The 72,089-nt window shown below is 40.3% G+C and overlaps 3 protein-coding genes and 1 long non-coding RNA gene across 6 annotated transcripts in view; 3 read left to right on the top strand and 1 right to left on the bottom strand.

Annotated features, from left to right (window-relative positions):
• Positions 1 to 3,557: 3,557 nt before the first annotated feature.
• Positions 3,558 to 6,261, top strand: LOC112153048. The gene is made up of 2 exons (XR_002920435.2): positions 3,558 to 3,618; positions 3,850 to 6,261. It is a non-coding gene; the product is annotated as an uncharacterized LOC112153048 (long non-coding RNA).
• Positions 6,262 to 7,577: 1,316 nt separating this feature from the next.
• psd2 (pleckstrin and Sec7 domain containing 2) lies at positions 7,578 to 44,391 on the top strand. Its single transcript, XM_024283479.2, has 15 exons — positions 7,578 to 8,050; positions 17,731 to 18,090; positions 19,886 to 20,629; positions 34,614 to 34,811; positions 35,118 to 35,198; positions 35,456 to 35,568; positions 36,532 to 36,590; positions 37,378 to 37,467; positions 37,551 to 37,594; positions 37,678 to 37,868; positions 37,939 to 38,009; positions 38,742 to 38,899; positions 40,330 to 40,474; positions 40,616 to 40,759; positions 42,135 to 44,391. Exons 2-15 carry the CDS (start codon positions 17,768 to 17,770, stop codon positions 42,363 to 42,365), a joined length of 2,592 nt encoding a protein of 863 aa, XP_024139247.1. The 5' UTR covers positions 7,578 to 8,050; positions 17,731 to 17,767; the 3' UTR covers positions 42,366 to 44,391.
• A 6,518-nt stretch (positions 44,392 to 50,909) lies between these two features.
• purab (purine-rich element binding protein Ab) lies at positions 50,910 to 53,481 on the bottom strand. Its single transcript, XM_024283002.2, has 2 exons — positions 53,194 to 53,481; positions 50,910 to 53,013 (listed from the first exon to the last, which is right to left on the bottom strand). The coding sequence occupies exon 2, from the start codon at positions 52,930 to 52,932 to the stop codon at positions 52,087 to 52,089; it is 846 nt and encodes a 281-aa protein (XP_024138770.1). The 5' UTR covers positions 52,933 to 53,013; positions 53,194 to 53,481; the 3' UTR covers positions 50,910 to 52,086.
• A 1,675-nt stretch (positions 53,482 to 55,156) lies between these two features.
• Positions 55,157 to 72,089, top strand: part of nrg2b (neuregulin 2b) — a 68,103-nt gene continuing 51,170 nt past the window's right edge. For 2 of the 3 annotated variants that reach the window (XM_024283000.2, XM_024282999.2), the window contains exon 1: positions 55,157 to 57,209. In XM_024283000.2, the coding sequence (XP_024138768.1) occupies positions 56,798 to 57,209 (412 nt within the window). In that variant the 5' untranslated portion in view covers positions 55,157 to 56,797. The remainder of the gene's footprint in view (positions 57,210 to 72,089) is intronic. The other variant, XM_024283001.2, reaches the window with a different exon arrangement.

Genomic DNA, 72,089 nt, shown 5'->3' on the forward strand with positions numbered 1-72,089 from the left:
AGAAAAGAAAGAAAAACTAAAAAGAGATAAATAATAAATAAAATTAAGATACCAAACAACACCAGGCTTCGACTGTCCTAACAGCTTTTGTTTTAAGATTCAAAATTTTTAATATACTAAACAATTTATTTGTGAAAAACAATAAACACTGTTTTTGTTAGCATATTTAGATTTATGTATGTAATATTTAGCCATAATTATCAATAAATTAAGCATCTTTTTTTCAGAATCAACCTTTTCTTGCACAAAATAATCAAAAACAACATGTTCATAACATAACACCTTTGCTAACACTTTCTCCTGCTAGCTTCCAGCCTATCACAACCACAAGCTAACATTAGCGGATGCAACAAAATTGGATCTATAGCCATACAGATTTGAGCCAGCTCAGACAAAGAAAAAGAAGATGTTCATGGACCTGATTGTATAGATATGTTTGGTGGAGAGTTCTAGTGTCAAACTCAATCACACAAGGGGCCAAAATCCACAACATACCTGAGGTCGCGGGCAGAACAGGAGAAACATTTATTGAACACTGTAACACTACATTTTTAAAACTTTAAAATCTTAACTTTTTAACCTTATTATGAACTAGATGTAAAACATTACCTGCAAAAATTCTAGTGTGAATGCTGTAAGCTGAATTTGGCCACTAAAGATGCTAGTGCTGATAGCTGAAGATGCTGAAATTGATAGCTAAAATTGCTGATAGCTGAAAACACTGAAGTTGATATCTCAAATCACTGAAGCTGATAGCTGAAAACGCTGAAACTGAAAGGCTGCTTGAATATTAGCTAAATTAACCTAAAAAACTGAAAAAAAACTTAGGTTAGCCAAAACAGCTAGCATGTAGCTGAAATATTAGCTAACGTCCAAAACAGCCCAAAAAACTGAAAAAATCCCCTCCAAACTTGCTTGGATCTTACCAAAAAGGACACACCTTCTTTTGGTTTGAAAAGCGGCATTCCAGTAAATCAAAACTCCTTAGAAAGTAATGTAACAGCCGCTTGTTGGTGGCTGATGTAGCCTAACCACACCAGGGTTCACTTGCAACCTAGTTTTTACACTTGAAAACACTCCTTCAAAGTGTCCCTATTCTAGTCAAATCACTTATTTTTTCAGAGATTTCAAACTTACAAACATCTTTTAGGATTTTACAGAAAATGATACATTTTCCGTTTATTTTAAACCGTTGCAGTAAATTAGCTCACACTGAGCTTCCTGATGAGGATCAAAGATCTGCACCATGTGAGAGCATTCTCTGTGATCTGTGCATGTTGTGCACGTGCACTCTGTGTCGTGTTTGTGTGCTCTGCTCCCCAGCTGCCTCAGACAGCTCCCTGTTGCTTAGCCCGCCTGATCTGGCGCTGTAGCCTCGGTGAATCGATGCCGGTGTGGAGGATTTCTCTATTTAAATCCACCTCAGTCAGCAGCATTGCATCCTCCTGGGTGTGTTTGTGTGTGTTTATGTGTGTGTGCTCTTTAGTTGCTTACAAACTCGTAAATGTGCAGCTTTGCATCTCTATCTTCTCCGATGAGTTTTGTGTGCACACAGGAGGTGGTTCAGGTGGGTGCACAAAGAGATAGCAGGCCTGCTGTACAAGCTAAACGCCTGTCTGGCCCCTCCCCTCAGCGCTGATAACACAACGTTATTACTCCTGCAGACCAACATCAGCAGATTGATTCATCTCCCTCACGGCTGCAGCTATGAACCTAGATGAGTGCACGCATGATGCGTCTCACGTGCATCCTGTCATTTGTGCTACTCCTGCACATTAACACCATCATAACAGGAGACCACCCGCCCCAGCCAACCAGAACGCAAGCTGTTGGCTTTCTACCCCCCTCCATCCTTCCCATCGTCACATCAGGGATTTCCAGCGCTCCCATCAGACTGGCTCCATCATGGACCTGCAGATGTCACTTCTCTGAAGATCTTTTTTTTTCTCATCTCGTGGGACGCAGAGGAGGGACGGAGCAGGGGGCGCCTAAAGAGGGGGGGAGGGGAGCATTCCAGGTTAATGAATTAGTAATTAGGATTGACACTGCATCTGTTGTGGGTTTCCCCCCAAACTCTTTCGCTGGTCAATCTGTCTTTGTCATCTTCTGCCTTATGGATTCCCCTCACTTCATCCTTCTCCTCACACCCCCACAGCCCCTCTTCACCTGTCCTGCTGCGCAGGCCTCCTCTAACCTTCTCCTCCCCTTGTCTTCAAACACACCCAGCTCCTTTGTTCCAGCCTCACCGTCTCCACTGCTTCATTTTACTCCTTAATTGCCGACCTTCCTCCTGCTCTTCCATTTACAGCCGCTCTGCCTTTTCCTCTCTTATGTAACACCATCAGCAGAGTGACGCTCTCAATCCTGCAGTTGAAGCATCTTAAAGACACATTAAAAATCTCTGCAAATCGTCCAGGGTCACTTAAATGTGGATCAATGTGCTTCTACTGGTGACCTTGAGCTGACTTAGTAAAAGAGGCGCCGCACCGTATGAAGACAATACCAGCAATTTGAAGTGATGAGGCCATCGGTGCTGCAACTGAAAGTTATCCACAACATCCATGAATAATATGAAGTCATTGTTTTTAGAAATGCAAATAAATTAAAACATATTTTTACAGTTTGACACAAATCCTGTCATCAGGAAATATGGAAATCAACTTGAGTGAGGTTTAGCAAAGCAAAAGTACATACAGGATAAACAAAAGCAGGGCTAAATCTGGTCAGAAGACCTCCAAAGTTCTTCTAGAACAGGGGCCAACAACACTGGAATAAATTAAATTGATAATCCATATTAATGTTTTATATTTCCCTGTAATTCTGATGTCTTCACTTAGATGGCGTCCAACAAATAAACTGCAGAAAGTTATTTTGCATTCATGTTGTGCTGGAAGATTCATGTGTGTTTTCCGAGTCAGACAATCATTTTTAAAATCTGCAATTAGAATAGAAACAAAAACCACAATTTAAAAAAATTATAGATTCCGTATTGTTTCTTTCTCGTGAGAGGTCACCTACCAAAACACTTTGGGCATCTGATCTGGCCCTTCTGTCAAAAAACTGAATCTCTTAGTGATTTCTCAGAAGTCTTACCTCAAAACTAGTACATTGATGCACTGTAGATTGGCAAATATGCACCACAATGCATTGCATTTAAACCTTTTGTCATTAAAATGACTTATTTTTCAATAGATAATGCATGCTTTCATTATCAGTACACAGTGGATTCATAAATATCCTCTGTAAAATGTTCATATTTATTCCGCTTTTACTTCTGAAAATGAGTGACGTTATATTTGGCGTCACGGAAAATGTGTCTCAATTGCGTTCAAATTTGGGGCGTTCGATAGTTCTGATGCTGCACTATGTGGTTGTTTGGGGTTCGGACCCAGACCTGAATGAAGTGGGTCACTTGATGGGCAGAAAACTTTAACCGTAAGACAAGATCCTGAAGTTTGACTAAAACATGTAGAAAAAATAAGCTAAAACAGAACCAGATGCAGAAAATGTAAACTTAAGATTCTCAAATATGAAACTCTAACATCTTTTTTTGGCCTAGCTTCTGTGAAACAGCACAGCGGAGAGCAGATATTTCAAAACTCAGCAGAAGGCGCTCAGGTTTGTCCATCTTTGTTTTCAAGCTGGACACATTTGATGTTCTAGTTAGCTTTCGATCCATTTACAAAAACATGGATTCTTTCAGTCTTTGGTGCTTTTGTGTTTGTTTTTCAGGATGCTCTATTTCTGATTTAGTTCAGCTGTTTTCATTTGGTTAATTATCTCACCGCCCTCACTACAGGTGTTGGTTTCTTTTGTCATGTAAGCCTTTAAATCCTTCCTCTCCTGCAGTTGAGTCCTAGTGTTAGCCCTCACATGGACCGATGGCAGACTCCACCACGCCGGCAGCGCTGAGACAGATCATTGGTGACAACTGTTGTACCGACTGTGATGAGGCTGTCATGTTTGGTTTCTGACAACAAAACCCACCATGAAGGACACGGTAAAGCCTCTGTCCAACCACAGTATTAAAGAACAACACCTTCCTCGCATCGCGCGCCCCTTAGCTCTGCTTTCAGGGTGACATGGAGTCAATTGAAACACTAAACTGACTTTGTTCTAAACGTGTTACTTCATTCTTTGCATGTGGTTTGCCAAACTGTGTTGCAGCTCTGTGGCATTGAGCAAGCCGGTTTTGTCGTGACGTTGATAAGAAACAGATTTAAGAAATTGGAACAAAAAAAAAAAAAAAAAAACCCTCTTGCTGTGTTAATGAGGCAGTTTTGGCAGAATCGGTTCAGTTTTACTGTCCTCTGTGGGGAAATATAACTGAATATAGCTCTTTATTTATGAAAGAGACACAAAATCCAGCCATGAAACGTATCTATCGATCGTTTTTACCTCTTTAAAGCTGTTTCACTTTCAGTAAATGTCCCGATAAGTCATATTTACAGACAGCTGTTTTATGTTAGGCTACAAAATTCACTGCAGGCTATTGACAGTTTCATAGGTCATGTTTTCCCACACAGAAACCAATTCCTCTGAAACTGAACTTCAGCATGACCAATCAAAAGCGGCGTTTGACAGCTGCAAGACTTTAGACCTTTGGATAGCACCGTCTGACTGCTTGTAAATAATCTGTAGGCTTTTTCTCTGCTCAATTCCCCAAACTTTCCAGTCAACAACATTCTTCCAGTCCTAATGTGTGTGGGGGGGAAAGAGAAAGAGAGCATAGATATTCCTCTTAGGAAATCCTGGAAGCTCTTCAAGATCCTCTGGGTATGGCCAAGAACCTCAGTCTGGGAACAGCTTGAAAAGGCTGCCTTTGCCCTTTCCGCTGCCGCAGCCCGTCTCAATGCAGCTCAGCTCAATTCAGGTTATGCAGAACGTGTCAAGTCACAACCAAGGTTACGGCGCTGCGAAACCAGCAAGAAAAGCCAAACCAAACAATTATATATCATCCACATCATTCAAAGAAAGCCAAACAGTATTTAGTATATTTAAAATACAGACTAAAGGTGATTAACAGCTTAAAATTTAAAGGTTTTGGTCCAAGTCTCCATTCAGCATTAAACTGGGAACACGAAGAGGAACTCCTCTGGTTAAGAAAAAAATTGAGGGAGGACGGCTGTGATGAGTCTGAGTTTGAGAGGGATAAAGAGGGAAGAACACAATAAAAAACACTGGAACATCTACTATTAAACCAAAGAAAAATGCTCACAACTGTAGCAACTAGTGAAAAGGAGGGAGACAAACATAAAGACAAAAAACTGATGTAAGACAAAAAATAAATAAATTAGTAATTGTAGAAATGGGGAAAACAAAACACAAAACATTGGAACAGCTGGTATAATATGAAAAGAATAATTCCTATAAAAATGCGAGAACAGGATGAGAACAAAAACACTGGAACAGTTGTTATAGAAATGCTCATAACTGCAGCAATAATTGAAAAGAAGAGACAAGCACAAAAACACTGGAAAAAATGCTATAAATAAAAATAAGTTAGTAACTGTAAACATGGGAAAACAGGATGAGGGCAACCTACAATAAACACTGGAACAGCTCTGGGGCAAAATGATAAGTTATGAACTTGTAAAAATGAGTAAACAGAAAAGGACACAAACAGAAAAACACAAGGACATGTCATCAAAGACAAAATGAGATTACACAAAACCCCTGGAACATCTACTATAAGACAAAAGGATAAGTTAGTAACTGCAAATATGTGAGAACCGGATGAGGACAAACACAAAAGCACCAGAACAGCTCCTAATAGAAAAAAATAACTGTAAAAATTAGACAACTGAAAATAGAAAAAAAAAACCATCAACAACAACAACAATCAAAAAAAAATTGGAACATTTTCTATTGAATAAAATAATATGTTAGTAACTGTAAAATGTGAGAACAGGATCAGGGCAATATAAGAACAGGATGAGGACAAATACACACACAACAAAATACACAGGAACAGCTCCCATAAGACAAAATGATAAGCTAGTAACTGTAAAAATGAGAAAAAAAGAGAAGTGAACAAACACAAAAAACACAGGAAGAGGTCAGCCACGACAAAATGATAAATTAGTACAAAACCACTGAAACATCTTCTATAAGACAAAATGATAAGTTAGTAACTTTAAAAATGTGAGAACAGGATGAGGACAAGCAAAAAAAACAAACAAACAAACACCAGAACAGCTCATAAAATTAGTAAGTAACTGTAGAAATGTAAGAACAGGATGTGGACAAAAACAAAAAAAATACTGGAACAGCTCCTATAAGAAAAAATAAGTTTGTATCTGTCAAAATGAGAAAACTGATAACAAAGAAGCTGGAACCGTTCATACAAGACAAACTGATAAGTTAGTAACTGTAAAAGCGAGAGAACAGGATCGGGGCAACACACAAAAAACACTAGAACAATTCCTGTAAGACAAAATCATAAGCAAGTAACTTGTAGGCGCAGTGGTTAGCGCTCTCGCCTCACAGCGAGAAGGCCCCGGTTCGACTCCCGGCTGGGACCTTTCTGTGTGGAGTTTGCATGATCTCCCCATGCATGCGTGGGTTTTCACCGGGGACTCCGGCTTCCTCCCACCGTCCAAAAACATGCCTCATAGGTTATTTGGTGACTCTAAATTGCCCCTAGGTGTGAATGTGAGAGTGAATGGGTGTGTGATTGAGGCCCTGCGACAGACTGGCGACCTGTCCAGGGTGTACCCCGCCTTCGCCCTTCAGTAGCTGGGATAGGCTCCGGCACCCCCGAGACCCTGAAAAGGAGGAAGCGGTCAAGAAAATGGATGGATGGAAGTAACTTGTAAAAGTGACAAAAACAGAAAGGGGAACAAACACAAAAACCACTGAAACATCTCCATAGGACAAAATGATACGTTAGTAACTGCAAACATGTGAGAGCATGATGAAGACAAACCCAAAACACTGGAACAGCTCCTAATAGAAAAATAAGTTAGCAACTGTAAAAATGGGACACTTGAAAATGGATAAAGAAAAAAAAATAACAGCAACAAAACTTTAACATCTCATATAGAACAAAATGATAAGTTAGCAACTGTCAAAATGTGAGAACAGGACGAGGACAAATGCAAAAAACAGGAGCAGCTCCCATAAGACAAAAAGATAAGTTAGTAACTGTGAAAATGAGAAAACAGAAAAGTGAACAAGCACAAAAACACTGAAACAGCTCATATATGACAACAAGCTACTGTAAAAATGTGATAATAACAATATAAAAACACTGGAACAGCTGGGATTATCCTAAAGAAAAAGGGAAATAAAGAAAACGAAGAGAAATCCCATAAAAATTGAAAAATCAGGAAGGAGAATAAGAAAAAAACTGTTTTAAATGTATTTTTGTCAATGAGGTGTATTTATTACTGGAACAATGAGTTAACAGGAAGGACATGTGCACAAAGCATCTGGAAAATGTGTTAAATGACAAAACAGATTCTTTAGTAAAGAGGGGAAAAGCAAGAGACATGTTTTATGGATCATTTTGAATCCTATGGCCCAGATTCTTTAATGGTGATCAGAATCGCAGATGGTTTAGATTTGACGTCCTTGTGGAGTTTGGTGACATTTTGGACGGTGAGGATGATCACGTGCGCAAACTCAGCTGACAATAACCCCCGCCGTCTGAGATCAACAGGCCCGCGGGCACATCCGCGCGCTCTGACGGCGGCACGGGGCTTCACTCCCGTCCGGCAGCGGATTTCCCAGCTGCCACTCAAACCCGCGGAGGCTCGGCGGAGAGGAGGGACCAGGAGGACGCGCATCCATCCATCCATCCATTCATCAGTCCCGCAACTGAGCGCACTCCGCTGCCGCCCGGACCTCCCGCCTGCTCCAGCCAGCCAGCCAGTCCGCGCGCGGAGGCGCGAGACCAAATCGTCTGTCTCACGCGCAAACCGGCGAGCAGAGGAGGCAGTTGGGGAGGACGTCGAGGAGAATTTTTTATAAAAGGAGCTAGTCTGTCGGAGGCGGAGAGGGGAATCCACCGCCAGCCAAACTCCAATCCCCGGCGCGCGTTTGTCCGGTGAGTCGATGCGTGATTCTAAAGTGCTTCATTTCACCTCGCGGGGCTTCGTTTTCTGCACAAATCTGCTCGTGAAAAAACCTTTTAAGTTTGTATCTATAGAGTGAAAGACGCTCATGGAAGCGGATGCGTCCAGAAACGCGCACACATTCAGAGCCCGGCATCTGCAGGACACCAGTGTTTGTGGAGCTCATCTAGAAAAGAAAAAACCCGAAAAGAGCACCGTGGGATTTGGAGGAGGTGTTGGATTTTCTTTTTCTTTTAACCTCTCCCCCCGAGAAGAGGAAGAAAAGCGCGTTTCCTTTGCGCTTTTGGTGGGACATGTGGGTCTTGAAACGCGACCAAGGTCTATTTTAGAGGAAAAGAAAGACACCGGCCTCAATTGAGCTTCAACCGTGTCTCCCAGCCATCCTGTTGTCATGGTTACTGGCTGGAGGAGGCTGGGAGAACATGGCTGTCTCTCCCTCACTCCCCCCCGTTTTCCTCTGTTTCTCCTTCACACACATGGAAAGGAGAGGAAGACAACCCCCCCTTAGCCTTTCTGCCTGTTTGTTTTAGTCTGAGTTCATTTAAAGAGACTTTTAGTCAGGAATTTGTCTCATACCACCTTTAAAGAAGCTGCCCTGTGATCTCCATAGGATAACATTTCACCAAACTAAATTTTGTTGAGTCATGTTAGACTGAGCTGCATCTTCTTCTGCCTAAAGCTCAATTCCCAACAGGGAATCATCTTAATTATAGGATATTTACACGTCTCATCTGGAAGCATTGAAATTCATGGAAGTTCGATTCAAATCAGCTAAACCGAAAGCGGCTCTCCAACCAAACTCTGCCTCTGATGACCTTGTTATCCCTGAGGTTGATCCGCTACAGCGCAGAACTCATTTGGGATGCATGTTTTTTTTTTTTTTCTATAATTCAATATGAGACACTTTCTACAATTAGAAAATGTTATGAAACAATGGGGGGTTTATGGCGATGAGTGAGTCTGAATGGGAAACAAATCAGGAAGAATCACAATTTAACCGAGGATTTAAGGCAGCCGAGCTTTACGTGGTTGTTTAGCCTGGTTTAAGTTCAGCTGTGTAAATGTTGGAGTTAGACACGGTTGAAGGAATAGGAAAATACCCTGGACAATGTTCAAGTTTTTTTCTTCTTCTTTTATTTCCTGTCCTCGGGAAGCAAGAAATGATTTTCTTCCTCCCAGCACCTGCATTTTAAAGGTTACACTATCTTTAGGAATGTGTGTGAGTGCGTGTTCGTGTGTTAGCTGCACAACCAGTTATGCCCACGCCCGTCATATCACGAACAAGGTCAGTGGGTCAAAACTCCATTTTTTTTTTTGCATCATGGAAAGACTGAAAAAGAAGGAAGAACAGAGGATTCCTGCTTTTTCTCTCGGTTAGCAGATCTGTTAGCTTAGCTTAGCTATTTAATGTTATTTTGTTGTTGACTAATCTATACATTTTTGAAGTATTTTAAATTTTTTCAACCACATCACTTTCTATGACACTGCTTAAATAATCTATATTTTTACTTTTTATTATTATTTTCTGGGGTTGCTGGAGCCTATCCCTGTTCCTGTTAAGTGGAAGAGGGGTAAACCCTGGAGAGGTCGCCAGTTTGTCACACATAATCACACATTCATACCTAAAGACAACTCAGAATCACCAATGAGGAGTTTTGGGGCTGTAGAGTGCCCAGAGAAAACCCACACAGAAATAATAAATCTTTTCCCCTCTTTTCACTAGCGACTTTAATTTTCTCCTCTATATTTAAATATTATAAACAGACTTTCAGGTTATGAACAAGTAAAACATCAGCAAAATAAACTATTATATTTTCTGTAAATTAACATATAGGCTTAAATGGATAAAGAGTTTTTCGGTCCACAATAGACTGGCAGCTTATTCAGGGCGTACTGGGCATCTTCGCCTGACTTTTGCTGGGATAGGCTCCAGCAACCTCCAGAGGGATTCAGTACAGGTTCTGGATAGTCTGTGGACAGCACGTTTTTGATTAACTTCCAGGAGGAATGGTCAGACCTTTGGAACACACTGCTAGAATCTTGTTATTCTGTTAGCACTGACATGCTAACACTATAGCATAGTTTCATAAACAGTCTCAAACTGTAACCTCTGGCTTCACTGAGGTAAACATTTTTAACTGACTTTAAGCTGCACGTCCTCTGTGTCTGAATTCACTCACTTATTAACCCCTAAACGACTATAATGTGCAGGACTATCTTGTGACCTGGATTGTACTGTAAGTCAGACACATATTCACCACTTTTTTTTAATTTGTCACTCATTTACTGAAGTAAAATCCTAATAAATATGAGCATGTTCTGAAGATTATTTATGAATCTACTGTATTCTTGGGTAATTTATTTAAAAAAGAGAAATTTATATACTTTTTTTCAATTGACAAATCGCTCAAATGCAATATTATGGTTTAAATTTGGCAATCTGGTGAGCATGAACACTAACAGTTTTTTTGCAAACAGTTCTGGGAAATTTCCAGAATATTTGGACACACTGAAAACAAAAAAAATACCATGTAATGCTCTAAAAAGTGAGTGAATTCAGACACAACTATAACATAAACAAAGTTGATCTTAAAGACTCACTTGGCTATTGCTTCTTCTTTGTTAATCTGCTCTTTTGAGTCACTTTTGTATTTCAAGACTCTCTGAAATGCAGTTATAATACTCTGTTAGGTAGTTTTAGCCTTGTCGGTTCTCTGTGGCCCGCTGTCATCTTCCAGAGGCTTTTTAAAGAATGGCAGGTAAAAGGACAAAAAAGACTTCGTTTTTCAATAATTTCCATCTTTGGGGATTAATAAAGTTTGTTATCTTTTCTTATTATAACACCTACTTTGTTTACTAATTAGTTTTCATTTTATCTCATAAATGTTGTATTTTCTTTCACCAAAAACAAACTGTAACTTTAGAAAAATGCTCCAAAATGCTAGAAATAATCTTGCTTACCTTTGCATAGATTTCAGGGTTTCTTGTCTGCAAATGTCGCTTTAAGTTTGTTGTGTTTTTGCTTGTGATGGTCGCTGCACACGATGTACACAATGTGATGCTGAGGGTCGCCTGAAATGGATAATTAGTCCATATATCTGCTCTTCTTCTTCTACTCAGAGCAGACACATTTTTTCAATCTAAATCACAGAAATGCAGTTTATTAAATTAGCGTCTGCAGGACTTTACGTTCTGATTGGATGACTGAGCATTTGCTCCCGCCTTTCTCCACCAGCAGTTATGATTGGATGTCGTCATCAAAGGTCATTTTCGTTTTGTTCGTTGACTAAAATGGCAATAAATTTGAAGTCTTCTTGTCTGAAAGTGAGTTTCTTGTCTGAATGTTGATGAAGACAATGGCACAATTTTTTTGTCAACAAAATTAATACGGACTCACTACAATAAAAATTGTGTTTTTTAACATGTTCTTGCTGCATTTTTCTGATGATAGACATACCTATAAAGGAAATTGATCTTAAAAATGCATTTCTGAGTATTTCTTTATTCAAATCGTTGTGAATCAGGAAAAAATGCGGTTTGAAAAAGCTTGTAGCCGTCATGTAAAATCTACAACAACTCCCTGCTCCGCTCCATTCTGATGCATCACTGGCAGACTAAAAGACTAAAAAATACGTCTTTATTTTCCACGTCTGAGCTTTCATCTTGCTCAAAACGATAGCTCCAAAATTGCTCGCCGTTTTGGTTGCACCGCTAATGTTTGGCTGGAGTCGTGTGGGGCTGTAAGTGTAAACAAAGGGATGATGGGAAATAAGTGCAGGCTTACTCTTCACCAATGATCCCACCTAAAACTCAGAGGTAAATTTCCAATGCGCTCCTGCCACTCTGCAGAAACTATGTCCTAGAAAACTAAAGTTTTTTTTAAAATTTTGGCTAAAACATCATAATCATAATTAAAATTCCACAGGGAACGGTCTGAAAATAGATCAGAAGAGGACTTAATTGTTTACGTAACAAGCTTATATAATACAAAACACTGATAATGCATTTTAAAATAACAGCAGCTAACCAATTTGCTGAAGATGCTCTCTTGTTTCTATCACTAATTATCTTTATTTTTATTTCCTGTGTTCTGCTTCTGTTCCATTTAAGTAATTTCAAATTAAAATGTATCACTAAATATGCAGAAGGTGGTCAACCTCATGTCCTCCGGTGCTCTGAAGCTTCGGCGGTGTGTGTTTAACATCTCTGGCAGCTTCAAACCCAAATGTTGAAATGATGGAGGGCAGCACTTTGAATGTAACGAGGTCAGACAGGAGAAAGTGGCTCAGCAGAGGAGCGCTGCTCAGCTCCAGTCTTTACTGGCAGAGATTCACGTTTGTGAGATGGATGGACAGATAGATAGGATAAAGAGATTAAATCTTTGGACAGCTTAAGAAGATCGTATTATAATGCCTCACCATAGCTTATTACATTTAGTCAAAAAAGCTAAACCCAGTTTTTCTGGTTGTTTTCCTCATTTTATCAATGTAAAGTGGGTAAATTGCATCGTATGATGTCACGGCTCAACTCTTCATGTTGAAGGTGTTTATATTCTTGCTCAAATAAAACAGAGAAATCTTTACGTGACTTCTATATTTTACCGTATAATAGCTTCTCAGCATGTTGCTGTGACATTTATGAACTCCAACGATCTCCTAAAAGTTTGAATCTGTTTGGTATTTCTGTACTTGATGGTTTCTCCTGGCTTGTGTGGATGTTTTGGACCCTTTCTTCTCAAAAATCATGGTGATTCATAAATCAATCAGAGGAGTGGGCACGCATTGACGAGTGGCTTCTAATCTGATGGATGACAGTTTAATTCTCATCTGGCTTCACAAACAGTTTGGTGAAAGCTCGTTGGCGTCTGTGGAAAATGCATAAATGTGTAGGAGAGTCCTCGGATTTGAGAAAAACTCGTGACTGAATGTAGTTTGTGTATAAATAGAAATTTATAAATAATTAAATTATTACATTAATTATTAATAATTTATCTATAAATAAATTTCTATTATGATTTGTTCACAGAAACATTTTTTAATGTGTTTTAAAGATGCTGTAAAACCTAATTTTTGTTGCTGATGAAGCCAATGCTAGCTTGTGCTAATGCTAGTAGTGCCCGATGGTGCAGTGGTTAGCACTCTTACAGCGAGAAGGCCCGTGGTTCGAGACCTAGCTGGGGGACCAGAAACAGAACCATCATGGGGACCTTTTTGTGTGTAAAAGTTTGCATTTTCTCCCCGTGCATTCGTGGGTTTTCACCGGGTTTTCCTCCCACCATCCAAAAATAGGTCATTTGGTTACTCTGAATAGTCCCTAGGTAACCCTACGTGACCTGTCCAGCACGTACCCCACCTTTGCCCACGAGTGGCTGGGTTTGGCGCTGGGAACCCTGTGACTCTGAAAGGAAGAAAATGGTTTAGAAAATGACGGATGTTAATTTGGGCTTGAGAGGCGCTTTAAGCCAGCGGGAGAGACTGTAAACAAAGGGTTGATGGGAAATTAGCCGAGGCTAACTTCTGCGCTAACAGTCCCGCCCACAACCTCGAGGCAAATTTCTACTTAACTTTGGCGGCTCTGCAGAAACTATGTCTTAAAAAAACGACACAAGCTTTTGATTTTGGCTAAAATCTGCATAATCATAATTAACAGAGGAACGATTTTACAATAAAAATATAGTCGGAGTCTGACTTTAGGTCTAAATAGTAGAATAAAAAGCCATTTTTTTAGTGTTTGGGCTTTAGGTTCTTGGATTAGGTTAATTCAAATAACCAAAAAAAAACAAAAAAAAAAATACAAAAGAAGACGATCAATCGTGACTTGATTGGAAAAATAAAGAGATCTTCTCAACTATTGTTTTCCAAAGGCTCCCGTGTCTTTAGTTCCTTATTGTTGCTGTTGTGCTGCCTGCAGGAGCCAGTCATGCTTATCAGCGTATTCCCCGTGGACTGCAGCACCGTCTCACAGATCAATACACTACACTGTGCTGCGTGTCTTTGTCCGTTCGTTGTGCGTCTGTGTGAGACAGACAGCGAGACGTCGCAAACGCAGGAGGGCCAAAAAGCCAACTTGATGTGAGTTTGGCCCTTTGGCCCACTTCCTTGTCTCCTGACATGTGGTGAGCCCCCACGTCGGCGTGGTATTAACCCACGCGGCGTTTGGTCCCATCACAATTAAAGGAAACTGATAAGATTGGGAAAAAAAGTCTCCAGTCTTCTGCTGACAACGGCGGAATGCACAAAGCCTGTCCTGACGGGCCTTCGATGGGTAGAAAAACAAAGACCCGGACACACAGTCGGAGTGTAATTACACCCCCGCCACATCACACGGCCTTTTTGGGGTTTCATCGGTTTTTCCTGCATTCGTCCTTGCGGCGGCGGGCGGGGGGGCTTCAACACATCTGCTCTCTCTTTTTCACTTCCAGAGGTTTTTTTTTTTCATTTTCCCTCTGGATGAGACTAATTTAGCTCAATTAACACTAAACGAGAGTCTGATATTGAGAAAAGCGCGTGAGACAAAGGAACATACAGAGCAGATTAATGGGACTGGGTGGGAGGGAAAAAAAACAGGCCACTGCAAACGCACCGAGAATTCCCACTTATCATGTTCCCATTTACGGAGATGTGTCACTGCTCCACTTCTGGATGTGCGTGCGCGCATTTATGTATGCTAATGTGTGCAAATTCTCTTTCGTGGAATAATAAATGGATGCAAATCATGAAAGTTTGCTCCGACATGACTCAGAAATGAGGAAGCTATCGTTCCTTCATCCACTTTCTGAGTTTGGGATTATCCTAAGATTATACTGACGCAGCTGTCGAAGGAAGTCCACGCCGCTTTTTTAGATTTAGGAGATGCACTTTAGCGTGTCATCATGCGGTCATGCATTGCGTGAGAAGCTCAGTGCAGATGGAAACATATGAGCATCAATTGTCATGGATTCCTGCAGAATCTGTTTAGCCATCAGAGGGAGACGAGGGTCACGGGAGGACACGATGAAAAGACAAACGGATAAATGGTTCCTGTTTTTATGAGGGAGAATGACACAGAAGATGTCAGTGTGAGAAATAATGATTCAGTCACACCTTTGAGGGCCGGAACAACCCGACTCTCAGAGGGATTCATGAAGCTCCACAGCAAAAATGCAGCCTGGAGGAAGGAAAAATGCTGCTCTCCAGCCGGGAGCTCGGCATTAGGCAGCAATTTGTGTGATTATTTTGGGGGGTTCTGCATAATTTGCTTCATGGTTTTTGCAGCTGATGAAACATTCATTGAGGCAGCGGTGAGCCGCAGCATTTGTTACATCAGAGATACAGACATGTCCTTCCTTCGCCACAAATCTTTCCTCTCTACCCGAGCCTCTTTCCTTTTTTTTTCTTTCCTGCAGAAATGCTAGAAATTTCCTGAGAGACCACAGAGAGTTTTGCTGGCGCGCTTTTCATCTCCGCCCTCCTTACCTGTTCACCGACAGAAAAAGTGCCTGTAAATATTTTACTGCAGTTCTGCTGCAAGTGTGTCGCTGCAGATGAATCAGCAGAGCTGACGAGGTGACTTCCTGCTCTCTGCTCCAGAGGGTTGAGCTTCAGAAAAACATCATTTTAGGATATAAAACCCTCTTTTACAGACTCACTCCAATGAAAATAGTGTTTTTAAACATGTTCTTGTAGCATTTTTCTTATAATGGAGGACATAAATAACATAATTTAGGTTAAAACAGCTTTTCTGTGTATTCAAATCGAGCAAATAGTTGGAAAACGGTCAGGTTTGTGATGTAGCAACTGGGCGGTCTCACTGCTATGCTACAATTCTGAAGCATCCTCTTGCAGACAAATAGATCCATTTGCATCCACATTTTAAACGTCTGAGCTACAATCGGAACCAAAACTTTACGGATGGATAGCTCTGATGCATTTTTTTATTGCTACGCTAAAGTTAGCTTGGGCCTGTGAGGTGCTATAAGCTAGCGACAACACCAGAGGTCTCAGGTTTTTACTTTAAAAAGTAATGAAGTCAAAATCGTAGTTAAGCCTTATTTAACTAGTTAAACAGTTGAAGGACAGTACATATAACAAGTTGGGCTAAAACATTTTATCTGATTTTTGAGTGCCACGGTAAACCAATTCGAAGTCAGAAAGCGCAACAAGAATGACCGCACACCGGATTATAAAACAGGTTTTATATTTTTGAGCTATATTTAAAAGCACCTTATGGGTCAAGAAATACAGTGAGAGTCCCTTAACTAGCTCTGATTTATTTTTTTGAGTTGAATTTATGTCTTTTTGGCATTGCTGACATTACACTACCTGTTACAACATTGGCAGTATTTAGCTCATCCTATGTGACACAAGGTGTCTTTTATTTTGAAAGGAAATCATGTTAACAGTTAAAAGTTAAAAGTTAAAAACTGTTTAATAATTTGGAAAAAAAAGGCTATTAACTTTTTATTTTTATGTAAATGACTTTTGATAATAATCTGAATATATTTTAGATTTTTATGTAAATGAAAAATAATACTGTGGATGTTTGAAGTATAGTTACAGCACTGATAACAACTGATCTGCATATGCGTAGAACTGGTTTAATTAGTGTTTTATCTACTTGTATAGCCATAAAATCAAGTGTCACTCAAGGATTCTTAATAACCTGAATCTATGGTTGTAGGATATAAATATTTGATCATAAATCCTCAACCGTGTGTTGATAATTAATGTAAAGGGAATGGTAAGGTTGGGATTATATAAATTCACTTCTTCCCTTTCCCTTTTAAGCAATCTACCTTTTGACATCTAGTTATCCAATGTCTGACATGTTTCTGGATGTTGATTGATTATGTACTATGCCAATGTTTATGTACCTGATTGGTTGAACCGTTTCAAATCAAATCAAATGTTTTATTCATGCAAAAAAGTATATATTTTTATTTATTATAATGGTAATATTACATAAATACAAATCTGAGTCTTATTTTCTAAAAGGTGAAGTGAACGTTTGTGGCTCCTGCTAGGTTTGGTTTGTAAAAAGTTGACCCAAATGGATCTGTAAGGGTAAAAAACAAAGGGTTGATGGGAAATTAGAGTCGGGTAACAGTCCTGCCCACAACTCTGCAGAAAATATGTATAGTAAAAGTGGGACTTTACCCTAAAAATATAAAAAATCTTTGTTTCTGTGGATTCTCTGCAGTTTTAAACCAACTTTTGAACAAATTCAACCAAAAAAAATATGGAATCAAATTTATTTTTACTCAACGTTTAATTTTTTTTTTTTACATATGCATAAAAAAAGGAACCAAGAAATGACTAGTAGGTGGGTAATGAAGTTCATTTGCATGTAAAGATAAAGGAAGAGCTTCTCCACAGTCTGACTGCTCGTTCAAGGTGGAATTAAGTAGATTATTAAGGTAACTGTCATGCTTTCACACAAACCACAGTGAAAGCAGAAATTTCCATATTGATAAAGAGCTGTTGAATCATCCAGACAGAAAAAAACCTCCTCTGCCTGTAGCAGCCTGCCTTTAATCATCTGCTGTCACCTCGTTCTCCATTTTAACGCCCTTTTTCTTATTCATATTTCATTCATTGAATAACTTAATTAGAGTCTTTCTGAAGCGAGTGGGTTTTTACTGAGCTTCTACCTTCGTTTTTTTAAACTTTTGCAGCCCAGGTGGACGTCTGCCTGCTGTGGATAAGGAAACCATGACCCAGGAGGGGCAGGCTCTGCCCTGTCCCACCCAAACGGAGAACCTGGTGGAGCCAAACGCTGCCACTGACCTGATGTTAGAGGCCCCCCAGGAGGGGGCTGAGGAGAGGCCGGAGGCGCCGGACATCACGGAGGACAGGAAAGAGGAGGAGGATGTAGGAGGAGAGACAAAGGAGGCAGACGGAGAGGACGTGGGAGCTGAAGGAGAGCATCCACAGACCAAAGGAGAGGCGGGGGAGACGACAGAGGAAGAGGAGGGAGGTGAAGATACGCACCCACCCACGGAAGAGGAGACATCTGATCCTCGGCAACCTGAGCGGTGAGTGCAGAAAATCCCACGAACGGTGAAAAATGATGCAGTCGGGACGCGTCAGCAGATCCTTTCATCTCCTGGAGTCAGTATTAAACCCTCAGAAAAACGTATATTTAAAGCCCCACTCCGATCATCTTTTCTGCTTTTTTTAAAGCGTTTTAATTATGATTATGTCCTTTTTGGCCAAAATCCAAAAGCCTGTGTCATTTTTTTAGGACATTTTTATTTTATTCCTCCTTTATTTAACCAGGAAGTCCCATTGAGATTCAAGGACCTCATTAATAGGGGGGCCCTTGTTCTTCAATTTATAACACTCAGATAAAATATAAAAACAAAAGCTAAAGTCAACATTTTCAGGTCTTTTAAGAGAATGTTGAGGTGTATTCCAACTGGACACATTTGGTTCCCTTAACCCTTTAACATCTGAGGCGTGCCGGTGGCACCTAAACACAAAATCTTCAATATACTGTAACTTTTCAACCGTTAACACGTTAATTCCAGTAGATTCTGAAGGGAAAAAGCGGCTCGTCGAGCCGCTTTTTCCCTTCAGAATCTACTGGAATTATGGTGTTAATGGAGACCATTGAAGCTCTGGTGTTAAAGGGTTAAAATGAGTTTATTTCCCCTAAAAATCCAGAATTCAGTCTAAATATATATCAAAGTGAACCTTGGACTCATCTTTTGTGTGTTCGTTTTCTCATTGCTTTGCCCACCCTCATATTTCCTGGCCAATGACTGAACAGATCTTTAGTCATGTGCTTTTGTTCTCAAGATTTGGTTCAAAAGGTTGAAAGGTAGTCTCAATACAGACCAAGGTTCTGGTCCAGACCAGCAGACCTTTCCACCCTTAAAAAGAGTCAAAGACTCTGGAGTTTAAAACTCCTGAAAGGACAGTTTTCCCCTCTTCTTTCTCACAGTGGGAACAATACATATGTAAACATCCAAATTTATGGGGTCCATCTGGCTTATATTGAAGACACACACTCAGGTAAAGAGGAAGCAGTCCAAGAAGACTCTTTAAATCAGTCTGTAACTCGCCGTTTTATGAGTTGTTGACTGTTAGTAAAATCAAGGGTCTGCAACCCTTGAGACGCGGTACTGGATGTGCACTGGTCCTCGGGACGCATCCAGCACCGGTACCCTAACGTTTTAGACTGACATTTTTTCCGTCTGCTCCTGATTCCCAGGGATTTGAAAAAAATAAATACTCAGAAATTCAATTTTCAGAAAAAGTCCACAATAAAATGTAAAAAAAAAAAACCCAAACATAAATTTCTTTGGAGCGGGTCTTAAAGGATAAAAAATATATTTATGGTTTTAATCAAATTTCTCTATCGTGCTCTGTTAGTTTAAAATATTGATATTCCAGATCAATTTTTTAAAAAGGTGACATCAGAAAACAGAAAAAACATAAACGGAATAACAGAAGGAGCTTAGGAACCTACAACGAGGCAGAAGCAAATACGTCCTCATAATTTGGGAAAAAAGTACTAAAATATAAATAAAAAATATAATGAAACAAAATAGTTGAATGTGGTTCATACATTGAAAGTGCATGAAACTAATAAAAAGTCTAATTTCTGAAGTGAACAGTCCAATCATGTTCTTTTATTTTGAAGGAATGGTTTGCAGATGAGGAGGAATTGGCTTTAAACTCCTCACATATTTCGTCTCATTTGTCCCAATAGCTGCTGAGTTCCAAAAATGTCCTCTGCTGAGTCGGGAGCTGCTTCGATGCAGCAAGATCATCGATGTTTGTCAGTTACACCAAATGATTTGTGTTTTAATCTTACGTTTTCAGGTTGGAAAACGGCATCAACGAGAAGGATGAAGAGGACGAGGAGACGGAGGAGGACGGAGAGAAGATAAACGCTCATTTGGACACCTTCAGCTCCAACTTTGAGACGACTGTTGAAGAGGCTGACACCGAAGTGGAGGAGGAGGAGGAAGAAGTCCAGAGGGACGGAGAGGAAAGAGAAAACCAGGACAGCTTCAGCTCTGCGTTCGAGCAGATTGTCGAGCAGGTCGACCTTCAGGAGGAGGAAGAGGAGGACGAAGAAACGCAGCTAGAGGAGGAGGAGAGGGACAAGAGCAAGGTGGACAACAAGGACGGCTTCAGCTCGACTTTTGAGCGCATCGTAGAGTCCGCCCTGCTGCGGGGCGGGACCTGCTACAGCAGCCTGGACTCTCTGGACGTTCTGTCTCTGACGGACGAGACGGACAGCTGCGTGAGCTTTGAGGCGCCGCTGACGCCTCTCATCCAACAGAGGGCGCTTTTCCTGGGGCCTGAACCGCTGGAGCTGGAGTTGGCGACCGTACAGGAGCAGGAAGGGGCTGAGGCTGGACCCGAGCGCCTCGATGGGGAACTTGTAGCGGGGGCCGGAGCCCAGGCTGGGATTGGAGGAAGTCCCCTGAGGACAACCATACCTGGAAGCAGGTCGGAGTTTGTGCTGAGCCAGCCGGGACGCTGGAACATCCCCAATGGATACCACTCAGAGAGCCAGAGGGCTTTTGAGGGCTGTGGAGCCATGACCAACTCTGTCAGGTAAGACCCAGAGAATGTTGCGCTGAGATTTCACAGCTTCAGAATATCTTTAGTCATCTTCTTCCTAAACGCTGCAATTCTGCTGCTGTCTGTTTAAGCCCCTCCCTCTTTTTGAGGTGCGGCACTCTCAGGTTCACGCCTTCTCTCAGTTTGTCAAATCAGTTCAAAGTGAACGAAAAAGCAAATTATACATTTTTAAAGTACATATTGTAATCTTGAAATAAATATTGAAACTTTTTAAAATATTAATTTGAAGAAATTCTGAAACTTTAAAAAAAAGCTACGAAAAAAAGAAAAAAAATGTTCATTTGTAAGAGTTTCTGTTTTGCATTCTTTTTTTCTTTTTTTCCGTTTTTCCTGTTTGCAGCTTCAATTCAGAATTTTCATTAATCCAAATCTTTGGGGGGTGGGGCTACAGGGACTTGATTGACATTGTAGGACAGGTCATGGTGACGTCATTTCAGCTCTAGAACAGCGTCTGTTGTTGGTGCTGCTTCCTCCTCTGATGCACCGAACTTTGGGAGAGAACATTTGACTTTGAAGTGATGTGGACTTCCAACAAGCTCTCGATTGGTGAGAGTGGTTTCCATAGAAACGTTAACTCAGAACGACCTGGACCAATCACTGCTAACTGACGTCGTCTGGCTCCGACACGGCGGCGTCCGTATCACAAAAATATGGCGAGTGAACTGACTTTGTTTTTGTTGGAATCTAAGGTAAACCTTTTTCTATGGATGACATCACACCGACTCAGTCCAGTTCTCATTTACTGTCAAAGGGGAGGACAGCAAGAAGTTTAAACTGAGAACTTAAAGCTAACAGAGAGAAAAAAAATACTGAACAGCAGTTTTTAAAATGTGATAATTTTTCTTTTAGCAGCAGTTTTGGGTTTATATGTATATATTTTTACATTTTTTTAAGCATTTCTTCAAATTTTGATGATTTTATATTCAAATTTATTTAAAGTTTATTACAGTTTTTTTCTCCAAATTTACAATCTGGTTAACTTTAAGCTGATCCTAATTTCACTCTATATTACTGGGCCAAAATGAAAGCGGATTTGCTTTCTCATGAATCAAGAAAACTTTGCTCTGCTTTAAATGACGTCTCTGTTTGCAAGTGAATCCTGCTGCAGTAAAGCAAAAAGTGTCTGCACCTTTTCAGACAAGCAACACATCACATCTTTTCACAGTGATGGTTGTTGTCAGTCCGTGATGCGACAGGACTTAGAAGCCCCCATAATGGCCTTTTTTCTTGCCTTTTCTTTCTTCACATCAGATAAAACCGTTCCTAAACGTAACAAAACAATAACGAAATGAGTCAATATCAAATCAATCAATAACATATTTTCAATATAAAGTTAGCTTCTTAAGAAAAAAAAATCTGTACCAAGAAAAAAGTGCATAAAATTCAGCTTACAGTGTTTAATGTTTCAGCAGATTGAACCTGTAGACCGTTTTGAGCTGGTTGGTGAGGCTCTGTGCACACAAGGAGACACAGCTTTGGTTCAACCAGCAGGTGGCATTAGCACGTGAAGCTCCACCAGGGAGGGGGGCAGGAAGGGCAAATGACGGACTGAGACAGAGCCAAGTGTTCAGTGAAACAAAAGGGGCATAAAACAGTGAATGGGTCGAACGGCACACATGTAAATACAAGGATTTTATGGAAAGACGAAGGTCAGCATTTGTCCGGTTGGGGCTGTGAAAGCAGGATTAGTGCAGGGAGACGAGTCGATGGTGACTGACTGAGAGCCGGGTAAATCCAGACAGCAAGGTCATGAAACGGAGCAGCAGAGCGACCTCTTTACTCCACCGCTTTTGCAGAATATCTAGAGGGAAGTTCATTACCAGAATATCCTCTTTAATTCACAACTTTGGGGGCACAACTGTGGGAATACAACCTTTTTTTTTTTCAAAATAATTAACTTAATTGCTGTAAAGAGTTGAGGAAGCCTGTACAGAACTGCTGGGGGGCATGTGGGGGGAAATAGGAACCATATGGGAGAAAAAACGTCACTTTTCTTGAGCTTTATTGCAGGTCCCCCCTCACACACAATCTGAGAAGCTGAAATGATGCAGGAACTTCCACCTCGATCTGTTCGTTTGGTGGAACTCTGATTGTAACGCCTCAGTGGGATTGGTCGGCAGGATCGGAGGGTTTCTGGAAGTGGCTGCGCTCCGAGCTTTCCTCTCCGTGTCGCCCCCGTCTGCAGATGTTGTTCTTTAAGCGCGGCCTTGCTTCCTGACCACCAGCGCCAAGCTGAAAGAGCCATTGTTTATGTCATGACATCATCTCCTTCAGCTTCCCTCTGCCCAGCAGGGACTTCTGTGTGTGTGTGTTAGCGAGTAATTATTGCGAGCCAGCTTGCCAGACATTTGAGCACTTAAATCTAGAGTGGATGCATCTGCAAGTCGATCTTAAAGGGAAAGTTTGGGCTTCAAAGACACTTCCTCCACAATCTGTCCATTTTTGAGGGATCGAAATAGAAAGAATAAACATTTATAGCGATATGTCCTGCTTGAAGGTAGAAGGGAGAGATAGGTGAGTGGGGTCTGTAGTGGTCTGTGTTGCCCCCCCCCCCTTAATAAGGGCTTTGCCGTGGCCCAAATGGTTGGCAGTCTGGTCCCTACTGCAGCTGCGTTTCCTGCAAACAAAAGCTTAAGACCCACTCCAATGAAAAATGAGTTCTTCTAATATACAAAGAAAATTAGCTTAAAATTGTGTTTCAAACTGCAAAAAATGCCAAAATGACGCTCCATTCTGATGCATCCACTTACAGACAAATAGATCTTTGTTTTCCTCGTCTGAGCTGGAACCTGGCTCAAAACTGCACAGCTGGATAGCTCTGATATATACCATTTTTGTTGCACCAATAATGTTAGATTGGGGTTGTGAGGGGCTGTAAACTAGCAGGAGAAGAATTTATTTATAAAGCATTCTTTACGAGTAAATACCACAACGGTGTGTATTAGCAATACGAATGTTATAAAAATAAATGACTAAAAATTATTGGGTAAAATACATAAAATAAAATATAAATAAAATACTGATTTTTATATTTGTTATTGTTATAAAATCAAACATTTTTTGCATAAGCAAAGCATAAATCTAAAAAGAAAATAGCCTTTTAGTAAATTTCAAAAGGGTTTTTCAAAATAAAAGACACCTTACGTGACAAAGGATCATCTCAGTCCAGCATATGTAGTAGTAGGTAGTGTAATGTCAGCAGTTATATGTGGAAAAAATGGTTTCAATTTTTTAAACCATGAGGTGTACCGAAAAACTTTTAATTTCTTCAAAAATAGAAAATGTGCAGCTAAATTCTGGCTGTGCTTACTGACCTTTAATTATTTTTCTGTGATAAACGACACTCAAAAATCTATTAGTTGAACTTGATATTCTCTAACTTTTTACATTACTTTTAAAAATGTAAACTTTTTTATTTTTCTTTTACCACAGAGCCACAAGGGAGGGGTAAAAGAGAGCAGGTTACTGACACCTGGTCTAGAGTCTACAGCGTGAAAGGACAGGTCTCCACGGGTTTTAAACTTCAATCTCAGGACTTTAAGAAGGTTTTAGTCCGACGATTGTAGAGATCAATTGAAGGAGCAAGTCTGTCCTGTTATCAGAGGGATGATGGGAAGTGAGGGCAGGCTAACACAACTCAGAAGGGATTTTTTTTTTAACTTTTCTATAAACTACAGTTTCTATTTTGGTAAAATCATGATTAAAAGACTTTTAGAATTGTTCAAAAGATGGTGGAAGTGGGACTTTAATGTGTTTTAGTAAAGATTTTAGTTTCCTTGACAGTTTTCTCTGAATCCCTTCAGGTGATACGAGGACATTTACTGCACATTTTCTTATTTCTTTCTCGGATCGTTGAGCCCAGCGTCTTTGTTTGCTCCGTCTCCCCCCGACTTTATTCATTTCTCCACTTGATCCGTCTCATCTCACTTTATCTCATCTCAAAGAGACACACTGACACACACACACTCTCAGACAGCATCCTCCTCTGTTCTTTGTATCCTCCCATCCTCTGGTCCCCCTGCTTCCTCTCAGCCTCATCTTATCTCCTCTCTTTGCCATTTTGCAGCTCTGTTACACATCCAGGCACCTGGGGCTGCGCGGACAACCGCTCTTTTTCAGGTCAGAGCAGCTGCAGGGGAAACCAAAGTGACAGTCGCTCATCTTATCTGGCATTTTTGATTTCAAACTCACACATTTTTTTTTTTTACCTACAACCCATCTAGTTTAGCATGAGAGTATGCTAATGCATGCTAATCAGCTCTTAGAACACTGAGAGATCTTAAGCAGATTACAGTTTTATGAGCTGAGGAGCTCGTCGTAAATCAAACAGCCGAGATGTCGATATGTGGACGTCGTGCTGGCAGCCGACGTAAAGATGAGGGATTTCTCACCTATTTTTCTCTGAACATTCGAGGCCAAAAAAAAAAAAAAAATCCATAAATTTACTTAATTTGCAGAATAAATCTAGTGGATGAACAAAGGAGGGTTTCTTGGAAAACATTCTGGTCGCCTGATCCGGATTCTTTCTCCTGATGGAGACACAACATGAGAGAGGAAACAAATGTGTCTTTTTTCCCGTAGAAACATTAGCATGCGGCGTGAAGCAGCTGGATCTGCATATGCGCTTCAAAATGCAGCAGAAACTCCAGTTTTTTAAAGTCATAAATCAATTGCAACCCGACCTTCTGCGCTCTCTGTGATTGCATTTAAATCTGACATGCAGCATGTTTTATTCAGACTATTTAGCTGCATAAATCCCTGACAGTTTGTTTTTACTCCTAATACAGAATATATATATATATATATATATATATATTGTTGTTTTTTAATGATTTTTCAGTAAAGATAGTCTCTCCTGGGAGAAAAGAAAATCTTCTCCTCGATACAAAACTCTTTGATGATGTCAGTGGATGAAGGAGTTAAAGCAGAATGCTCTCCACAGAAATGAAGAAAAGTGACAAGTATGCTAGATACTGTGAAAACACCACGCATCAGTATAAGGTGTGACAGTTCAGGCGGCTCAGTGTAGGCAAAATACTTCCATCCATCCGTCTTCAGAAGCTGCTGAATCCATTTAAGGGTCACAAGGTTGCTGGAGCCTATCCCAGCTGATGTTGGACAAAGGTGGAGTACATCCTGAAAAATTGCACGTCTGTCTCAGGGCCACACACTCACCTAGGGGCAATTTAGAGCCATCAAATAACCCTTTTGGACCCTTAGATGTTGAAGAATCCAGCCGGGACTCGAACCGGTCAGGCAATTTTGTCTCTCCGTGCTATTAGGAGCTTCATTTAATCCATCAGGGATCATCAAATTTCTACGAACACACAGTGTCAGGCTGTCCAGCAGCTTAGCAGAAGTATATGTGGAACAAGTGATAGAATCTGCACTCTGATGGGAGTCAATGCGTTTCAGTGCAAGCTAATAGTGATGGTTCTGTTGAGTCCACGTGCACATGTGAGCGGCGTTTGCAGGAATGCATGTGGCACGTCAGGTCATACCACCTTAACAAATCTGAGCATGTGCAGAGGAAATAATTAAAGACTGCAAACATGAGCAAAAGTGATTTAAAGTCCCACTTCGATCATCTTTTGATCTGTTTTTTATTGTGATTTTGCTGATTTTACACATTTTTTTTTTCAAACTGTCATTTTCTTGGACATAGTTTCTACAGAGCGGCAGGACCTGGTTAGAAATTCACCTGAGTTCTGGGAGGGACCACTGGCAGGGAGTAACCCCGTCCCCCTCTTCCCATCGCCCATAATAAGCTAGCTTACAGCCCCTCACACCCCCAACCTAACATCCAATATTTTGTCTGTTCCAGTTTCACAAATATTTGAATAAAGAAACACTGCAAAAATACAAGTTTAATTTCCAAACATATGTCCTTCATCATCAGAAAAATGCCACAATTTTAATAAAAAATAAATACAAATAAAACCCTTGATGCTACAGATTTGGAAATATTCTATTTTTAAATTAATCCCAATCTGAACCTGTCCTCCTTTTTTCTTTCAAACTCTACAAATGAGCGGAGCATCAGAACATCTCTGAGGGAATAAAACCCTGAGCGGGGTTCTATAGCACCGCTGCAACATCCTGCAGATTATCCTCTCCTGGCTCTCACACAGGCTGCAGTATGGACACGCACACCCGTGCACGCACGCACACGTTTCTGCAAAACAAGCAGGAAAGCGCAGCTTCTCACACCACAACAGTAAGTGAATCATTTCAGCGCGGACAGACTTATCCTCTTCTATTTATAGCTCGCCTGTGTGTTCTGTGACACATCCCACAAACTCCCTGTGTCTGTTTTGGCTGAGGGAAGCTTCTCTTTTCTCAGCCAGCTTGTGTTCGCTAACTGCTCCGTATGTGTCTGCTGTTTCATCAGCAGAGCTTATTTGCTTTGTTTAGTCAGAGGAGCCTCTAGAGTTTATGGTTTTAACCCTAATCCAGAACCACACCTGAAAATAACTAACATCAGCCTAAAGAGGCCAGCATCAGCTAAAGCTCTATTTCAGTGCATCTGGGCTCAAAGTGCTATTACCTCAGAGATTGAAGCGCACGGGAGGCTGCAGGTTTGGAAATGAGAGTTTTATTGTTGGTAGAGCAGGCCTGAAAACAGAACACTGAACTCTGAGTAGACAATCGATGTTTGAGTAAGTGCTGCATTTAAATTCCTTCCTTATCCATTTAAAGTCTGGGAGCAAAACAGCGGAACGGCGTCCTAACTCAGCAAACGCACACACTCAAACCTCTGCGATAAACAAAGATTTACTGCTCTATTGTAAGAAATTCTACCCCTCTGTGGAAGTAGAATCTGTGCCCATAGTTATAGAGGTAGAGGAAGAACTAAACAGGTAAAAATCAGCAAAAAGGTCCAGGTTCAAATCCCCGTTGGGTCCTTTCTGTGTGGCGTTTCCATGTTTTCCTCATGCATCTGAGAGTTTTCCTCCCACAGTCCAAAAAAAAAGCTTCTTAGGGTAATTGGTGACTCTAACTCGTCCCGTAGGTGTGCATGTGAGTGTGCCGCGCTGCAACAAACTGGCAACTAGGGCTGCCACAAATGACTATTCTAACAGTCGACTAATCCAGATCATTTTTTTCAATTAGTCGACTAATCGGATCATCCGTAAAGTAGATGTAAAACGCACATCTTAGCTTTAAACTTGAAATGTATAAGCTATTGGGTAACTTAAAATAAAGATAATTACTACGATAAATGCTTCTTTGCTTCATTAGTTTCTGGCATTAAAGTCAAATGAGGTCGGCATCTGAAACAAAGGAACTGTTTTGTTTTCAAAGATCAAGTTTTGGTCTCAATGAATAAAATATAACAAACGTGTCTTTCGTGGTGCTGAGCACTCACAACTGTATTCAACCTTATTTCACTCTGACTCTATAGAATTCAAAACTGTGCGACGCTCTTGCTTGATGCAGGAAAGTTAGCATTTTGGTATGTTTTGCTCTCTTTTGAGAGCAGATGTTCCTTCGGCAGACATTTTGCTCTGATGGGGTAGAGGTTAAAGGGATGCACAGAAAACTTTTAGCTATAAGTTTGCGCTAATCTTAGCTTAGCTTATGTTATGTTTCCCACTTTCAAGCTCCGTTGGTTGTTGTAATGGTACCTGTGTCTTCCTATAATTTCCTGTGACATCACTACTGACCTGGATTAGCACAACTGTGCATGTGTGTCAAAGACAGTGGCAGACGTGACTTTAGAAAGTGTGAGCCATAGTTTTGAGATTTAAAAAACTAAACAAAAACAACCAATTGACTATAAAATTAGTTTACTATAGTAGTTGACAAAGTTGTGACTAATCGGCTAACCGTGGCAGCCCTCCTGGTACCTGTCTGTAGTGTACCCCACCTTCATCCATTACGGCTGGGATAGGCTCCAGCAACCATGTAATCCCAATAGGGATTCAGTGAGTCCTGAAGATGGACGTACTTCCAAAATCAACCCCCTAACTCTTTTGCTGGAAAATGAAAGAAATTTTAAAGATTTGTGAGGAACTGGATGTATAGAACCTGAAATGCAGGAGACCAGACTTGGTGACAGATAGTTAAATATTTAATAAATAAAGTTGAACATGACAAAAACTTATGGAAAGCGAAGAGATGACAAAGCACAGAACTGAAAACCAAACACAAATCACAAATCTATTTTAGCTACAATCAGACACCATGCACTATTTTTTTAAAATTAATCTCAAATGAAAAATATGTCATCACTGACTTCCTGAAACCTAATAAATCTGAACATTTTACACTTTTTTTGGAATCCTCTGTGTTCTGATGATGAAAACTTGGATGATGTTCTACAAAATAAATTTAAATACATTTTTTTTTTTTTCAAATGAAAAGTTGCTCAAACGCAATGCATTCTGGTCTATGTTCATCAATCTAGTGAGCATTGATGTACATTGAATTTCCAGGGCACCAGATTTGGGAATTCTAGATTTCGACACCCTGGAAAAACTGCCAAAGCTCTATATAGTGCACTAAGTAGTGAGTAGTGATGGAATTTAGACACAACTTTCAAAAAACAATAGACCATAAATGAGGTGACCTATATACTAGACAATATGAAAAAGACGTTTACAGTGACCAAACATTAACAGCTACACACAAATCTTCCTTACACTGACACAAGTATCTGACGGTCCTGCACATAAAAATATAAATATATTTTATTTATTTTAACTCTAAACCTCCCAATAATTATCAAGATTGTAGCATCGGGTTTGTTTGTGAAGATGCTGTTCAAGAAGAGTCAGTAAGGTATAAAAATTCATTTCAAATTGATCTCCAGTCAGAAGTACCTTTCTATTTGAGCAGAACTTTGACTTTTGCTGTAATCAATGATTAGATTTCCTTTTTGTCTGGAATATAAAGACAGTAAATGGCCTCACATGTGATAATCTGATTGCATGATAAGAAATTAAACATATCAGAATCCTTTTATTGTGATTTAACACGAGGAGCTTGTGACACAATGAAAAATCTTGGTGCTCTCCAGACAAAACAAGAAACGAAAAAAATATATGTGTAAAGAAGAAAATATGAGGGACAACAATTGGAATATATACATGTATTGAACATAGGAAAAGGTAAATAATAATAGTAACAACATTATTTCACTTTAATGCCTCTGAGATTCTGGATATTGGACTTTTTTGTCATGTCTCTGGAAAACTATCCGAAAAGCAGATTTTCTATAGTGTTGTTTAACTGCAGGTCTTACCACAGGGTTTACACAATCTGCTGTCTGAAAAAAAGGCCATTGTGTGTTAATAAAAGTCATCTGTGCATCATGGCAGACGGCCGATTGGCTGAAACAAGCACAGTGTTCAATGGCTTTCTGTGTTGTTTTAAGGGAAACTGGTGTGCAGCTTCTGTCCAGATGTTTATCCTCCTCTCTAGTACCTACAAGTTTTGTGACTTTTTGGGTTAAAAAAATCTTTTTCTATTCATCTTTATTTTACCAGATTAGAAAGAGGAAGATATTAAAGGATTAAAGCAGGAAGAAGTGTCAGTTTGTCATAAAAAATGCTTATTTTTGTGAGCATAACTTTTGATTATGCAAAGTTCTTGAAGAGTGAAATTTGCCTAAAGCTCTTCATATTTTGAGTTTTTGATTTTGCAGAACATTTTCCATCAGTTTCTCTTAAAGCTGTTTTGTGCGTAAAGTTGGCGCTGTTTTGTGCGTAAAGGCGCGCTCCCTGGACACCCCTCCTCTTGTCTTGCGCGAGTTGGAGTCTCCAGCCCGAGCAGCAGGAAGTTGGTATAGAAAATAGCGGCATAGATGCTGGTCTGACGGCCTTCAGCCACGCGTTTTCACGCAGAGGAAGCGGTGCGTGAGCAGCGGACCTCTCATTGGAAAAAAGTCTGTCGCTCCGCCTCCAACATCCTCTCCAGCGGAGTTCAGACGCTGCCAGGGAGCACGGTGACCGCGCGTCTCCCCCACTCCACCTCCAGGTCACCGAGGTTTCTTCTTCTTCTTCTTCTTCTTTTGACCCGAGCGCTTCAAGAGCGCAGATTTACCGCGGAGTTTGACGTCCAACTCACCGCGATGGGGGCTCCAACGACACCCGGACGATGAGGGGCTCGACCCGCAGCGCGCCTAAAGCCGCTCGATTCCAGGATCCGACATGTGGAAGGAGGAATATGATGTTCACTTTGACTTCTTGCTGCAGCTCCTGTAAGTTTATGGCTCTGGCGTCCAGAGGGCTGATCCCTCTGAGGATTGCGCTGCGTGGCAAACATGGAACAGATGCAAACGAGGCAAATGCACCCCTAAAAATCATCTAATTTCCTCTAAAACGGACTAATCTGTTATCTAAGCGTTATCCAATGAGATTCATTTGACCATAAATTTGCAGTTATGCAAGAAAAGCACAAAGACTCTTCTTTTAAAAGTGTGATGTCACATTTCTGACAGCTTTATTTTCCATCTTTATTTGCAATCCAATCAGAACAAAGACTCGTTTCAGCTCTAAATTTACTCTTCATTTAGAAATCTTCAATTTTCAACAACTAAAACCGCAAATAATAAACTGTTTGATGTTTAAATCTATTTTTTGATGTAAAAAAGTGTTTTTTGACCTAAGAAAAACCAGAATAATTGTTTGTTCATCATCCATAAACAAACTTTACAGAAGGAAATGTCAGTTTTCATTGACGGTCGGGTTTAATTGAAGGTATTGCAGAAATATTTGAGTGAATGCAGCTCATTTAATGTCATTTTCTACCTAAAACTTTTTGAATTAAAGAATTCAAAGCTTTAAAAGAAGATTTCCATCATTTTGTCGGAGGATCCATTAGGATGTGGTTTCCTCTGCACACGCCCCACATGAGGACACACCTTAGAGGTGTGTGCGCGGCACGATCGGGGGATTAACATGTGAGTCAGTGGCGTGCCTCATCACGCTCCCCGGCACAGTCACACTCACGCAGGCATGCAGACTCGGTGGCGGTCGCAGGGACCGAAAACGCCTGAGGATACAGAATCGTGCTCTCAGATGGACTAATAAGTTGAATGTGTGCCACAGCGACTCTGAGGGCCAAAACCTGAACTAGATCCTTCAGGATTGATGTTGTCACTCACTCTCCTCGTGTGTGTTTGCTGGTTTTGTCAAGCATGGAGGTTTTCCGCATGAATTTCCCTCGACTCAGATCCGTTTAGAGTGATGAACGAGGCCTTCCTCATAACGGCTGCAGAGCAAACTCTAGATTTGTCTCAGCTGGATCACTTCTTGTGCCCGTTTGTGCTTCAGAGATGCATGTTTATTTCTATCAAATGTTTATGTATCCCTTCCAGCTTGTCAAGGTTGGTTGCTCTGGCCCCCAGCGACCCCCGTGACCCTAAGCGGGAACAGACGGATGGAGGGCTCGCAGATGTTTGTTGTGGAGTCTCCTCCCAGCTAGATCCTCTCCTGGGAGAGCAGAACAGGAAGCATTTAAAGCAGATCTCCCAAACACATCAAATGTCTTCTTCTTCTTCTCCAAATAGCAGGAACTTCTTTGGGAGAGTCCCCACCCCGTCCCCAGAGGCCGGGCCCAGCACCGACCGACTGGATCTAACGGTGGTTTTTTGTTGCTGATGCTTCATAATTGGGGTTTCTGTGAGCCGCTCCATCATGGTGGCCGAGTTGATGAGCAGCGGGACTTTTAGAATGGGCTTCCGACTCAAACTATGCGTGAGCAGAAACATGACGCCTGTGTTGGCTCATGGAGCTGGAGGACATGCAGCTTGTTGTTCATTTGTCTCTTTGCTCCATCATGATGCGGAGTTTTTGGCTTCCGCTGTTGCCCTGGTTACCGTCTAATCCCTTACAGCAGCAGCGTTTAATGCATCGAATCTGAAGGTAATGAAATTTGCCTGATCAGGTTATGCAAAAGCCTCGCAGTCGTCTGGTGAGGAGGGTCGGCAGCTGCGTGCACACTCAGAGAGAGAGGACATGCTTAGAATAGGGGTGTAAGAAAAGATCGATTCAGTGAAATATCGCGATACTTTATTTGGTGATACTTGTAGCAATTTAAAATACTTCCAAGGTGATCTTTAATTGGTTTCTAAAAAGTAAACATGCAGTTCAGTGTCTTACTTTTTTCCACTTGAATATTTCCTGAATTACCAAAAAAAGAGGCGCTCCAGCGTTCTGCCGCACTCTCATCATAAATAAGTAAACAGGGAACTGATCGATACGGCGCTTTGTTTCCCTGCTTAATTGAGAACAGTTTAACAGTTACACTGTGAGCGCTTGACCTTCTCTGGCAGTTCATTTAACTGAATCTTTCAGCTGCATTAGTCTGATGGCTTCCAAGAGAGTCGATTTCCAACAGGCTTAACTTCCGAGGACCCAACTCCAAAGAGTGGCAGTGATGGATGGTCATGTCTGGAGTATGGGATGGAAAATCCTTCATTTTATTCACGCTTTCATTTCTAATTAATGACTGTTAAATGAACCTGAATAAACACAACAGACGTGTTTCTCTCTGAGGAGACTTCCACGTGTTTAAAACAGTGTCTGCGTTAAAACTTCTGTGGAAATAATCGACTGCAGTGAAGCAGAAAACAATCTGGATGAAGAAGATCAAACATAATCGTTTGTTTTTGCAGTTTTTTGAAAAAACTTTTGGATAATTTTAGTTAGGGACAATTATCGATCTAGTTTTAGAATCAACTGGAGCCTTCCCCCAAAATTATAGGCTCCTTCAACCCTGTGACCCTATAGGGTTGCTGGAGCCTATACTGTTGGGTGAGGCAACCCTGTGACTCTATAGGGTTGCTGGGACCTATATTGTTGGGTGAAGCAATCTTGTGACTCTATAGAGTTGCTGGAGCCTATATTGTTGAGTGAAGTAACCTTGTGACTGTTGCTGGAGCCTACATTGAACTATTGACTCCAGCTGTGAACACTTGACGTGTTTAATCAAGAACAGAATCTTGTTTACCTCTTTACCTTTTAAGAAAAATAACTACAGATCAGCTGAGATTATAAAGTTGATTCATTTCATACTTCATACTATTTAAATTCTTTTTTTTTGTGAACAAAGTGAAGATTGTTTACATATACAGGTACATGTCTATTTTCCTCATTTCAATTTGGATTTCGATTACATTGTTGCATGAAGCAACACTGTGGCATGGGGTTGCTGGAGCCTATACTATTTGATGAAGACAAAATACAAACACGTTGAACAGCTAAACTTTTGTTGAACTGCTAGAACTTTTTTTCTTTTTCTGTTTGACCTTTGCAGCTGTGGGGATAAAAGGGAAAGTCTATGAAATATGAATGATACAGATAAACAGAGACACAAAAGCCAAAAACTCAAGAAAAGATAACTTAAAGAAAATAAACTTTAATAAACTTTTCTTGTCTGGTTCTCGTCTTCCCATGATCTTTCGTCCTGAGTTTACCTCAAACATTTCCTTTTAGGCACAACTTAAGCAATTTTTCAAGTTTCTCAGGCAGAAAATAGTTTATGAAGAAGTGAGCAAATTTAAGGAAACATAAGAGAAAAACAGACAAAAATAACTAAAGGAACATTAATTGGTAAGCAAAAAGAGATTTTTATGAAGTCATGCACATGATTTAAAGGAAAGTAAATCTAAAAATAAATCATTTTTTTCTTAGTTTGCTCGTTTTGTTTAGCACCACTCCCCTTTTTTTACTCTTTCATTTTTCAATTTATCCTTTTGCGGTGTTTCATTTTTTCCAAACTTCCTCAAAGTCTTTTCCTCTGTGCTTCGTGCTCACGCAGGTGAAGGCACTGCTACTTATCTAACTGCTATTTGAATAAATCATATTTGTGTTAATAAATGCTTTTACTGTTACATTTTTGTACAAAAATAGTTTTTTTTTAAGGTTTTTATTTAATCGTCGGTTTTCATTCGAAGCTCCTCTGTTGTTGTTGTTTGTGTACGCTCATGTGCGTATGTCCCGCCTCGCAGCGATGCCAACCTCGCAGACGTGCTGTCTGACTCGGAGGAGTGTGATCTGGGCAGTCTGGAGCCTTTGGAGCGCGGGAGCACCGACACTCTGGCCAACGGCTGCCGAGCGGACAGCGAGGCCGCCAAAAGACTCGCCAAACGGCTTTATCACCTCGAAGGCTTCAAGCGCTGCGACGTGGCCAGACACCTGGGCAAGAAGTGAGTCAGAAACACACCAGGAAGACTTCTTTAAATGCATGTAGTTGGTGTTATCTTAGAAAAACACAGTCAAATCTGACATTATTAATACCCCACTAAAACATTTTTTTCCACCCACTTTTACATCATTTTGTCATCATCTGGGAGACCCTCGTCTCCTCATCAGTTCATGAGTAACTTGATTTTTGCATAAAAGTACCTTTAGGTCAGAAGTTTCCTTATGTATGAAGGTTTACAGGTTAAAATCCTCAAAGATCTGCTCCAAATTCAATCTCCTCTGATGCTCTTTATCATGTTTCTCTGCAGTAATGACTTCAGCCAGCTGGTGGCATCAGAGTACCTGAGCTTCTTCGATTTCTCAGGTCTTTCTCTGGATCGAGCTCTGAGGTGAGCGGAAGTCTTTGACTCACTATTTAGATTTCTCCTCACATGTCCATAAAAGACATTTTTGGGTCAAAGTTTGTTCCAGGAGCTGATGACAGATGAGGTTTTTTGTAAATTCAGAGGTGAAATAACAGCTGCATCATGTTGAAGATTTTGTCATAATTTAGTAACCATTATGAGTCATCCTATTAGACTTTATGTTGTTTTATTTTTAAATTTTGCCAGTAATCAAGTTTTTCTTCTTCTTTTCTGTGCGACAGAAACTTCTTAAAAGCTTTTCCTCTGATGGGAGAAACCCAGGAGCGAGAGCGGATCCTCGTCCATTTTTCCAGACGTTTCTGCCACTGCAACCTGCAGACGCTCACCTCCGAAGGTCAGAGTCCTGCAGCAGATTATTCAGACTGTAACAAATGTTTTTTTAATCACATCTGTTAGAGTTAACAAGAAAATCTCTTTCACGTGACAGAATGACTAACAACCAAAAAGAAAGTTGGATGTTGACTGTACATGAGAACTGGACTGAATGACTCCTAACAGGAAGTATCTGCTGGCTCCACAAAGCTTAAATCACATAGACTTCTATAGAGACATAAAGATTTACTCAGTTATTGTATTTGTAAGAATAACCATTCTACCTTTTTTTTTAAACACATTCTTGCACTTTTTTTTAAACAATATTTTTTTCTGTAGTGACATTTTTTCATGAGATAAATTGGCCAATCAGAAGCCTCAGTGACAGTAGTGGCCTACATCAGTCAGTTCAAATCAAATCAGATCAATCTTCATTGAAAAGCACTTTTCATATGAAGCATAACTCTAAGTAGTATAAGAACAAGCACGACAAAAAACGAAATAAATAAATAAACAAAATAGAAAGAAAAAATAAATAGAAAACATAAATGTCCACATCTAATGTTCCAAAAGTTTGACAGATTTGTGTTGGCCGCTTTCAGGTAGCAGGGTTGCGGACTCTCAACAAGCTCACTCCTGATTGGTTAGAGTGGTTGCCATAGAAACTCCAACCGACTTGGACCAATCACTGCTTATTGCCGTCATCTGGTTCCAACATGGCGGCGCCCGTATCACATTGACTTTATTTAGTTGGAGCTGGAAGTAAACCTATTCGACGGGTGACATCATTCTTGCTCAGTCCAGTTCTCATATACAGCCAATGAGTATAACCCACAATCCATCAGGTATCCTCAAGCATTTGCAGACTGTTTGTGGTCTGCAGGTTTTGTCATTTAGCTTTTCAGCTGCTAAACACATCACTGCAGTCGCAGACTTTAGTGCATGTGTGTCTAGTTCTGTTTTTTTAAACTTTGTGTTATTGCAGATGGAGCCCACACATTAACATGCGCCCTGATGCTGCTTAACACGGATCTGCATGGACACGTACGTACCGCCGCCGCCTCCTGCGCCGCTTTGGCACAAGGGCGGAGCTAAGAAATCGGGCAGGCTCCGCCCTTTTTAACACATCTGCCGTTCTTTTCCTGTCCGTCCACCCTTCTCTCGGTTTCTCTCTTTCCTCCCTCGGCCTACTTCCTGACCTGTTTGTGTCTCCCCGCCGCTCGCTTGGTCTCATCAAGAGTAGAAGCCAGAGCGTTGTGGGCTGCTTACATGATCATAGGTCCTACGCTTCGCTGCTCCGGGTCCTTTGTGCTCTGCTAGTTGTAGTTTCTGAATCTAACATCCTCTCTTTCTTTTCAATTCTGTTTCTTCCTCATTTAAACCCTTCTCCTGCTAACCATCTCTGGTCCTCTGGTCTTTGTCTGCCCCTGCAGGTGGTGAGTATCATCTCAGACTGATACATAAATCCCACTTAATTAAAAGTTCTTTGGGACTAAAAAAACACTAATTATGAGATTACATAATGATTTGATTGCTTATCAAAAATCGGTAAAGTGAATTTGAGACCCAAATTATTTTGAGATAATTTGTACCTTTCTTTAAAAAATACTGTTTTTCTGCTCATCACTCATGCTGAGTCGTGATTTGGAGTTTGACATCCTGAAAGAGGAAAAAAACTGCTGCTTAAGAAAAGCTCAAGACTGCCGCCTAGTGGGCAGATTTTTTTATGTTAGTTCACTAAAAGGGATAATTTTCACTTTTATGAAAGTGATGTAGATCAGAATAATGTGATGCTCCATTCAAACAGACTTTGTGTTTTTTTCCCGATCAGAACATTGGGAAGAAGATGTCCTGCCAGCAGTTCATCAGTAACCTGGACGGCCTCAACAACGGCAAAGACTTTCCCAAAGATTTACTGAAGGTACTGTGGAAAGTACAGAAACAAGATTCCTGAGGATGGAAGTGTCAGCTCGGTGTTCATTTTCGGTTTTCTGGTCCGCACAGGTTCTCTATAACTCAATCAAGAACGAGAAGCTGGAGTGGGCCGTGTAAGCATCCGCTCTCACAGAAGGAAGCAGCCTTGAATGCTTTCACCTCAGGTTTGTCTGAATGGGTATTTGTGTGTGTGCAGTGAGGAGGAGGAGCTCAGGAAGAGTCTGTCCGAATTAGTGGAGGAGCAGTGTGAGGGCGGGAGTAAGCGTGTTGCCAGGGTAACGGACAGCAGTAACCCTTTCATCGCCATTCCCATTCTGTTGAATGCGGTCACCTACAAGCACGGAGTGCTGACCCGGAAGAGCCACGCGGACATGGACGGCAAACGCAGTGAGTTGAACCCCAACAGGTTAAAGTTGTCATTTCATCGTGTCTGTTTTTAAAACGAATTTTCTCTCAGCTCCCAGAGGTCGCCGGGGTTGGAAGAAATTCTACGCCGTCCTGAAGGGAATGATCTTATATCTTCAGAAGGTATCACGTCTCATCCTTTGCTCCGTTGCCATAGAAACTCATCCACCACCGCAGTGACAACAGCGGCGGATGCTGCGAGCTGCTGCGGTCGGTGTGTGTGTGTGTGTGTATGTGTGTGCGCTTTAAAGGAGTGGACTAGAAAAGGCATTAGGAGGGAATGAAGCGGGGCTGTGTTCGTGGGCGTTTGTCTCCCCCTACTGGTCATAAGGCTGCTGTGAGTTCCTCGAGAATCACCCGGAAAAGCCCCTTAAAGAGTGATGATCTCACTTTTTTCTGGTTGTGGGGATGCACGGTGGTGGAGCGGTATACATAGGGGCTCATAACTAGAAGTTTCAAATTCCCACAGTCCAAAAACACGCATCACAGGGTAATTGTGTCTCTAAAATGCTGTTTGTGTCAGACTTCTCCATTCATCTGGATCTAATCTTTTTTCAGAGTCCAAACTAAACACAGAGAATTCAGCTTCTGTGCTCTACAGATCTAGAATAGACTTCCAGAAATCCTCAGATCAGCTTATTGTCAGCTGCATTTGATTAGTTTCTATTCAAAAGTTTACATCTGCACAGTTACTTTAAATTAATTTCATTCTAACTTTACATTTTCGTTTTAATGATCACTCCTTTAATGTTTTTTAAATATAGTTTTCTTGGTACACTAAATATGTTCTAAATAAACCTCCCTTGCCTTAATAGAACATGTTTTCCCATGTTTATCGTGTTTTTCTGTGCACAGGATGAGTACAAACCCGATGCAGATCTGTCAGAGGTGGACTTGAAGAACGCCGTGAGAATCCACCACGCTTTGGCCACGCGCGCCACCGATTACAGCAAAAGGGCCAACGTGCTGAAGCTCAAAACCTCAGACTGGAGAGTCTTCCTGCTGCAGGCCCCGTAAGTCAGAACCAAAACCAAATGTGTAAAACTGAAAACTAAAATTGGGTTTATAATTATATAAGTAACGCTTTACAGTAAGAGTTCCTTTAGTTAATGCAGGCGTATGCAACCTTTAACAGTACAAGAGCCTTTTGGGCTCGTTTTCTACTAATCAAAACTCATAAGAGCCTTAAAGTCTTATTTTTATATAGCTGTACATTCATTACAATGTATTTTTAATAATAAATATGAATCTAGATTTTTTTGTGGAAACATAAAAAGAAACTCGCATTTTCTCAACATTTGAAATTATTTTTTACGTTTGACAGAAGCTGGTATGATTTCCTTTCAAAATAAAAGACTCCTTGTGCCAGACCGGATCATCCCAGTACAGCTCTGGAAAACATACGATAATGTGCTTTAAACTAATAAAGATTCTGAGTTTTTACTTAAGTTTTGCTTAGTATTTGAGATTGGTGTGCTCTGGAGAAAGCAAAGATGAAACACAACCTCTTCAAGTCAGCAGGATGTAAAAACCTTTTAAATAGTTTATCTTTGAGGTGCACCTAAACCATTACTTTATAAACTTAACTCATCTAAGTTAAATAAATGATAATTTAGTAACCTTTATTTGAGAAAAAAACTATTATTTTATTTTTCTTTAGCCAGAGAGCCACTATGGAGCGGTAAAAGAGCCACAAGTGGCTCCGGAGCTTCAGGTTACAGACCCCTGAGTTAATGCAAAGCTAAAAATGAATAGTTTAATATTCAATATGCAAGATTAATTAATAATCAAGTAATTTTTATATGGATTTTCTGCATTTATCAAGTGTTTACAAAGTGATTCTTGCTCCCACTTTACAATTAGGCTCCAATATTAAATTCCCACTTATTAATTACTGTTAATTAATGCATAATTAACAAAACGCAACATTAAATCATGCATACTTATTGCTTACTAATTTTGAAAAAAACAAAACAGTAAATGTTACATGTAACATTATTAATGCAAAGTAGCTTTACTTTTTAGTTATATAATATTAATATATCCATTAATTAACATTAGTGGAAGGAGTTAATTATGACATATTAAAAACTTTGGTGATATATTATATTAAATACTATAAAATAATAATTTTGTAATTTAACAAAAAAACTATAAAGATTAGCTTTAATTTAAATAATTACATTATGAGTTTATCAGTTTATACACTGAATTACATACATGCTTCTGTTCAAGTAGAAAAGAGCTTTTTGTTTTGCCAAATAATAGTTATTTTGCATTCATTTTGTTTTATTTTTATTACTGAGAAATTGTGAGTTTCCATTAAATTTAAGAAAAAAAATCAAGAATTGTAAGTCAGAATGGTTGACTTTTCTGTGGTTGCCACTAGAAGAAAAGCTTGTCTAAATTTCTTTGCCTTTTTTTCTTCTACTTTTTTCTCCAGGAGTGAGGAGGAAATGATGTCATGGATTTTCCGGATAAACCTGGTGGCGGCGCTGTTCTCAGCTCCAGCCTTTCCTGCCGCCATCGGCTCCATGAAGAAATTCTGTCGGCCCATTCTGCCGTCATCATCAACACGACACGGTCAGGTATGGTGACATACAATCGTAAAAATTACACCCAAAGCTTCACATTTTTATGAAGATGATCAATTGCCATAATTGTATCCTATGAGTTCATTTTCTCTCTGTGAGCTTGAAACTTTTTGGGATTTTCTCCTTTTGGTGAAGGAGGAGCAGCTGGTGAGCCATGAGAGACAGCTGAAGCAGGTGAGCGTGGAGCTGGAGGAACATCGCAAAAACCAGCCGGCGATCGACCCAAAGAGCCGAGAGTGGGAGGAGTACCGACTCAAGGAGCACTACCTCACATACGAGGTACAGACTCTCTGTTCACCTGATTTTAAAAGAAAAAAGTAATCATTTCTGGTTCATTCTTTGATCTAAAACTTTCTAAAACTTTCTTGTAACTTTTAACACTTGAGGCATCACCGGTGATACTTAAACACAAAGTCTTTAACGTACTGTAACTTTTCAACCTTTAACATGATCAAGATTGATCATGTAATTGATTGTAGTATTACATTGATCTCGTTAATGGTTGAAAAGTTACAGGAAATCAAAAACGTAACCACTGGAGCTCCGGTGTTAAAGGGTTAAATAACACCTTTGATATATTGTAAGATGCAGAAAGAAGCTTCTTGTCAATGGTGGTGCCACAAACGATTATTGTATAGTTGACTAATCATCGATTATTTTGTTCAATAGGTTGACTAATCAGGTCGTGGGCAAACTGGATTTAAAGCACACAACTTAACCATCATTAGCTTTAAGCTAACACAGTAGCATTATCTGCGATAATGCTACTGTGAATGCTGTAAGCTGAATTTGGCCACTGAAGATGCTAGTGTTGATAGCTGAAGATGCTGAAATTGATAGCTGACATTGCTCAAGCCAATAGCTGAAAACGCTGAAGTTCAAGCTAGCTAAAATATTAGTCAAAGGCCAAATTAGCCTAAAAAACAACAAAAAAGCCTAAATTAGCCAAATTAGCTAGCATGTATCTGAAATATTGACTAAACTCCAAAATAGACTAAAAAACAACAACAAAAAAAGCCTAAATTAGCCAAAATAACTAACATGCACCTGAATTATTAGCTAAACTCCAAAGTAGCCTTAAAAAAAGCCTAAATTAGCAAAAATAGCCAGCATGTAGCTAAAATATTGGCTACACTCCAAAATAGCCTAAAAAACAAAAAAGCATAAATTAGCCAAAATAACTAGCATGTAGCTAAATTATTAGCTAAACACCACAATAGCCTAAAAAGCACAAAAAAAGCCTAAATTAGCCAAAATAGCTAGCATGTAGCTGAAATATTAGCTAAACTCCAAAGTAGCCTAAAAATCTTAATGAATACCAAAATAGTCCAAAAAGCTAGCAGAATGTCAGTATAACTTTCAACTTTACTACACTCCAACTCCATATAATAAGAAGTAACGACTAATCGACTATTAAATTAGTCGTTGACTATTTTAATTGTCGATTAGTCGACCAATGGTGGCAGCCCTACTTTTCAATATGCAACACAATACTGACGTAAAGTGTTTCATACCAGCATAAGACAGCTTTTCTCCACTTCAGAATCTGCTAGATTTATTGCCTAAATGATTCAAATTTCAAAGCAACGGTATGTTGGATGCCCCACAGTCCAAAAGCCTCGTACTGACCTTCCTGTTCTTCCCCCGAGAGCAGAAGACCCGGTATGAGACGTACATCAGCCTCCTGATGGCCAAAATCCTTGCTGAGACGGACGACCTGGAGAAGATCGAGACCAGCGTGATGGGGAGCCTGATCACAGACGGTCGCGAGTGCCTCCTCCGAAAGACGCAGTCCTCGCCGTCCATCAGTCAAGCCCACGCCGGCTTGAACGGAAAGACGGCCGGCTGCTCGGCTCTAGGACAGAGGACCGGGGAAGGGAGATGAAGAAAGACCGGACAGTCGAAGCAGCTCCTCCCCGTCCCTGAAACTAGAATAATCCTTCAACTCCTTACCGGATCTGTAACTACTTTGCTGTGTTCGGACTGCTTTGAGTCTCCACTCCCTTTCCACGGCATGATCAAACCCGAGCAAGTGTTTGTCCTGGAGCAAAACGTGAAGAAGACGAGGAGCATGCCCTTCATCCGTTTTTTTTTTCTACTTCTTTCATTATTGCACATTAAAAGCGATCACAACTGTGATCCCTATTTATTGCTACACCATCAGTATTATCTGTAAACCTAAGTGAAGCTTAGTTTCGAGCAGAATTCTGTAAGGCCAAAAAAGAAAACACTTCTGTTTCCGGTCCGTATTCTGCCGTCATGGATTCAGGAAACGGGTCCGATTAAGACGGTAAACAAGGTACTGCTGGAGCGTATCGGCTTTCCTTCAAACCCACGCTCCCACTCTCAGCCAGGCACGTGTTCAATGGACCTACAGCACAGGCAGATTGCAGCGTACGAAACATATCTGCAAGAAAGTCTCTGCTTATCATATTTATTTATTTATTGAGCCTATATTTGCCCCCGAGAGGGTTTAAAGTGTGCACAGGAGCTGCTCACTTAGCTGAAGGTGGAGTGCCTTACCGAAGGCCACAGAGTGATCAAATGTCTGGTCATTTTGGGGCTCTGGAAACCCCAAACTCTAACCTTTTTTTTTGTCTTTTGAGGAAGTAAAATGACTGTTTTTCTGAATGAAAGAAAGCACTGTGCTGTTCGGCGTTGCCCCCTCACCGCTTCTTTTTTTATCAGCTGACGGAGCGTATACATAGAAATATATGTTTGGGTGGGAGGTTTCTGATTATAGAATGTGGGGGGGTTAGAGGCCTCTCAAAATGCTTGATGTTTAGCTAAAATAACAGGGTTTGTATTACTTTATGAGGGACGTACTGAGCGCGCTCAATGAGCTCTACAATCAAAGCTGGATTTCTCAAAATCATCATCTTAGACAAAAGTTTTATCATATCCATGGACCTATTAAAGCTTTTACCAGCTTTATAAAACGATGGAAATTCATTTATTTAGTATGCTTCTTCCAAATTGAATGTTTATATTTTTAGAGACCAGATCCTTGCCTTTTTTTTGTTTAAAATATATATTTTCTTTTATTTTATTCCCCCTTTAGCTTTTGGCTGATAGCAGAGTGTAGCAGCAGGACTGCTTCAGCTCAGGAAACCTGGTTGGAGGAGGAGACGCCACGTAGGTGTGCAGGAGATCAGGTTCCTGAGAAAAAAAAGCTTTTCTTAGCATGTACGTCCATTTAAAAAAAGCTGAATAAAAAATAGGAAGCAGGTCCAACTCTTGAAGTTCTTGGGGAGGAGCAGTGGTGGTACCGCCGTTTGTGAGCACCTTAACCTGATGTATTCTGACTCATCACGTATGACACAACTGTAGATGCAGCTACACCACCCCCTTCCAGTCCTGGTGGGGCGCAGACACCTGACGCTACCACGGCTGTATGAACATTTATATCCCCGGCTCTTGGTGCTGCACTTCTCCTGCTTTTTGTAACGCCACACACAAACTTTTAAATCCTTTTGGGACTTTGCTGGAAACTTGAAGTCACATCTGGAATTCTGGAGCCGGAGACTTGTACAGACCACAGGACAGGAGAGGGGTTTTTGAAGAGGAACGTACCATTTTTGAATAATAAAAACTGGTGTGGTTAGATAAATAACTGATTTCTTACTGGGATAATTCCCATTATAGTCACTTTGGCTATTGTGCTAACCGATGATTCCTAATGTTTTAGGGTAGGCCTGTGCTGTTATATCCTATTGTGGAAAAAAAAAATGTGTGAATTGTTACGATTTATTTAAAAAAAATTGACAACTTTGGCACTTTGATGCTAAACGGATTTTTCTTTTAGTTTTGTTTGTATATTTGCGGTTTGGAACAGGATGATCCTACAATGTAAATGACATATTTACCGAATATTTAGTCTGTGCTTCATAAAGCAAGCTTTCATATACAAATATTGGCTGAGTTTCATTATTATTGTTAAGTATTTCGAAATTTTTGAAACTCATTTACTTACAAGTAACTAGACTGTTTATGTGCAAAACACTTTTTTTGTTTAACAGGTTTCTGACAAAACTTTATTACAAAAGTTTAAAAATAAATTTACAATTACATTATTGAATATAAAAATATAGTTTTACTTTATATTAACTCTTTGTAATTTATTAACTTTTTTAGACTATCTCTTAGAAAATCATAAATGAAAATAAAAAGTTGATTAATGCTTTAAAAGGGGTTTGACGGTGAAATGTGCTAAAAAAATTAAAGTACGAGTTTTAAAAAAAGAACTGCTCTATCTGAGCAAACTTCCGGTTGGAAAATAACACACACAAAAAATAGCATCAAACTTGGCGTTTAAAGACAAAAAACAAAAATGGAAATAAGTAATTACTAAGATTTAATGATTTGTAACCAGCCTGGTGAGTTGTTTGACCCGTGAATAATATAAAACAAAAGTGACTACCCGCTTGGTCTAACTACAATACCCACAATGCAATAGAAACTGCGGCAGATTATTAGCCGGTAGCTAGCTGATCAGACAAAAGTTGCCGCTGTTGGATGAAAATCTGGTAAAAACGTATATATTTTTTTCCTTTGTTTAGAATTTCATTGCAGTAATTCAACCATTAAGATAAATAATAAATGTTATCAGCATAATTTAATAATTTAAAACAAGTTAAACCTGTTTGAATATCCAAACTGGATCAGAAATTTTGAAGTTTTATAAAAGTTTAGGGGCAATTGATAAACACTATTGTTATTATCATATTTAAATCTTACAAATGTGTACTCATATTTTAACAAGAAAAAAAGAAGGAATGAAAAAAGGGGAAGAAAGCCCTTGATTTGAACGCAACAAAAGGTAAGTTGCTTTCAGCACTTTGTGCTCCTTGAAGCCTCACTAAATGTGTTTTAAAACAATATATTATTTTATTATATATTATTTATTTAAACTGTAAATGAAAATAAGTTATAAATCTTAATTAATTAAATCAAATTGCATTAACTTTGTCCTTTTAACATAAAAAACTATTGCAAAATTAACCTTTTCTTGTCTATATATATATATATATATATATATATGTATGTATTTTTTTCATCTGAAAGATGAACAATCATGCATCACATTATTTAAGAAACTTTTTAGAATTGGTTCATATTTAAGCACAATTTTGTTGTACAGGAAAATATGTTACATTTTCTTTTCTTTTGCTTTGAATATTCCTTAAATTTGTTTTATCACTTCGGTTTTATTTTTGATACAGGCACTTTAACTCCAGTGTTAATGCCTCTTTGACTTAACTTTTCAACTGTTAACATGATCAACTTAATTCCAATTATGTTGATTGTGTAAATGGTTGAAACGTTACAGTATGTTAAAGAGTGTTAAGCGTCGCCGGTGACATCTCAGGTAGATGAATTTATTGATGCAATTTAATATTTATTTATTCCTAAAGTAAATTTTGCTGTAAAATGATTGCTATTCTGAAATCCCAATGAACTTTATTTAATTTTAGGAAAAAATTTGAAGAAAATGTTATGATAAAAAACTAAAAATTTTGAGATATTTTAAATCCGATAATGGACCAGTCTGCGTTTGAAGCGGTTCCTCTCCTCATAATCTGCACAGGAGTTCAAGTCTGAACTTTCAACAGGTAAGAGACCTCACGTTCTGTTGATATTATGGTGCACTGATGGGTTGAGGTCTTTCTTATTGATTAAGTTTCATTTCTGGATTCTTTTTGCTTCTTTTCCAAACAAAAATTCTGAGTTAAAGACGTTTCCAAGTACCACATGTGGGCAGAAATGACTAAAGAATATATATAATGAAGTGGATAAATGTTTACTGTTAAACATGTTCTTTAATTTAAAATTTATCATCATTTCATGTTTCTTGAGGGGAAAAAAACCTTGTGATCAAGTTAAAATATGAGACTTTCAAAAGCTGAACATTCAATTTGATGTCTTACATTCTAGAAATTACACGGAACAGTTTGGCGCTCTTCCCTCATGTGAAGTCGTGAGCACATGTCCGGAGCTCACATTGTGATCCGAGACTTAAAGCGCTCAGAGGGTTTACCTCCGCCGCAGACGCTCCCCGTGATTATCCCGGAGCGGGTGGAGTTTTTTTAGAACTCACTCAGTCACCCTCTCCTCGGGTCTACGGCGGGCGGCGTGAGACACTCGTGCAAAAACTGGGACGTGTGGAATGACATTTTATTGCGTGTTCAGTCATTTTTCAGACAAGATCACCCAAACATTAAAACAAACAGCAACGTACGAAAACAGCACACCTGTCTTTTTTTTTTCTTTTTTTTTTTTTTTGCCATCAACAGAAATTTAATAAGGTAGTCAGGGTACATAACGGAAAGAGTGTCAGGACGCAAATGATGACGATGCTGAGATGAATGGAATGAGTTGGATGCCAAAGCCAAAGTAAGCACCATTGTCATGTAGTCAGGAAAGGCCATTTTTCCAAAAAAGAAGGAGGAAAAAGTTCAACATGATACAAGAGGGTTGTTGTCACAGTTTTCAGACATTTTTACCAACCTAAAAAAAAGAACAATATCAGTTTAGCACTACTTTATCATGCAATTTACTTTAGTAAACCTTCTGACACACAGACAAAATATACTTTAATAAGTAGAACTCAATACATCTCTGTCCAGCAATAGTCACAAAGCTCGTAATTTATATTCTTTAAACGTGAGATCCCTATCAAAAATAATATGCAGGATTTTATTTTCTTGATATATCTAAAGTGCAAGTATCCATTTTTATTCAATGCTTTCTGTTAAGTATAAAATACAAAGGAAAAAAACAGCAATATGTTTTTCCTGTTTACATGTTATATTTTTCTGAAAGGAGGAGCATCATATATAACAAACCATATATGTATATATATTTATATATACACACACGCACACACCCACGCACGCATCACAGATAAAATATTTTTGAAAGATACAACATATTATCTCTTATGGGGATGGTAAAGGGACCAAACGGTGACGTGGGTGGGATATGTTCATTGTGCATTGACCCGGCCCCTTGAGATCCAATTCCCAACATCTTCAGAACATTTAAAGTAACAACTATACACAACAGTAGCCTATACAGTCTGGAAACACGACGGAGCCTACCGCTAAGTGTGTGTGCAAACAGAAGACATGCTGGAGGAGCTCCACTGTCGGAGGTTTTATGCTGAGTCGGGTCGCGGTTGGCTTTGACCGGAGGCTGTGATTGGCTGTGTGGTTAACCAGGAACTCCCGAAGGCCAACGAAAGGACTAAAACTTGTCTGGACCGTCTTTGTGGAAGCGGCGTTTGGACTCAGTTTGGTTGATAAGTGGGGATGCAGACGGATGATGTGAAAGCTTCACTGAACTGACGTGGCCCGCCAGCAAGAGGAAACGGATCGTTTAGGTCTGAGTGAGTGTGGCCTACAGAGGAGGACGAATCATCGACTGTTTATGAGAACTGGACGTAGCGAGTAATGTCACCCACAGTAAATGGCTCCAACCAAATGGAGTCGATTCAGACGCCATTTCTTCGCAATGTTGGAGTCAGGCATCGTCAGTGAGCAGTGATTGGTCCGAGGGAGTCACTATTTCTATGGCAACCAAACTCACAATCTGGATTGAGCTTGTTGGAAGTCCAAACGTTTTGAATGTTGGACATGAGGGCCAGGAGGCTCCACCCACTTTTATTGAGGCATTTGATTGTCCAGTTAATAACTTGCACTGCAGAACAAAAATATAATTAAAAATGGATTAGCAAGAACATGTTAAAAAAGAGCAAGAGATATAATGACTGAGTAATAGATGTTTATTTCTCAATTGGAGTCTAATGGATTTTGGCTTCTTGGAACCAGAGGGTACTTCCTGTCTGGAATGCCAAACAGGAGGTTTCACTCAGTCCAGTTCTCAAATACAGTCAAGAGCTTTCTTGTTTATGCTTCTGCCTCTTAGCGGTCAGAGCTTGTTTTGGGAAATAGCACCCCCAAATGAGCAGCTGTTGTTACTGCATCATGTTTCCAGTCAGTTTTGTCTTTCTCGCAAACCAAGATGAGAACATTCTTCATCATCTCCTGACCCAAATCCAACCGAGTCTGTGCAAATATTCTAAAGTCAAAGCACCTTCTGCTGCTTTAAGCAGTTTTAATGCATTTAATGCAACCGGAACAGACAAACGACAGGACTGCATACAATCAGGAGACCGCAGGGAGGACTTCTGATGAAGATTTTTAAATTTTTTTGTGTGTTGGGCACACAGCCGAAACGCCGATCGTCCCACAAGCAGCCTGTTACGTGAACACAGCTTTGCTGCGAGGTCACTCCAGGTTCTGCTGTGGAGCTCCAGTCAAACAAGAATCCAATCTGATCACTCTGTTTTTAGTGAAATCACTTGTGCCCCGGTTCCTGCGTAACCCAGACAGAGTCGTGACCCCCGCCAAAAAAAAAAAAAGGATGAGTCACGTTTCACAATGGAATCATTCTGCAGTAAAAACACGACTGACCTGGCAACGCAGACTCCAGACCTCAACAAAACCTCTCAGTCAAGAATAAAAGTGCGCTTTTAGAGTGAGGGCCTTCACAAAAAGACCTTTTGGTTCCAGACTTTTCGGCGACCAAAGATCTACACTAAAGCAAAAAAAAAACCTCTCAGAATCCCAACCGAATCCTGAGTCATGCTGCACTCAGGATGAACTCGGATCTGCTCTGCTGGGCACACAGTTACAGGGAGGCTCGTACGTCTTTGTCGATGCAGGCTTCTTATAATTCACCGGGCAGTGTGCCGGTTTTCTCCTGAAAGTGGAGAGAAAAGTTCTGAGTGGATCCGCCCGCATGCAGAGGCCACTCTGCTGCAGGTGACCCTCCTACAGAGCAGTGCCAGGCTTCGTCAGGCCTTTCACTGCCTCTCTGAAACAAACACGAGCCAGAAAGTCCTGCATGGAACAGATGGGATTTTTTGGAACATTTTTTTATTTTTTTGGCCGCATCACTACAGGGAATGCCTGATCAAACACAGAGCCGCTCTTTAAAGCAAGGATACAAGACGTCAGGGATCTTTACGTATTCCGTTGGTCCAAGGTTAAACTGGCTTTAGTCTGCTGAGGCCTTCGTTTCCCTGTTGACTGACCTCCTCTGTCGTCTAAGCAGGTCAGCTGGTTTAGCACAGACTAGATTCCAAACCAAAACTCCTTGGAGTTGTCACCGGTGACAGCAAAACTGACGTAATTCTAACGGATTTTGATGAGGGGAAAGCGGAAATTTTCATTAGTAAAGCCGCTTTTGTTTGCATCAGAATCAGCTGATTTACGTTAAACGGTTGAAGAGTTACGGTAATCCAAACTAGAGCCCTGGTGTTAAAGAAATTCGGGTCAAAATAAAAAGTCAACACATTTAAACAAACTTTGCTACAAAGAGCACAAAACACTCCGAAGACGGCTCATCATCCTTTGCAAAATCTACAAACTCCTCAACTCTTTGGGTTTGCCCTAGCAGCTAATCGCACCCTCCTAGCTTGAGCAAAAGTGCAGAAAAGGTTAATTCAAAGTTCAACTGCTGGCCAGAAGGGATGTGGCAAACACACGGTTTCCTCCATTCTTATGACAGGAGGCCTTGTGCAGCTCTAGACACCATTCACAGGCCTCCCAAACACTCTGATAGCAACAGGAGGCCTTAACAGGGGGAGGCCGAGGGAGTGTGTGTGTATGCAAAAACTCCCAAGATGCAGAGTGAAGAGCACTGCAGAGGGGCTAACGTTGAGACAGCAGTCGTTTCTGGACAGAAGGAGGGATTCTGGGAGAAGTGAACTCATCTATGCACACAGAAAACAGCTGTGTGGCTCTAAGAATGCGACAGAAAACATGACCTCACTATGAGTTCGACTGTTTCTGGCTTCACATTTGGGAAAACAAAAATGTTTTAACCTCGTCTTCATGCTTTCGAATACTACCGATCGCGTCACCGGATCTTTGTTTTTTGTTTTCTTCCTCTTTTAATAGTCTGTACATGAGATACAATGCCACTATTGGCACGCACACGATATTGCACACTTATGTGAAATGTCCTACACCAGGTTGAGGCTTCATCTCTTGGTGGGAGGGAGAAACCTGACACGAAAGTAAAGAAGAGGGACGAACTCTGAATGAAAAAAAAGAGCATCAGAATGACAATAATGCTAAAGTGACATATTTCAAGCGGCGAGGCACCCAAAGGGCGATCTAGGGGCTGTAGCACCATGAAAAGATAGATCCTGCTGCTGGGAGCAGTGGCTGCGGCTGCAGGGGATGCGGCCGAGCATCCTTCTCAGGCCTCACCCGGCAAAAACAAGTCTTTCCTTTTTTTTTTTTTTTTTTTTTTTTTNNNNACGGTGTGCACTTTCATTTCTACTCAAGATTCTGAGCTGCAGGTGCTGTAACGTGCCGACCCCCCCAACCCAGCCTCTTCCTTGCAGCCTTGAGATTTCTTTTTTTTTTGTCCTTCTTTTGTTGCGGCCACGCACTGCAGGGACGTGAGAAAACCCACATGTTTCTGCCTACATAACAACACTCGTAAAAATGAAAGAACGTACAGCGGCGGTCGAGGTCGCAGACCATCCACGTGAGAACACGTAAACGAGCGGAGTGTATAAGGCACGGGTCGTAATGACGTCAGAGAGGATGCGTTGCCTCGCCACAAGCTGTCTTTTTTTGTGTCTTGTTTCTGTGCCCTCCTTCTCCCACAAATGGACCATTTTTGCATCCCCACCCTCCCCCAGGAGGAAAAAAAAAGTAACAAAGACTTAACCCACAGAAAACGTGGGTATCTTAAGGATTTTTTTTTACAGCTGATTCACAAAATCATAATTAGTACATCTAAGTTAGCACTTTTTTTTCTTTACATGGACGTGGTGCAAGAGAGTGGATATTAGAGCTCCATCAATGTATCCCATCTGTTTGAGAAGCACAAAGGAGGTTATTTTGTGTTTCCATAAAGGCTGTCAAGCAGCTTCGACCCATATTTTAGGTCCAAATAAATTCTACTGCCAACTTCTTTTCAAAATAAGAGCCTACAAGCGTTTCGACAGGTGGCCTCACCACACTTTAAAGAGTGCTTACTTCTTTTTTTTTCTTTTTTAAGCTACTCTGCTGTACCTTTACAGTAAACTATACATCTGCGCTCAGATTTTGGTTTCATGAAGTTTATCATACATTATATTCTCTTTGTGCTGATGTCAAATATTGGCTCTACATGAAGACTGGTCATATAATAGATCTGCTTGGATTAAATCTTAGTATGTCTGAAAACAACTAGACGTTCTTTTTTTGAATGTGTGCAAAATCTGTCATTGATAGAGATATAAACACTCTGTTCATTGTCATTTAAGTCAAGTAGGAAAAAGTTCATATCTTACAGTTCAACTCTTGATAGCAGCGGCTTACTGTTACATGGGTGGGAAGTGGGGTGACATCCAGTAAAATGAGCGAGAAGACAGCAGAGGGGCTGTCATGTCTGTGGAGGTGAAGTGTGTGTGGGGGGGTGATTCCCTTGGAAATTTCTCCTTCTATTTTACAGCTTCAAGTCTGGTCTCCGGTGGTTGTTCGCGTCTGGAACCCGCGTCCGTCCGTCCGTCCGTCCGTCTGTGCGTCCGTGCGTCCTGTCGGTCAGTCGTCGTCCGCATCATCCCCGCCGTGCGGGCCCTCAGGTAGCAGTTCGGAGGCCCGCTTCTCTCGACTCCTCTCCTGGATCTTCCGCATCTCCTCCGCGTATTTGCAGAACGTGTTGCCGAATTTGGACCACACTTTGCAGGGAACCGTGATGGAGTTCCGGTACGTGGGCTTTACCTCGCTGACCCGCATGAAGACCCCGTACTTGTTGGAGCCCACGTCGAAGAAGAAGCGCTTGTTGTCGACCGTGAGCGAGGTGCCCTCCGGGAGCTCCGCCGGCTCCTCGTCCACGCCGTAGTCGTCGATGAGTTTGGCGAGCGCGTCGCGGAACTCGATGAGCCCCTGCGCCGGCAGAGCGATGGTCTGGCCTTGCGCGCTTCCCAATCCCGGCCCCCGATTAACGGTCTGCCGGATCCTCAGGAACCGCCCCCTCTGGTTCTCTTTCAGATCCATGTAATATTTCCGATTCTCCCGCACCAGGAATTCGCTCTTCAGCGCCCGCCTGGGCTCATCCTGCACCATGTCCGGGTTGGTCGGGCCCAGCTGGGCGTAATGTTCGATAAAGTCCCCGAGATAATCGCGGAACTCCACGGCCACTGACATGGAGAGAGTGAGGCGGCTCTTGTTTCCCCCAGCGCCGACCTCGGCTATCTTTAGGAAGCGGCCTTTCACGTTCTGCTTCACGTCAAGGTAGAAGCGCTTGTTCTGGATGTCAATGCGCTTGGATGCGAGCTCCTCGGTGTCGTGCTGCAGCCGGGACATGGCGCCCATCGCGCCCGGGGGCAGCGAGCCGGGGCCTGCGGTGGGCCCTCCGTGGTCACTGCCACTGTCTCTGTCCGCCATGATGCTGCCTCCCTGCGTTACCTTCCACCGTCTCCCTCTGCCTGCTGCAACCTCGACTGCCCGTCAAACCGCTCCGCCGCTCTATCGCGAGACGAGAGGAGAGGATGAAAAAAGGAAAGGAACTGTACTCTGCGCGCACAGCCGAGCTGCGTTCAAGACTGTCCATGTGTTTTTGCAACAGTTCCCACACTCTTGGTTTTATTTCACTTTCAACATGTGTTGATTAAAAGTGAGAGCAAACACACAAAGAGTGAGTCTTACCTGTAATGATCGATCTGGGTGTTTCAGCACCGCGGACAGCGCCACTCTCAGTCTCCAGTGTGAGAGGCTGAAAAAAAGGAAGAAATTTCTGAATGAGCCGTGGAAAATGGCTGTGTGGGAGTCTGCAAAGCGAGGATGATCAACTGAACGTCATGATTTGTTATTCTCTTATTGGACGTTATGTACTTTTCATTGAAAATGAATTTTAAAGGCTCAGATGCTTCATTAAAAGATGTTTCACTAAGATTTATCACTCTTGGAATGCGAGATAATGCCAATAAAAGCGTTTATGTAATTAAGACAGGTGTATTTTACTTTTTGTATTTAGTTAATTTACAGCACTCTTAAATAATAATTTTCTTTAAATTGTCTTATAATAAATGTGTTTTTTCAACTATATATATATATATATATATATATATATATATATATATATATATATATATATATATATATATATATATATATTTAGCTCACTTGGAATATCAGCTTGTCTATAAGTATCGAATTTTATCTGTATTAACAGAAAAAAATCAGGACTTTATGTTTCACGTTAGAACTGTTTTGTTTTTTTTTTTGTAAAAAGTTTTAACAAAAATAGATTTTTGCAAAGAAGTTATTTCATATGCAAACCGATGCCGTGTCCTTTCACAATTTTATCTGCAACAGGTGCATTTAATAGAGTTTTTGTTCTGTTGTTAGAGTTTCAGGTCTACTTTAGAAACTATTGGGGATTTGTTGACTCAATTTTCTCTTAAATCATCCATCTATCAATTTGAAATAATATAAAAATATAATGTCAGTGACCTTTTTGTCATTTTTTGCTTGAATTTTTGTCCATAATTACTCAGATAAAGGTTTTAAGAGCCGTTTTTGTGTGTGTTTTTTTACATTTCCTCCTAAACCAATATCATCTCCACATCTCAAGATAAGTGCTTTTATAGTTTTGTTAAGCTTCTTTTTTTCACTATTAGATAATTCAAAGTCATGTTTTTGGTTCAGACTTCTGTCAGGAATTGGGAATGTAACACACTAATGCAGGAGATCATGACTTATGGACAGAAGGGTAAAATAAAAACAGCGAAAACAGAGAATTTAATGTTAACTAAATTGAACTGTAAAAAAAAAACTTGGAGCCAGGCAAAATGTAAGTGTGATCAAACCGACGACCTGTGTGCAACAGAAAATTATACAAGAGAGAGCGCCTGTATAGATTGAAAACTGAAACCAGGCGAGCTAATGGCTTAGAAACAAGAAATTATTAAACTTAACCTGAACACAAGACATGACTTTAAGCAGATTTATATGAAAACTAAGAAAAATTTACAAATAGAGTCTCCAATCCAGCTGTGACCCTCAAATTTCAGAAGAATTCAGATCCCTTTGAATGCAGGACTTGAATATTTGGAAACAAGTTTAAAAGATTGTGAGAACAGTGCAGTTTTTTCTAAATTTAAGCCTGGTCTCCTGCATATTCAGTACTACACCACCAGCTCCTGACAGAACAATCACAAGCTGATTTCTTGAATGCCATCCATCCATATTTTTAACCCGTTTTATCCTTTTTGGGATCTCAGGGATGCTGGAGCCTATCCCAGCTATTGTATGAATCCTGGATTGTATGAATCCCCGTTGCAGGGGTGTTGCACGCCACAAACCAAATTCTAGTTCCAGTAATGAGATAATTTGAAGTCCTGGTTTCTTAAAAAAAGTAACCGCTAAACAATTCTCCCTTTTTGCTCAAACCTTTATTGAAATAACCTGAGAAAATAATCACCTTCTTGTACAAAATTCATTTGTCAGTTTAAAAGGATAATATATTGTGTGGATATTCCTACCAATGATTTTATGTTAGGCGTTTTAAATGTTTACTTTTCTTCTGGACCTTTTCTTTTTGAATTTCCCCCCAGGGGATTAATAAAGTATCTTGATTGATTGATTGATTTCTCCAATATTAGATTAATAAAATTAACTTTTGCATTTAAAGGTTCGTGTTGATTGCAGCAGTCTTGTTCATATTCGTCTTGGAAAAGTAAACTTTCAGCACCATGGACAGAGACCGATCCCTAATGACCTCACCCCTCGCCCCCCGTAGGGAAGCAGTGATGTTGGGATTCCTCTGAAGGTCCAATGTAAAGAAAAAGAGAAGACTTTTCCTCTTTATAGTCGTTTTTCTTTCTTTTTGTAGAGTGTTTGTCCTCCATGCTGTGGAAGCAGAGCTCCTGGTGGGGAGGGAGAGCAGAATCTTATGAATGGCTTGATGCTGAAGCTGATGAAGACTGTGGGAGGGGAGATGAAGGTTTTTAGTCGGCACAAGTAAAATACCAGAACATGGTTTAAAATGTCGTTTTATTGGTAAAGATGTATTAAAAAAAACGTTTTAGAAATTGGTTAATGAGTCCAGGACTTGGTGTCAGCTGTTGCTGCCACGTGTTGCTATAGAGCCCTTAAAGCGCACGCCATCCCAAGGCAATAGTATAGTGAACCGCAGTGACTTGCGTGTTTGGAGTGTCGGGTTTGGCGGTGTTCCGTGCGTCCTGCGGGGAGCGGGGGGTTTCTTTGAGCGCAGTCGAAGCGCCGCAAACGGACAGGACTCCATTGAGAGAATTTCGCAGCGTTAGTCATCGCGCCGTCCATCCATCCGCAGTGTGTAGTACTCGCCTCGAGCCTCCTCGCGCCGCTTGTGCTGGAGGATCCGGAGCAGGCGACGCGCCGCGCAGGGCTTGGCTGCGGACGCACGCTGCGCTGTGTGTCTCTTTCGGCACAGTCCACCGGCATGACCGCACGCCGGTTCGGTGGCGGCGGGCCAGCGGGTGCGCGGCTCGTTAGGGTGTTTGCGCAAGACGTGGCGAACCGACGCCAGTGACCGGCAGGTGATGTTTGCTCACGTAAGTCGCTCGCGTTTGATGAGGAGCGCAGGGGACGCGGCTGGAGGGTGCGCGCAGCCGTCGCAACGCCTCACCGGATAACCGCCGCTGTCGCGTCTAGTTCCTCCACGGATTTTTTATTTTTTTATTTTTTGTTTTCATTTTTTTTATTTGGGGTTGCTCGATGAGCAACAGATTCTGCACGACTGGGGTTCTCCACCGCCCAAATTAAAAGGATATTTGGTGCGTGTGCGTGCGTGTCAGTTCTTGTGATTCCCCTGTACGCGCAAGCCGCTTTTTTTTTTCTTCCAGAGAGGCAGTGCGCCCACCCATGCGATGCTAGCCTATTAGCTGGAGAGAAAGAGAGACGGAAGGAGAGAGAGGTTCGAGCCCCGGATTCGAGAGGAGGCGAATTTACGCGCCGCGTTTTGTCTCTCAGGAAAAGGAGAGATAAGGAGAGATAAGGCGGAGGGGGGGTGCTCGCTGAAGGAGAATGCAGCAATCACATTTTTAAGCATGCAGAAGCGGGCCGTTTCCGGTTCCTAGGCTGGTGTCCCCCCCCTTACCGACGCCAGCGGCCGTATGGGGAAAGCAGCGGCAGACACCGATGGCATGGACACTTCCACAACGTCTGCCGCTCTGCCCTGCCTGCTCTGCCGGAGCCCGTTCACCGCCGTCTCTCTCTTCCAGCTCGCTCCGCCGCCCAGCAGCACTGCAGCACAGCACAGGCTGACGGCATGAGGCTTGATCCAGTGCATTTCTCCATGCTGGTCATCGGGGTCTCCTTCGCCTGTTACGCCCCGAGTCTCAACTCCCTCCAGGACCAGGCGTACAGGTCCGCCGTGGTCATCGAGGGCGAGGTGCGCTCCTCCCCGGAGAACGGCTCCTCCCGGGAGCCCTACAGTGTGAATGTCAAAGTGCTGGACGTGTGGCCCCTCAACAGCGGCGGCCTCGTGAGGGAGCAGCTCGTGACCGTCGGGGACTTCGGCTCCGAGGCCCCCTGCATCACGGTGGAGAAGGACCACAGATATATCTTTTTCATGGACCCGACCACCGAGCCCCTGGTTTTCAAGGCTGCGTACGCCCCTGTGGACGCCAGCGAGCCGGAGTTGAAGAAGGATGTGGATAAAGTGCTCTGCGAGGACTGCGGTAAGTTGAAGGCTTCCCCCCTCCCTCCTCACACACCTGCCTGTACACTCACGGCGCACTGTAAGGGGCCACTGGAGCTGCCATGGTGATGTAAGGAGAGCCCTCTCCTGACGGGCCTCCAACCCGGCTGCTGGTGGGAGAACTTTTATGAGGGGATGCGCGCGCACACTGTGTCATGTTGGGTTAAGGATGAAGCAGCAGCAGCTCCTCTCCTTATGGAACTTGTGTGGATCCACAGCATCAGGTAACCTGCAGGAGGTGAGCTGAGCACGTGACTGGAGTCACAGCAGCAACCTTCACCTGCTTTCCAAACTTTAGACTTTCAGCCCAGCAGCTGGGACAGGTGTGCTTAAATAAAAAGAGAAGAGGAACAGCTTTATTCAACAAAAATATAAAAAACTGCTTCAACCCTTTTCAGAAGATGTCATCTAGAAAAAAACAACCATCAGTCAGCTTATTATATAAATTCATTTGAAGTTTTTTGTTCATGAAATACTTGTTTTAGAGTCACATTTTTTAACTTAATAGATCATTTAATTTAAAAAAAAGGAGAGGCACACAAGAGCACTGCTGCAAAACATCTGAGGTCTCTTCTCCCTTCAGGCCTGTGAGGAACGAAACATCTGAAATCACATGAAACAGGAAAATGGCAGCTTTACGATTGCCGCGCCGTCTTTAAATAGAAGTTCTCCTCTCAGAAACTCGCACAGATTTTCCAACCAAAGGATCCGCCCCCCCCCCTGTTTGACACCAAAGTGTGATGTTCTATTTTTGCACCCTTTGTATGCTAAAATTATCACGCCATTAATTGATGACATGTGCTGTTGCAATCCGTCTAAACACACTTTCAAAGCAGACGTCGGGTCAGGAGAGGAGATGTGCAACTTTCAGCTAAATCCGGCGCGTGCCTTCATCGCTGTGACAGACATTACATTGATCCTCATTGTTTCATCTGAATACATGCAACTGTTCGAGCAAAACGAGAATAAATGTTTGACTGAGTCAACGGTATTTATCAGATTATAATCTCTAAAGTACAAATGTTTCATTCTAACTGCTGCAGCACTGAATGGATGCAGGAAGGTCAAGTTAAGAGTTGTGCTAAAATGCAACAAAAGAATTGAAAATATGACCAAAAAGTAGAAAAGGTGCAGCTCAGGGATTGGCTAGCAGGAAACACACTGATTGCACCAATGTGCTGCAGACGTGGTCGGGGATTTCTAACCTAAACTGGACCTTTGTTTTAAGCCGTGTTTAGATTTATATGGATGTGAAAGCTCAAAGCAGCAGAAATGGAATGAATCCTTTCAAAGAGACGTCTTTACACATGATTTATTTGTACTTTTAAGCATCAATACAGCAAAAGACTTCATGATTTGCTTTTGTCAGACAAATGGTTTTATAGAAAGGAGCATGATTGGACATCTGACTGTCAAAGAGAGACTGAGAGCTTTAAGTGGGACTTTGCGTCGTTAAATGTTGACATTTTAAAGTCAGAAACACTGACTTCTGGCTGCGAGGGACTGTAAATCTTTTTGCTCCATAAAGATTGCAGAAGCATCTTCTAAAAGCAGAGCCAACGGTGATTAAATGGCAGGAGTGGCCAGCTCTGTCTCACTGTTTATGTCATGCAGTTTGCCATTGCTGGAACCAGTTTCTCTGTTTATTTACTCAACCAAACGCTCGGACCAAGTTTATGATTTAAGCAGAGACAACGCAGAATTCTAGTATCCTCTTCCAGGATCCTTGATGGATGGGATGCTGAAAAGTCCAATCATCTGATGAAATTCCTGGATGGAGGTCAGAAACTGGCTGCTTAGTCTGGATCAAAGATGAACTTTCATTTTAATCTGAAACTCTCAAACACATCTACAGTGAGAAGAAACGTGGATCAAATAGTGACTAAAATGAGGCGGAATTTTAAAACACTCACAAAAGTTTATTTTTTTCAATATTTAACACGTTTTGTTGAAATATTTAAAGTTTCTGTGTTATTATCACTCAAAATTGCCATTATTTGGAGCATTTGTTTACTCATATTTTTGCTGAATTTTGTGATAAAATAAATTTACGGAAACCAAAGAGCTTAGAAAATAAAGACAATTTTGAGTGAAGTTTTCTAAACAGTCTGAAAACAATTAAAATGTTTTTATTAAGATAGAACATGTTAGCAAATATAAATATCTCAACCTTTTCATTGAAAATACTCAAAAATCTAAGCTTTTAAAAATAGTTTCTGTCTCTTTTATAATTTGTAATACTTACAATATTTTTTTTAACTGGCCTTTCCTCTTATGTAAAATATTGACTGTTAAATCCATCTGTACAACAGAACAAATTAATTTGATTATTTTGCAGCACATGCACAGCTGAATTACTGGTACCATTTTAATGTCATGTCAGCCAGGGGCGGACTTAGCAGTTTGGGGGCCCCTGGCGCAAAATAAAATGGGCTCCTCTGCAGTGAGAGTAACAATCACTTTTTGAAAAAATCCTTATCGAGTTTGAAACCATAAATAACAACTTCATTGGTCCATAGTTGGTAGAGTCACTGTCAAGAATCTAAATGTTTTAAAAACCAAAACTGTTGCAGTCTGCACAGAAATTAAGCATTAAATATGCAAATACGTTCACATGATCATTCTTATGCCATTTCAGTGATTAATAACAGAGTTATATAATGATGGGCGTAAAATTCATTTTATAAGGGGCCCCAGAGGGTAGGGGGCCCCGGGCAATCACCTACCTTTGTCTAATGGTATGTCCGCCTCTGATGCCACCACAATAAAAATCAAACAAATAGAAGTTTGTTTGGTTAAAAAAAATCTTTAACTACATACATTTATTCATATTAATTTATCAAAGCAACATAATAAAAAGCTATTTATTCCCTTAATGTTAAAAGACAAACTGCACAATAAGTTTGTAAATCAATTAAATAAGGTTTAAACAATAAATTTAACACAACAGGCTTTAACATAGTATGTGATTTATAGTAAGTAAAGAAACAAATGTAAAAAAAGAGGCATTTCTATTCATCTATCCATAATTTATTCAAACTACTTGATCCCTTTTGGGGGCTGCTGGAGCCTATCCCAGCCGTCCCAGGGTGAATGCTGTTTTCACCCTGCATGGTTAGCCAGTCCATCACTTGACATTTATGCAATAGAAAAAAATATAAAAATAATATTAAAAGGAAATGGCAGAACAATTAGTGATATGAGTTAATTATAAAATCTTTATTTCAAAAATAAATGAAAAACAAAGATCCTTTCTGCTGCTGTCTCACATCGGATGGTTTTGGGATGAAATCTGAAACATTTTTGTTAATCCACATAAAAAGCTAAAATAGATAATTCTCAAAGAATCCTGACTAAATCATTAATAAAAAAACTGGATTAGTCAGCAGCTAAATTATTGATTATTATTGTAATGTTTTATATTGTGTGATCTGCAGTAGAGCAGCTTCAAGCATCAGCATTTTATGTGACTGAAAGAAAGACATTTAAATATTCATCTAGCACTGGAGGCTGCAGATGTTGAGTGATTGATGGGGTAAGTTTGTATAAAGCTGATGTCCCACAGTGTGCATTGTGCAGCACATCATCTGTATGATCAGCCGCTTTAGCTCCAATGTACCTCCTTGTTTCCCTCGTTGTAAATAACTTCACTTTCCGTTAAGAAGTACAAAAGCGATCCTGGTTGACATCCCGAGTAGTTAAAAGTGTGAGATGGGTCTCCTCTGATCATTCCTGTTGTCAAGTCTTTTAGATGCATTGACAGCTTCCTCCTAAAATAGCGTTATCTGATGCTCAAACATGCTCCTGTCACTGATGCTGTATCTAACACCACATACCTCCAGTCTCATCCCCCCTCCCCCCACACACACACCGTCTCTCCTCCTCTCCGACTCCTGCTGGAGCTGACTGGAGCTGGAGTGTGTGGTTCAGCTTATGTATGCCCTTCTGTCAGTCAGGCACAGCGAGGAGCACAGAGGGGAGGGAAAGAGAGGGGAGATCTTTAGCTTTGAAGCTACAAAGAGATTCTGCATTAGCTTTCGATAACAGCCGGGACTTTTTTTTATGCTATCAAACGAGGGAACACCAAGTTCAGAGATTCAGAGAATTTTTTTTGTAATTCAGTGTATTTTAAAGTGCAGAAAAGTTCAATTGTTCTGGCTCCTGACCATCTGTTTTATTTTTATTTGCATTTTTTTTGTATAGATCTTTGTGTGTGTTTGATTATATAGACAGATGTCTGATGAAAAAAAAGAAAAAATATTTCTGTTATATCTTAATTTCTGTTTCTGAAATAGTTTATATTAAAGATTAAAATTAAGATATATTGTTAGGGGGTAGGACTAGAAAAGTTTTTTAAACTTCTTCCTACTCCATTTCGAACTACATAATTGAGGTGTAATATTTTTTATTTATAATTTATATAAAAAATTCCCTTGTTGTTTTCTTGTTTTTTTTACCATGTACTTTGTATGTTCGAAATAAAGTACTAACTAACTAACAATGTGCTGTGGAATGAAGTCACAGAAAAAGTAAGCTTATAATTCCTATCACCAAGCTTAAACCTGTAATTTATTCAAAGCTAAACAGCTGTAGCAGAAGATATACTTGTGTAAGTTTAAAGATGCAGCACATTTGGTTGTAAAAATTCAATTTTAAAAGTGTTACAGTTTTTTTAATGTTGCAGTCAGTCTAGACTATTTCACCCAGTGTGCATTTCAAAACAGGACAAAAGTGTCTAAATGAGATGAAATATATCTCTTTATTAACACATGCCTGTTAAAGTTTATGACTATTGAATTCCTTTTTAAATCATCATTGATGAAATTTCAAAATTACTATAAAAATTCGGTATGGAAAAATGTATTTTAGTTCTTACCAGATCACTAATCTAGACTCCCAAAGGAGCACAGAATGTACCATTTTTGTTGCCGTAGCTGCAGTGAACCAACACCCTTTAGAAGTTAGAAGTTCCTCACTTCTAAACCACCAAATCACCTCAATTTTGGTTCATAATTAGATCACATAACCACTTTATTAGTTGAAATGTCAATAAAATTATGAATTTTAACTTTCAAAACTAAATATTTTTTTGCACATAAAAATACAAAGAAATGGCTTTTAAACACGTAACTGTTCTCTGTTGTCCACTCTCTTTCATTGTTCTTCGTTTTGGCTTCTCAGATCAACCTCATAAACAGTCTGGAGGTTGGGGCTGGGCTTTTTCAAGTCTTTCCTGTTGAAGGGGAGGAGCTTCCTGGACCTTTTGTGTTGCATGTAACATACTCTGTTTTGTATGTGAGCGCCTCATGAAAGGCTATCTTCAAGCACGTTTAGAATCACATCAAAACGTTTTCAGGAAAATGATCCCAAATTTGACTTTTTTATTGTCTGACCATACAAATAACTCGCGTGTTAGCTTGTGTTGAGTTGAGGAAAACAGCAGGGAAGAATGCCAGGACATTTTGGGTTGTTTTTGGTCACTTCCAATGCAAACTCAGATGTTTCAACGTTCAAGGTAGGAAGAAAACAGAGGACTCCTTGTTCTCATTGTGCCGTTGAGGTTGGAGCCTTGAACTTCAAGGGAAAACCAATGAGATTTTAGCTTGTGGGACCTTGAAGTGTCTGTTGGATGGAATATTTGGAGAATCTTTTGGATCTGACTGATAGGACCTCGGAAAAATGTTGTATTTTCCCTTTTAAGGATCTTGATGGTACTTGGACTGCTTTGGTTGACATGTCAGTTCAACATTGGCTGAACTTTTGGCTGTCAGAAATGAGGCTATGACTGAATTACCGACCTTATCCCTAACATAAATTTCTATAAATAAACAGCTATTACCCAGTCATTCTATTTGTCAGAATAACCATTCTTTTATCTCCTACCTGTTTGGAAGTTCTTGCTGATCCAGGTTTTTTTTCATGATATATTTTCTTTATTGCAAGTTATTCAAGTTATTAATCAATCGGATGCTTTAAATAAAATTAGGTGGCACCAACGCTCCAAAAACTTGATTGACAGGCTTTATGTAACCCGCTTTTAAGTGATAGGGCTGTGGACTTCCAACAAAGTCACTCGTGATTGACGGGAGTGGTTGCCATAGAAACATCGACTCAGACCAATCGCTACTTACTGACGTCTTTTGGCTCCAATATTGCAGCGTCCGAACCAAAAAAAAGAATGACAGCTGAATTGACTTAATTTTGTTGGACGTGTAAGCATTTTTATTATCTATGGATGACGTCATATGTGATTGGTCCAGTTCTCATACAGTCAGTCTTCTAGAACCACTCTAAAAGGGATGTCAAGAATTAGTTGACGACATTGACTTATTGATTATAACAAAAAGTGTCAATGCTGATTTGGTATTGTTGAATTTTTAAATGATTATAAAAACGACCAACAACAAAGTCATTGGGATCGCAAAGCACTTTTAGAGGCGGTGTAGCCCTTCCTCAGCCATAGAAGAAGAAGACATACAGTACAAACTTACATTTCATGCTGCATTCACACCAGCTGCGTGTGGTGCGTTCAAGGACACATTCTACAGGGTTTTATGAATGCACATCCGGCCAGTGGTGTTCACACTGGACTAGCGCAACATGCAGATATCGACAGGAAGAAGATTCTTCATCTTTTGTGTCTTTACTGTTTATTACCGCTCGTCCACCACCTACAAATCCTGCAAATCTTGCTCCAGAACTTTTTGTTTTCACAGCTTTGTACCTATAAATGTCGGTCTTGGAGTCATATTAATCAAACCAGGCATAAACCGCAATTATTAATGCCTCTTTCGTGATCATGTTTACAACGGTTGGCACTTACGGGTTTTGAAGCGGACGTTACTACCAAATCCGAGTCCCTAATTGGTCACAGTGCTGCGTTGCTGTGATTCGGCTTGAAAATGTTCAGCGTGTTTTAAAAGCATTGATACCTTGCAATTTTTGTGAACGCACCATACGCTGAGGACTAACTGTACAATACATGACAAATACCTCCACGGACCTAGTACCGGCATTATCACCTTCTAATTAATAAAAATGCACATCACCTTACGTAGACAATAATCGTGGACTAATCAAAAAATTAATCACTGATTAATCGACTACTGAATGAATTGTTAGAGACAGCCCTACACTCCAGGTAGTTCAGGATTGACTGGACATTTTTCCATCTGTCTCTGGGTCAGAGGCTGAGGACGCTCTGGACAGGCCATCATGGAGCCACTCAGCCATTCCTCTCACTCACAAGTTCAAGCCAACCTCACCTGCTGAAAGAGAAGTCCCAGGCAAGAGCAAGAGGAGCATTCTGTCTGGAATCTACCTCTCAGCTTTAATGCTAACGCTCACATTTTAAATCTGGATCTTATGGAACCAGAAGTTCATTTAATTTAAAACAATTCATCCATCTGGGAACACAGTGTATGTTTGCACTATTTACATTTTTGTACATGGCTTTCTTCTGAATCCTCCACATTCAGGTTTTTGTGGAGACACAGTCTGTAAAAAGTGCGATGAAGACAATAGTACACAAACTGCTTTCCAGTGATCGCTGAAACTCATGCAAATGTACACACTTCATATGGTGTGAAAGTGTGTCTGCATAGATCCACTGGCTGAATCGGTGACTTGATAAGACGGTGTGTGTTTGTGTGTGTGTGCGTGCAGTCTCTCACTTGTCAGTCTCATCTTTTTGCCTCTTTGTTGCGTTATCTGTGTCTATTTCAGACACTCTCTGTGTGTTGATTTCTCTTCTGTTTCTCTGTCCTTCTGTCTCCCTCACTGTCCTTGTCTCTATAGAGCATTATACCCTTGCACAACACACAGACACACACGCACACACACACAGCAATGCCAGTTAGCTGTTGCTGCTGTGCTGCAGATGCCCCAGTGTGCTGTCATTAGCAGAGAGATCTGGGGCTGCTATAAATTATGCACACAGAATAACAGAAGGCTGAGGATTTCTCCCCTCTGCTGCCTGCATGTGTGTGTAACACTGAAGTACGTATAGGCCAAGCCTTCACTCATTTAACGTATGTCCTATCGATGTTGTAATGATGAACTTAGCTTGTTGAGCTCTGCCTATCTGTGCACTTCTCTGCTGGCTTTCAATTGTTGAACTCTTGTCGTTGTGCGTCCTTTGCTTATTTAGTGTGTGCGTTTCCGTGTGTGTGTCTCCTTGCTTGTGAATAATGTATCAGCACTCATCTTTTTCAGTAGTCAGCCTTAGTAGAAAGCTCCAACACATGCCTCTTAAAGGGACCGGCCCGTTGCCACATGGCTCAGTTTGTGAATGAGAGGGGGTTTTGTGTTACCACACTCACACGCACACACATGCTGATGTGCTGCATACGGTCATGTAGCTGCAGCTGCACACACCCTTCTTACTGCATCAGCTAATGCTTGTGTCAGACTGCATGGGCTCAGATGAAGCTGTGGCTGTTTCCTCTGTGAAGACTAGTTTGGAGAATTTAAAAAAAAAAAAAAAAAGTTTTTTTTCCCCTTCAAAGAAAACAAAAAAAAATTGTGTTAAACTCTCTTTCCAATGAAATGGTGTTTTTTTTACATGTTCTTGTAGAATTTTTCTCATGATGGATGACACATATAAAGAAAATTAAGGTTACTGCAGTTTGAAAAAGCCTATAACAGTGACGTAAGTGTTACAGTCAGGAGGCCACAAGCTCTTTGCTCCTCTCCATTCTGATGCAACCACTTGCAGACAAATAAATCCATGTATGTCTTCGTTTTCCTCACCTGAGCTGGAATCTTGCTCAAAACTGTACGACTCATAGCTCCAATATTGCTCGCCATTTTTCTTTCAGCAGTAATGTTAGGTTGGGGTTGTGAGGGGTTGTAAGCTAGTGGGAGATAGTATAAAGGGTTATGGGAAGTCACGGTCGACTTGCTCCATGGCAACAGTCCCACCCACAACTCGGAAGTGAACTATTACTACTACTGCTCTGAAGAAACTTTGGACACGTTTTTTTGTTATTATTTTATCTACAAACGGCATAATCATAATTAAAAAAAACACTGGGAATACTTTTATAAGAGATGATTGGAGTCTGGCATTAAAACCAAGAGAAATTTATTTCTAAAATGAGATATTTTGGAAATTTATTCAATAAATCCATACATTTTCTAAACTTGCTGAATCACGTTTGTGGTCATGGGGTTGCTGGAGCCTTTCCCAGCTACTGTTGGGTGAAGATGAATACCCTGATCAGGGTCACACAAACACACATATTCAGGTACAATCTACAATCATTAATTCACCCATAAAGCATGTTTTTGGACTGTAAGGAAGCTGGAGCACCAGGAGAAAAACCCAACCAGTGCCTCCTTAATATTAGACTATGATGGTGCTAACAACTAATCCACCGTTCAGTCTATTATGGGTACTGTAAAGTGAAATGATTTATTATTACTTGAGTAAATTAGACTATAAGATTTATTTAAAAAAAACATGTTTTTTTTTGCTTGATTTAATGCTCTTATTGCACTCCAGTGCAGTACCCTTTAACACCGCAGATGTCACCTAAATATCACTTATAACTCTTTGACAATCGTGAATGTTCTGATTCTGAAGTGGAAAATAGCGCAACACTACGCAACACATTACTTATGGAAAGTTTTGCATAACAGTGCAAAGTTGGTTTTCTCCACTTCAGAATCAGCTGTAATTATTTTTAATTGTGTAAACAATAAAATAGGATCTTCTTCTGAATGTATGAATAAACTGAATTGCATCATTTCAAACTAAAATCATGGGTGAGATCTCCTCCTGAATTGTGGTCTCTCTTACAATCTACCCGTACAAATATCTGAAAACCTGTGAGCTATACAGGGAAAATAATTTATTTAAAAACTTTTCTGGGACATAAAAGTACAAAAACACATCTTGAGTTGTAAGTCAGGCTATCTGCAGCTAGAAGGGTGGGCTATTTTTATTCGTCTTTGTTGTGCCAATCTTTGATAGTACAGTGTTTTCATCTGTTTTTCTGATGCTGATCTTCTTCTTCGTGTTGTCTTTTAACTGGTGCAGGTTTGTGCTGGATAACAATGGAGATTTGTGTGTTCTACGCTTTTGTTTCCTGTTTGTATGAAGACATATTTGACCATAGAGGACTGTATTTGCTTCTGAGAATCAGACTGTGATTCGAACAAATATGCCACCAATTAATTAAAAAAAGGAGTTGCATTTCCAGCAGCTCCTCAGCAGACTGAAGCGCTATTTTATGCCAACTAAGATAAAATCCTGTAGATATTCAAGCTGCACATGAAAATAAATCATGTCATGCACCAAACCAAGAGTGTAAAGCTACTCTTACTAGGCTGTTTTATTGATTTCTTTTGAATAACCTCAACCTATGAATGCCTAACCTTAACATCAAAACTCAAGGAAATGCATTCAAATATATCTGACTCAGACTCATGGATGACACAGTTTAACTACAAAACTAACCTGAAATACCGTAACCTACCTTCACTATTATTCAATCAATCATTCTTATTGTGGAAAACCTTTTTTTTTTGTGGTACGGTCTTTCATAATTTCTTATTTTAGGGGAGCTGGAACTTTTTGTTTTTTAGATTCATTTATTACAATATCGTCCATAGTGAAAACTTTTTTTAAAAAAATAAAGAACACTTTTTTTCTCTCAATAAACACCATAAGATATTTTTAAATGACAGTTTTGTAGCATGTTTTAGCTTTTTATCTTTAACAATTTTCTTTTCTCTGTGTCAATTATTTAGAAATTTCGCCCAAGCTAGTTATTATTTTGTGGCACTTTCACTGTCCTGCTGTAATGTTAGGGTCTTAGCCATTGAAAACATGTAATTATGTGTTTATTTTATTTTTTTGTGTTACAAATCACTTGATTTGTAACACAAACTAATAAAGGAAGTAAACTCGCAGTAGCTGTCACTGGTTTAACCCTTTAACACTTGAGGTGTTGTCTATATAACACACTCTTTGACATACTTTAACTCTTTGACCATACACCAGCAATTTGTTTATTAAGTGACAAATACTTCTAATTTTCAGCTGCTCTCACTGTGACTGCAGTTGGTCTTATGCACATCATATTTCTTGATTGGAAGGACTTGGCTTTTCTCTGTCTCAGGATCTCGTAATTGCATTAATTGCGAAAACAGTTGAAGAGTTATGGCAATTCAAAGAAAGTCAACTCTGGAGCTAAAGATTTGGTGTTAAAGGGGTAACCCCCAGTCCAACCTCTTTATGCTGCGTGTCAAGTGTTATTGGGTCAGTCTGACCTATTACCCTACCATAAATTTGAGCCCAAGAGTTCTCAGTTTCAAGATGGACACTTTTCACGACTGAGCTGGATTGATTGATGATATAGTAGGAGCTAGGTAAGGTATTACGAGGTATTAATAAATGTCTGAAGACAGGTGTTAATATTTAATTAAGTTATTAATGTTCTGAATTAGGAGGCGAGACCTTATCAGTCTTTAACAGATCATTAGACCTTTTGTATTTTTCCATCTGGTGCACGTATGACAGTTTGTATCTGGATATGGATTTTTCCAACAGCAGGTATTGTACTATATATTCACAAACTAGTTTTTGTATAAGACTTATGTTAATTTCCAATACATAATAGTGGATTCATAACCAATCTAACCCTTATAAATTGCAGAGTATTCTATATTTCTCGTTTTCTTTAGAAATGTCTACACACTCATTGCTACTTTTTTCTTTAAAATGGGTCCTCGCAAACGGTGTGGGAAAAGGGCAGTGTCATCTGCTCACACGTGGAGTAAGGCCAAGCTGGCATGGTCAAACATCCCAATTTCCTGATCGAGGTAAAAGGTGGAGACATTGCCAAACCTCTTTGGAGGCCGGCAGAGTTTTTCCACGGTAAAAACAGAAACGGTTTGTCACAGAGAAGGATTTGCTGGCGTGGTGCGTGAAGAACTCATTCTGCTACTTGCTACTTAGCAAGTTTTCCCATTAACACCAGGGATCAAGCTTAATTTGAATCCATATTTTTCCGTCCATCAAACTGCCTGAGTTGCTTTTGATCACTGATGTTGCTTCCTCGTTGGCGGATAATGAGCTCTTCTTATTTTTTTGTTCTTTTTTTTTATCCTTTTCTTTGTTTCATCCATTCAAGCATCTTTTAGATATTTTTCAGCATGTTCTCTAACCTGTTTTTTTTTTATTCTTTTGTGTTACCAGAGGTTTGCATCATAAGGTAAATCTTCTTAAATTACATTCATAAAATAATTGGTATATTGTTTTTTGTTACTTCACTGGCTCTATTCCTACTGTAGTTCTCTTTTTTAGTGGTGATAGTAAATCAGACTTCTGTTAATTTAGACATATAGTACATTTATTTTATCATTATTGCTCAGTTTTATCTGACTTTGCTAAAATAATGTCTCAACAAAATGATTAAAGCATGTTTTTATGTATCCCTATAAATTATTCTCATTTTGCGTCAGCTGGAATCTCAAATAAAACTATTTTTTGTGGACAAACTTTTCCAGTTATCCTTTCTTAACATCATAAGGGATGCGGGATACGGGATACACTGATTTTAATACAAATATTTTAACGTCCAAACGTTTTGTCGAGAAAAACAATGGACATTAGAGGAGGAACGGAAGTACTTGAATCCTGAAAGAAATTTTTGGAATTCTGATCTTTAAATTCCTAAACCACATTAACACAAACTACAGTTGGAATATACTTGATACACAATGTTGAAGCACTGCAAAATCGTCAAACTCGCTTCTTCTTTCACAGCTCTATTGCGCTACATGACTGATTTGGTCTCATATAATCCAGCCAGGCACAAACTGCAATTAATAATTTCTCCTTCTTCTTTTGAAATGGTTTAAAATCACTTTGGTGATTTAAAAAAGAGGCTAACTTTATTTCACTATCAAATCCAAGCCCTTGATTGGATCAAAGTTTAACTGGTGTAACTTTCAATGGGCGTTCAATGGCTTCATAATTTGGTATGTAGAGCCTGAAAATGGATTTCAGAAGGAGAAATGTGCATATATCTAAGTTTATGTAGACTATTCAATGGAAGTGGCTGCTTAAATGCAAATTGCCGAGCTGGGTGTGAATGTAGCATTAGCCAAACTAGTTTTTTTTTTTTTTTTTTATCTGATTCCTCTGGTTTTGTATGAAGTTTTTCACCTGTAAAAAAATCTAACAATTTTGACTTGACAAAGTTTAAACGAAAACGACGTCTTTGATTGCTTTTTCTGGCACTGAATCTGTCCAGGGAAAGTTGGGCTTGCCTTAAATATTTAGAGGCTCTGCAGTGTTTTCCATTTTTTTGAGGGTTTCATTGTGGGGCTTCTGGGATTCAGCTTCAAACAGTATGGCACTCGCCAACATGCAAAGATGCCAAGGGAAGATTTGATCCTCAATAAACCTTTTTTCAGTTCAGAGCACAGCGTTAATTGTAGTTGACACAGGAGCAGCAGTAAGGTTTTGCTTAGTAGTTCCTGTCAAGCTAAGACTAGGGAGTCATTATAGCTGTTTTTTGTGGCTAGCACCAGTTGAAACTTTATTTGAATAACATATAAACAACTAGATAGAATTTTCATGTGAAAACAGGACTTGTGAACTTATTCACCACCCTCCACTCATACCCTCCTGATCCTCTCCAGGGTCTGCTAGAGTTAGAACTAGTCAGGTACCTTCCCAGGGTCACACATTTATTCCTAAAAAGGCACTTTTACAGTTGTGCAACAGCCTAGCAGGCATGTTTTTAGATCATGGTGTGAAACTGGAGTTCCCAGGGAAAACCTACCAATGTGTGGTTTCAATCCATCCAGCTTTAAACTAGTGAGCACCTTACAAGCTCACATTTTTTTTTTTTCATGGATGTCAAGAAGGTGTGAGGCGTTTCAGCTCAGATCAGGCCAAGTCTGTTCTCTAAAAATAGTAAGAACAGTGCTCAAAGGTTAGACTTATGTTCTACTTAAAGAGAAATGACATCTACGGTAGAGTCCTCCCAAACATAAACCCTGGTGTTCCAGTTGCCAAAATTAAACCAATTAACCTTTATGCTTTCTGGTTTGCTTTTGGTTTGTATTTACAGATGCTGCAGATTTGTTAGTTTTCTGATTGAATATAATATTAACTTTTACGAATAAAAAGTTTATTTTTATATATACATTTATGAAGGGTGTAAGAATTCCTTTTTACGATTCGATTTATATCATAATTTGTGGATAACAATACGATTCATAGTTGAAAGTGGTTCATTGATGATGTTAGAACATCATTAGAACATTTTAAGACATTGCCCAGCCAGCAAGGCAAACGGGCCCCATGTGGTTTAAAAGTCGGCAGAAAATTTGACCTCGAATGGGTTTGTCTGCCGTTTCCATGGTGGCCCCACCTGTCTTTTCCCACATTGACTTAAGTGGCTACGCTAGTCAGTCACCCGATGGACCAGCAGACCGAGCTCCACTGTCCAGGGTCCAGAAGAACTAGCAAGGTCGCAGCCAAGGCTGCGTGTCCCCGGGCAGCGGAGCCAATGTGGACAAACACAGGTGGCTCCACCACGGAAACTGTAGACAAACCCATTCGAGGCCAAAGTTTCCGCCTACTTTTAAACTATGATGGGCACCTTTGCCTTGTTGGCTGGGTATATGGTCATGTCTTTGCAAAATTCAAAGTGTCTCCACACATTGGACTGCAATGATTCCCAACCCTCCTAACAGAACAGTCTGGTTGGATCTTAGGAATATAAATTGATTCATCAATAAAGATGATTAATCGTTACACCTCTAAAATGTACTTAGCATTTGCAAGAACCAGTAGAAAATGGTAATACAGTTTCAGGTGGCATAATTTGACGAAGCT

This window comes from Oryzias melastigma, linkage group LG10, assembly GCF_002922805.2.
Source record: "Oryzias melastigma strain HK-1 linkage group LG10, ASM292280v2, whole genome shotgun sequence".
In the NCBI taxonomy this organism is placed as follows: Eukaryota; Metazoa; Chordata; class Actinopteri; order Beloniformes; family Adrianichthyidae; genus Oryzias; species Oryzias melastigma.

Coding starts and splice junctions, on each gene's coding strand:
- psd2 (XM_024283479.2), top strand. CDS start 17,768: ATGACCCAGGAGGGGCAGGCTCTGCCCTGTCCCACCCAAACGGAGAAC. Junction 38,010..38,741: donor TGATCTTATATCTTCAGAAG/GTATCACGTCTC, acceptor TTCTGTGCACAG/GATGAGTACAAACCCGATGC. Junction 40,475..40,615: donor CATCAACACGACACGGTCAG/GTATGGTGACAT, acceptor CTTTTGGTGAAG/GAGGAGCAGCTGGTGAGCCA.
- purab (XM_024283002.2), bottom strand. CDS start 52,932: ATGGCGGACAGAGACAGTGGCAGTGACCACGGAGGGCCCACCGCAGGC.